The 70,034-nt window shown below is 42.9% G+C and overlaps 7 protein-coding genes across 8 annotated transcripts; 5 read left to right on the forward strand and 2 right to left on the reverse strand.

The window, feature by feature from the left end:
• Window positions 1-8,995: 8,995 nt before the first annotated feature.
• On the forward strand, window positions 8,996-16,464 carry LOC125516203 (putative NAD kinase 3). Its single transcript, XM_048681690.1, has 11 exons — window positions 8,996-9,179; window positions 10,389-10,554; window positions 10,662-10,784; window positions 11,186-11,364; window positions 11,834-11,947; window positions 12,090-12,184; window positions 12,358-12,464; window positions 13,175-13,248; window positions 14,256-14,334; window positions 14,728-15,035; window positions 15,767-16,464. Exons 1-11 carry the CDS (start codon window positions 9,153-9,155, stop codon window positions 16,067-16,069), a joined length of 1,575 nt encoding a protein of 524 aa, XP_048537647.1. The 5' UTR covers window positions 8,996-9,152; the 3' UTR covers window positions 16,070-16,464.
• A 1,068-nt stretch (window positions 16,465-17,532) lies between these two features.
• LOC125516212 (50S ribosomal protein L1, chloroplastic) lies at window positions 17,533-26,129 on the forward strand. The gene is made up of 7 exons (XM_048681701.1): window positions 17,533-17,890; window positions 17,989-18,168; window positions 18,253-18,307; window positions 18,983-19,110; window positions 19,365-19,448; window positions 25,469-25,594; window positions 25,678-26,129. Exons 1-7 carry the CDS (start codon window positions 17,558-17,560, stop codon window positions 25,813-25,815), a joined length of 1,044 nt encoding a protein of 347 aa, XP_048537658.1. The 5' UTR covers window positions 17,533-17,557; the 3' UTR covers window positions 25,816-26,129.
• A 4,598-nt stretch (window positions 26,130-30,727) lies between these two features.
• LOC125516219 (protein RETICULATA-RELATED 4, chloroplastic-like) lies at window positions 30,728-36,859 on the forward strand. Its single transcript, XM_048681704.1, has 8 exons — window positions 30,728-31,432; window positions 33,641-33,709; window positions 34,489-34,620; window positions 34,746-34,799; window positions 34,879-34,923; window positions 35,912-36,051; window positions 36,318-36,443; window positions 36,537-36,859. The coding sequence occupies exons 1-8, from the start codon at window positions 30,881-30,883 to the stop codon at window positions 36,571-36,573; spliced, it is 1,155 nt and encodes a 384-aa protein (XP_048537661.1). The 5' UTR covers window positions 30,728-30,880; the 3' UTR covers window positions 36,574-36,859.
• A 2,421-nt stretch (window positions 36,860-39,280) lies between these two features.
• On the forward strand, window positions 39,281-43,608 carry LOC125535043 (vicilin-like seed storage protein At2g18540). The gene is made up of 2 exons (XM_048698106.1): window positions 39,281-39,356; window positions 43,044-43,608. Exon 2 carries the CDS (start codon window positions 43,046-43,048, stop codon window positions 43,460-43,462), a length of 417 nt encoding a protein of 138 aa, XP_048554063.1. The 5' UTR covers window positions 39,281-39,356; window positions 43,044-43,045; the 3' UTR covers window positions 43,463-43,608.
• Window positions 43,609-44,522: 914 nt separating this feature from the next.
• On the reverse strand, window positions 44,523-45,429 carry LOC125535054. The gene is made up of 4 exons (XM_048698115.1): window positions 45,341-45,429; window positions 45,160-45,261; window positions 44,920-45,084; window positions 44,523-44,830 (listed from the first exon to the last, which is right to left on the reverse strand). The coding sequence occupies exons 1-4, from the start codon at window positions 45,353-45,355 to the stop codon at window positions 44,549-44,551; spliced, it is 564 nt and encodes a 187-aa protein (XP_048554072.1). The 5' UTR covers window positions 45,356-45,429; the 3' UTR covers window positions 44,523-44,548.
• Window positions 45,430-51,461: 6,032 nt separating this feature from the next.
• On the forward strand, window positions 51,462-57,732 carry LOC125516226 (AP2-like ethylene-responsive transcription factor SMOS1). 2 transcript variants are annotated; one of them, XM_048681712.1, is made up of 10 exons: window positions 51,462-51,864; window positions 52,695-52,777; window positions 53,298-53,306; window positions 53,397-53,485; window positions 54,456-54,529; window positions 54,605-54,655; window positions 55,828-55,901; window positions 56,005-56,576; window positions 56,651-56,733; window positions 57,478-57,732. In XM_048681712.1, the coding sequence occupies exons 1-9, from the start codon at window positions 51,614-51,616 to the stop codon at window positions 56,714-56,716; spliced, it is 1,269 nt and encodes a 422-aa protein (XP_048537669.1). In that variant the 5' UTR covers window positions 51,462-51,613; the 3' UTR covers window positions 56,717-56,733; window positions 57,478-57,732. The 2 variants fall into 2 exon arrangements, with proteins under 2 accessions (XP_048537669.1, XP_048537665.1); XM_048681708.1 differs by having other exon boundaries at window positions 57,481-57,732.
• A 1,000-nt stretch (window positions 57,733-58,732) lies between these two features.
• LOC125516242 (sm-like protein LSM5) lies at window positions 58,733-60,787 on the reverse strand. Its single transcript, XM_048681724.1, has 4 exons — window positions 60,570-60,787; window positions 60,273-60,396; window positions 59,060-59,132; window positions 58,733-58,973 (listed from the first exon to the last, which is right to left on the reverse strand). The coding sequence occupies exons 1-4, from the start codon at window positions 60,604-60,606 to the stop codon at window positions 58,938-58,940; spliced, it is 270 nt and encodes an 89-aa protein (XP_048537681.1). The 5' UTR covers window positions 60,607-60,787; the 3' UTR covers window positions 58,733-58,937.
• Window positions 60,788-70,034: the final 9,247 nt, after the last annotated feature.

Here is a 70,034-nt window from a genome sequence, read left to right on the forward strand (position 1 = left end):
ATGACAACACGGTTGATGTAGTCGTACATCTTCATGATCGACCAATCCTCAGTACCGAACGTACGGCACCTCCGCGTTCAGGACACGTTCAGCTCGGTGACGTCCCGCGAACTCATGATCCAGTAGAGCTCGGGAAGAGTTTCGTCAGCACGACGGCGTGGTGACAATGTTGATGAAACTACCGCAGCAGGGCTTCGCCTAAACACCGCTACAGTATGACCGAGGTGGATTATGGTGGAGGGGGGCACCGCACACGGCTGGGAGAGATCTTTGAGATCAACTTGTGTGTCTAGAGGTGCCCCTGCCCCTGTATATAAAGGAGCAAGGGGGAGGCCGGTCGGCCCTTGTTGGCACGCCTAGGAGGAGGAATCCTCCTCCTAGTAGGAGTAGGATTCCTCCCTTTCCTACTCCTACTAGGAGGGGAAAGGCAGGGAGAGAAAGAGAAGGAAAGGGGGGCACCGCCCCCCCTTCTCCTAGTCCAATTCGAACAGGGGGAAGGGGGCGTGCTGCCTGCCCTAGGCCGGCCCCTCTCTCTTTCCCTTATGGCCCAACAAGTCCCATTAGTCCCCGAGGGGTTCCCGTAACCCCTCCGGTACTCCGGTAAAATCCCGATTTCACCCGAAACTATTCTGATGTCCAAATGCAGGCTTCCAATATATCAATCTTTATGTCTCGACCATTTCGAGACTCCTCGTCATGTCCGTGATCACATCCGGGACTCCGAACTACCTTTGGTAAATCAAAACATATAAACTCATAAAACTGATCGTCACAGAACTTTAAGCGTGCGGACCCTACGGGTTCGAGAACTATGTAGACATGACCGAGACACGTCTCCGGTCAATAACCAATAGCGGAGCCTGGATGCTCATATTGGTTCCTACATATTCTACGAAGATCTTTATCGATCAAACCGCACAACGCTATACGTTGTTCTCTTTGTCATCGGTATGTTACTTGCCCGAGATTCGATCGTCGGTATCCAATACCTAGTTCAATCTCGTTACCGGCAAGTCTCTTTACTCGTTCCGTAATACATCATCCCGTAACTAACTCATTAGTTATTATGCTTGCAAGGCTTATAGTGATGTGTATTACCGAGAGGGCCCAGAGATACCTCTCCGACAATCGGAGTGACAAATCCTAATCTTGATCTATGCCAACTCAACAAGTACCATCGGAGACACCTGTAGAGCACCTTTATAATCACTCAGTTACGTTGTGACGTTTGGTAGCACACAAAGTGTTCCTCTGGTATTCGGGAGTTGCATAATCTCATAGTCATAAGAACATTATAAGTCATGAAGAAAGCAATAGCAATAAACAAACGATCAAGTGCGAAGCTAACGGAATGGGTCAAGTTAATCACATCATTCTCCTAATGATGTGATCCCATTGATCAAATAACAACTCATGTCTATGGTTAGTAAACTTAACCATCTTTGATCAATGAGCTAGCCAAGTAGAGGCATACTAGTGACACTATGTTTGTCTATGTATTCACACATGTATTATGTTTCCGGTTAATACAATTCTAGCATGAATAATAAACATTTATCATGAAATAAGGAAATAAATAATAACTTTATTATGGCCTCTAGGGCATATTTCCTTCAGGGTGACCATGCTCGCTGACCACATTACCCACCCTAACCAGACCGCCTTCATCCAAGGGCGGTATATTCTGGACGGGGTGCTGGTCCTCCATGAGGTCCGGTCTAAACACCTCAGGGCGGTCCTCCTTAAGATTGATTTCCATAAGGCGTATGATACTGCCAGTTGGCCCTTCCTTCGGGAAGTTTTTCTCCGGAAGGGCTTCAACGACCGCTGGATCACCCGAGTGATGTAGATGATGTCCTGTGGCCACACTGCCGTGAACATCAATGGGGAGATTGGCCCTTACTTCCCCACCCTATGTGGGGTTCAACAAGGCGATCCCTTCTCCCCATTCCTGTTTAACATGGTGGTTGATGCGCTTGTCGCCATCCTGGACAAGGCTAAGGCTGCGGGACATATTCGCGGGATCACTCCCCACCTAACCGGTGGCACCGGGATCTCCCTTCTCCAGTATGCCGACGACACCATCATCATGGTCGAAGGCTCGGAGACGGACATCTCTAATCTTAAGTTCCTCCTCCTCCGCTTCCAACAAATGTCAGGCCTCAAGATCAATTTCGACAAGAGTGATGTGATGGTGACGGGCTACTCTTCAGAGGAACGTCTGAGCATTGCCAACCATCTTAACTGCCGCCTGGGCTCCTTTCCCATGACTTACTTGGGAACGCCCATTAGTGACTCTAGGATCACCGTCGCTGACTTGCGTCTAACTGTGGCCAACCTGCAAACGCGCATAGAGCCCTGGCAGGGTAGGTGGCTTTCGAAGGCGGCCCGGACGATCCTCATCAACTCCTCCCTCTCCAGCCTCCTCTTGTTCTTCATGAGCTTCTACAGTCTTCACGAGACCCTGCACCATGAGATCGCCAAAGTCCAGTCTCGTTTCTACTGGGCATGCAACAATAATAAGCAGAAATACCATATGGTTAGCTGGCCTGACATATGCAAACCGCGGGATCAAGGCGAACTCGGTATCATGTGCTCTAAGCGCATGAATATTGCCCTCTTATCCCCCTGGCTCTGGCGCATTTCGCAAGGGCATGGCGGCCTCTGGTTAGACATCATCCGGAACAAGTACTTGCGTGGTCAACCCCTTGCTTTCTGTCAGCGCTCTGGCGGTTCCCAGTTCTGGCAGTCAATAATCCAACTTCTCCCAGTCCTCCGCATTGGGACCTCTATCTCGGTTGGATCGGGTGCTACGACCTTGTTCTGGTTCGACCGGTGGGACGGAGACTCCCCCTTCGTGGCGCGTTTCCCCGCCCTCTTCTCCATCGCCATTGACCCTTCCATTTCTGTAGAGAGGGCCCTTATTGACTTAGGGCGCCTCGCCTTTCGAAGGCCGTTCGGTCCTCCGGAGTCCGCCGCCTGGCGTGAGTTGCTAGATTGCGTCGCTCTCCACGAACTGGTAGTAGATGCGGGCCCGGACCAGGTTAGGTGGCGTCTTGAGCCGTCTGGCCAATTCTCCGCCAAGTCCCTCTACCAGGCCATTGCCCCTCCATCGCCCCCCTCCCGGCGGTGTGGTCCATCCGCTTGCCCCTGAAGATCCGGATCTTCATGTGGCAATGGATTCGTGGACGGATCCCGTCTGGGCTGGAGGTTCGCAAGCGAAATGGCCCTGGGACTGGCCTCTGCCCGCTCCGCGATGTTCCCGAAGACTCGAATCACATCTTCTTCTCTTGTGTGCCTGCTCAGTTTCTGTGGAGCTGCTTTAGAGAGGTGGTTGGTGGCAATTGGTGTCACACCAACTTCCCCGACCTATTCGCCGAACTCCAGAACTCCTCCTTGCCCTCTGGCCACATTAGGTGGCTTGAGATTGGGGCTCTAGCTCGGAACCTCTGCACGATCCGCAATAAACTTGTGATCCAGCGCATTCCTCTTCGATGGGCCACTGATGATCTCTTCAAGCTGTCTGGTTACTTGCAGCTCTGGCGACCGCTTAGCCGCCCTTCGGACCGGGACGCCATCTCCGCCTTCATCGCCGACCTCCGCTCGATGGCCGTTCGTTTGTCGCCGCCGCCCCCTCCGCCACCGCCGGAACCAGATTAGGCGCCGACCTTGGTCTCTGTCTCCGGCTTCCCTTGTTTTTCCTTTTTGTTTGGCCTTGTTGAGTTGTGCCCTTATCAGAACCTTTGTACTTCTTCCTGTGAGACGTGGCTGTGTGTGTTCTGGACTAGTGCTTGTATGTGTGCTCTTGGCGGTTTGCTTTATTGTAAAGCGGGGCGAAAGCCTTTTTCGATAATAGGACAATAGCTAAAGCCTAAACAGAACATCTAAAACTATATATAGGGATACTTGACCACTCAATAAATTGCATTTCAATTAGTGGAGGATTTTAACGGGCCAAACAATGTCGCATGAAAAATTGAATGTCATCCAGCACAAGCAAATAGAACAGTATATTGCACACAATTGAAATGCAAGAATGCTTCGTGTAATTTTTCTTCTACTTACTTTCTCCTCCACTTAGTTTCGACCTGCAATTATGAGCATCATCTGGTTGAAATTGCTGCGGTCAAAGCATACTGATTAATGATTATTATTGATTCATCCCACGCATGCTACATCTCCTGGATTCAGGAGCTGTGAGAGAAGCCATTGTGACGTTGATCTGATTTTAGTTCCTTAGTTGGAAGACGTTTGGACTACAGAATAAGGTAAACATAAATAATGCAGAGGTCATCTACCTGCCCACTGTCACTTGTATGTTACATCCCGATTGCTTGGTGCTCACCTGAACATCCTGAATTAGAAGAAGTGTTGTTAAGGACCGTGAATCTGATTCCAAAACGCACACAAAATAAGTCTGTAATCTGGGATAGAACCCAGAAGCAGACTGGATCAACCTTGTTGTTGGTCGAGGAGGTATCATGAAGGAGAACATTTTGATCAAGGGAAACAACAACAAAGACGCTGTCGGGGGCCATATTGCCATGTTTCTTTTCTTGAACCTTGTAAATAAATGGAAATTATAATGGATCCTGGGAGCTCCACCCTGTTTGTCCAAAAAAAGAAACGAAAAAGCTTCAGAACACGAATTTATTTAAGACTGAAAAAATGCTTGTTGTAAGTTTAAACACTTGTTGTTATTACATTTGGTAGAACTAAACATATTTATCAAACCAACCCGTTGGCTTCAACTTTACATATCAGGCTTTGTTTGGCCACAACATCGAGACTTTGTCCTTCAAACCTACATAAGAGATAAGACCATAGTAAACATTGAGCATATTCCCAATTGTCCGGATGCTTTTTAGATGAATAACGGCGTGCACGAAAACTATTTCCTTTCAAATATAACTTCGACCTAAGAGACATACTCGTACAGTGACCTAACCTGCGTGTCGCATGAATCAGCAATGAAGTGCGTCAGCAGAAGCGCCGGCTTTGTGACATCTCCTCCCGTCGGCCCCCCCCTGCTGCCAAACTCCACCAGGAGATCCTCCTCGTCATTGCACTCGCAGGCGGCAGTGGTGGCCTCGATGGCGGCGAGGTGCGTCTCCTCGAGCACTCATAGATGCAGGGGTGTGAATCTCGGCCCTTAGGGAGCTGTGCTATGATTCGATGGGGGAGGAGATGGTGCAGGAGATGGAGCGACCATGAGGAAACCCTGGCGAGCAGGAGAGGATTAGCCGGAGAATTGGGGAGCTCATCTTGCCCCGCCAGTGACCGCCAACACAGCGAAGTCAGGGATCTCTCCCCACGCGCCTCCTCCCCGTATTGCGTCGGCAAGGAGTCGGAAGAGCGATCGTGGCGCTACACCGGCGGCGAAGAGGCCGGGGCAGCACCTGATTTCCTTCGTCAAATGTGGACTCGCTGGATTTTTGGGAGCTCGCAGTTGTAGTTGCCTCGCTTTCCCAAACCGCATTTTCATTATCTTTCCACGCGTGCAGGGCAGCGAAATCGACACGAAGACACAAAGTCATACGTGAACGACACGAGGAGTCCAACCGTCTAGGCCTAGCCCAGAGACTTCGCTCCTCCCGTTTGACATATGGGGTCCAACATGCAAAAGAGCTCCCAAGGAGCCCTCTCACCTCGCGCGGAATCTTTGCCGCACTTTGGGCCTCGCTGGGCTAAAGGGTCCGAGGGGATGTATCGACCTAGCATCGAGCAAAACTGGACCGATCGGGCACGAAAGCCGGCAGACACGGGAGTAACGAAGCGATGGAAAGGCAATTCGAGTACGGAGTCGCTCACATCCCTCAATTTCTAGGGAGCTTAGAAACTTTACTGATGGTGTTTGTGCGATTTTGAAGTAGCCCACACAATCCTCGTGTCTTGATTTGAAGTAGAAGGCACATCATTTTTTCATGTACACATCATTCATCAAACATTCAGTGATCCAGTGACATGGTAACAACTACAAAAATTGTCATGGCAGTTTTTACTGTGGCATAAAAAATAAAACAATCCTATAACACTACAAAATACATCACTTTTCATGCTTCAAACTACATTTAAAGCATGGCAACTAGTACTAAAATGAGATGGCAATTTTTCATTATACATGCCCTCTCTTTTAGAATTGCACAATATTATACCATTTTTTATTCTTGTCAAGTGACCTAACTCTACATGTCCCATCCAGAACCATATTTTCAGGTTGGCTTACCGGCATATGATATGAGACGGTGTTGCACCCAATGTCCGCTGATTAACTAAGCCCGATCATGCAGTTGTCATAAGTTACAGTCACATTTTTCCACTACAAATTTGCAATATCATGGCAAAGTTTATTTTTAAATTAAAATCATGGTAACATCATGCATCACATCATGACAGTTGATGTGGAAAACAAGTGGCAACATTACATAAAACCTTTTGGAATTGTTTTCCTCCTATTTCCTTTTTCTGTTATGGCAATTTACATCAACCATACATGGCAAATACTAGACAAACCACATGGAAAATTCTGTTTTTTAACACCTTTCATTTACTAGACAAACCACATGGCAACATCAATGCAAATCCACCTAGGGGGGAGAGGTCCAGCAGCCATTCTTACTTATCTTTTAAAACAATTCATCACTACAAATTTGCAATATGGCAACGTTTATTTTTTAAATTAAAATCATGGTAACATCATGCATCACATCATGGCAATTACTTTGGAAAACAAGTGGCAACATTACATAGTACTTTGAAATTGTTTTCCTCCACTTTCCTTTTTTGTTATGGCATTTTACATCAACCACACATGGCAAATACTAGACAAACCACATAGCAAATTCTATTTTAACCTCTTTCATTTACTTCTCAAATCATTCGTTATCATTTGGCAACTTCAAACAATTAATCTTCTTTGATTTTCATTAATCACAACTTTTTGTACTTTCTTATGATATTTTTCAACAACAACATTTTCAACCAGCATGTCAAATGCAACATACAAAACATGTCCATATCTTATCCAAAATGCTCACCAGAGTAAGAGGTTGTAGGCCTTACTCCCATCACCGTCCTTTGCAAAGCACCAGCTCCTATCCTTGGATTTACCGTAAGTTTGTCAGTGCAAAACATTTTATACATAGCACGTGTATTTTTTTCTAAAATTTTCAAACTCGCCATAAAATGCCTTCGATAACTGATGTTGGTACCTTGGATGTGTAGGATTGCTAGGCTCACCTTGTTCTTTGGGCCAGTCACACCTGGTAGTTGTGGCATCGACCCCCCTGCATTCTTTAACCATTCAAACATTTTTACATTTGTGTGCAAGTTTTTTTGTTTTTTGATTCTGGTATGTAGCCTATACCTATGTCCAAGTACTAGTGCAGAAGTGGCAGCAAAGGTCCAGTTGAGTTTAGCTCCTCATAATCTTGTGCACTCCACGATGGTGCTTGTAGAGAGTCGTAGAACCAGGGATTCCCCCCATCGAGTTGTATTCATCCTTGCTCCTTTTTTTTAACTCTATGCCCAAATAAAACATCAAACCATTTTTAGGCCATTGCAACAGGGACATGTAGCATGGCAATTATGGTTCATGCGGCCTGAAATAGGTCCCTCGTACATAGAATGCAAAACAGACATGCACATGGCAATAATAGTATGATACAGATGGCAAGAATCATTTCAGTATACATGGCAATAACAGGGGACGACAACTTCTTTTCATTTTCACCTTTCATTTTCGAATTCATAGACACATGGCAATTCTTAGGTGACATTGTAGTTTTTCCTGGCATCTATGTAGATTTTTTAGCCATTCAAATTCACATATTCTTTTTTTCTATATAAATAATCTACTTTGTGTCAACACATGACAACATCATGTCAATTAGGTTGGCAATTTTCTTCAAACATACATGGCAATTACGTCCAGGCCCCGGCTAAACTAGCCCCCCCCCCCTATATCTTCAAATACAAAACAGAACTGCATACATCATTATTAGTAGGAATTACATGGCAAGAACCATATCATAGACATGGCAAAAATAGGGGATGTCAACCTTTTTTCCTTGCTCTATTTTTTATTTTCAAATTCACCTTCACAAACCCTCCCATCAAACAAACTCCCACACATATTATTCTTGCAAACTGATCTACACATGACAAGAACAACACCACACACGTGGCAAGAACCATAACACGTAATACATCATAATTTGTTCATGCCAAGATTTACATGAAATCCAGGCTTTAGGTTTTTCTTGTCACTTACAGTACCACCCACGTGGCAACATTTGCAAGGTCAGAGATGGGGACAAGATGGGTGCGCAAAAATAACCTGATTACACTTCAATTAGCTCCAATTTCGACTACTGTTCGGTAGATCTTGCCATGGCAACTTCCATAGAAAGCAATGGATGAAGGGGAAGGGGAACAATGGAGAGGATCGGGGGTGGAGAGGGTAGGCGAGGGAGAGTTGGATCTAGCGAGGGTTTGAAGGACGGCGTCAGGGAGTAGCCGCGTTGGATGTAGCGAATTTTTGAGGTTTTGCACGGGCGGCTTATGGCGTTCGGGGTATATGGAAGCTTGTCCGAATGTTTTCTTTCGTCTTGTAATGTCTCCTGCTCCGAATGACTCGTTCAAACTGGGCGCCAATAGATCTGAACCGCGCCCACGCGATATCGGGTTTTTCTTTTACAAAAAAATCTTGGACGGAAATAAACTACATACTATTTTGATGTAAAATAAATGACGAGTGAGCACGAATGAAGCAGGGGATGAAAGCAGGCGAGCCCCCGTCCTGGCCTGGGGTGCTCGTGTAACAGGAAGCGGAAGTAGGAGGCCCGTGCACGCTGTGTACCTACCTTTCTCGTTGTAGTAGGTAGTCACTGCCGTCGGTGCCGTGGGTCGAAGGGCCCACCAGAATCGTGCCTCGCACAGACTCCAGGATCCCACTGAAGCCCCGGCCCCACCCGTCAGCCCGTCGCCCTTTCCAGCCGTCACAGCTCACAGCGCCCGGGCCTCGCACAAGCCATTAATAACCGAACACGGAGGGCAGGCGGAAACTCCACAGCTCATCTCCCCACCTGAACGGCCCTATCGGCGAAGAGGGGAACGGCGCGGCGGGAAGCTGCCGGATCGCGCGCGCAGCCATGTCCGCCGACGAGGCCGCACTGAAGGTACACGCACGCCTCGTGAGGCTTCCTCTGAATTTATACTTCTCTTTTAGAGGGTAGGTTTCTGCCGTTGGATCACCCGGAATTTAGGGAAATTTCGAGGGGTGAACCTGGGCGGAGGGCTCAGTTGCTTTGGATCCTTATGGCTAATGTGGGCGATTCGTGCGGTCCTGACGCCAATGGTGCTCGGAATTTTGGTTTGCGCCGTTCGGGGCCACGGCGGAAGGCCGAAGGGGCCTGAGCGCGGCTGAATTTCGGTGTGTATTTCTGTTTGATTTGCGCATTGCAGAGTATTTAGTTCAGGAGTGCCCATGAAATGCCCCTATTATGTGATGCCGTGTTGCTGATCCTGTAGTCTTAGACTTCCCTGAAGAGGATGATTAAGCATCAACTGTGTGCGACTCAGTTCAGCTCATCCCCATTATTTTAGTATTATTAGGCTGCCCTGTTCTATGTGCATCATGTCCAAAAACATTGACTGATCACAGTAGGTATATAAATACTCCATTCTTGTAGAGTTGCAATACGGTTTCTAATATCAACTTCTAGTGGCCATCTCTTTGAGATCATATATCTTGCCTCAGTTGTTGTCGATCAACTTGCACTTGTTTTCCCAAGTGTTCCACCTTTGTGGTATTTGAACATATTATATCATTAACTTCTGTCTTATTTTTTCTATGGGTTGACAAAAGCACATAGAATACTCATCTTTGACACGTGGGAGAAGAATACGTGGTGCTGTCCTGTTGGGCATTGACTTGTTTGTCACATAGTGACTGATGCACATTTTGAGACCAAAATAGTACTGAAAACCTTGGATGATGTATGTTGTGTAGAGGCGATACAGTTTGGTGCCTTACCAGCTTCACAACTACTGCTAGATGCACCACTAAACATGTCCTCTCAGTTTGCTTAAAATCTTCTGAATTTTCTATAATATCTGACTATACTAGGATTTTCACGAACCATGCCTGACTATATGATGCAAACTAAGACTTTAAAGTCATTGAAACAACCCGTGATTTCGTTTTTTTAAGTCTATCGCTGCTGTTAATACATGGCATACTCTAGAGTTTATAAAATGTCTACCAGCAGTAGTTGGCCTGTACTATATCTGTTCCTTTGAGTGGTCTGTTTGATGCTGGAAAGCTTGTTAACCCTGTTATCCTTGTCAGATTTCATATTATCTTAATGAGGTTTATTCTATTACAGACCTGTCATGAGAGAATAAACCTTAGTGTAGCTGCCTCACATCAAGCTGAGAATGGGTCCGTCACCACAGTTAGTTCCAAGGAATCAGAGGAGGCGACCTATGCATTTCTTCCTCCTATCGAGTCAACTGACGCGCACCTTCATGAGTTTGCAGAGGCCATGAGAAGTAATAATACAAATACTTGACATCATCTGAAGTCTGTCACTCTGCTGTCTAAAACTTACGTGTGTCTGCACACATGTGTTTAATGTACATACACTTTGCAATTGAAGCTGTTGGAAAAGCACTGCGACAAGTTGCGGAAGGGAAAGCTGCTGCTCAAGCAGAGGCAGCCGAGTGGAAGCGCAAGTATGAAGCAGAGAAGGCAGCCAAGGCACACACGCATGTAATTAAAGGTACACAATTGGATTTTTGAGTTTTACTAGTTCATGGTAGCTATCACATAATACTGCAAAACATCTTTGTGTCGTATTTCGCTACATGATACATTATTATTTTTAATAATGATATATTATTAGATCAGCCTCCATTGTCTTAGCAGTTCAAATCAGTCAACGAAAGAAGGATCCATTGTACTGAAGTTGTACCTTCCGTGCGTGGAATATTAATGAACTTTCTAAAAAAAGAATGTAAACGTACTTTTAATTATCCATGCACATCAGTATCGAAACTACGCAAATAACATGATTCCAGATACATAAGGAATGTAGTCCAACAAGTTAACAAACTGACTACTTTATCTTATCATGCACCTGATTTTGTCAAGAAAATTCATACTAAACCGTAACATTTGCAGGCTGCAGCAACTGTGTCAAGGACAAGCTAGAGCATTTGGCTACTAAACTGACACTGGAGACTGCCTCGGCTGATGAAACAGGCTGTTGCGGAAACCATGGGATCTGCTCACGTCAAATTCTCCAGGACCAGTGTCCTGGACCTAACCGTAAATCAGATGACAGGATTGTTGGAAGAAAGGTATCCTTTGGGCTTTGGGCAAGGATATACCCTCACATACGTCTGTTTGCAGCTGTTGGTTTATATGACCATACTAATGTGTTTTCTTCGTAATGTGGTTTGATGCTAAAATCAACTCATATCCAGCTGTTCTTCATCTGATGCTGCTTGGCTGCCTCTAAATACTTGTTGTCACCCAGATTAACAAAAGGAAGCCAATAAAAACTTATATGTGAAAAGAACTTTTTGCACATTAAATATGCACCATTGAACTTGCACTATTTTTTTATTTATTTTTGATTTGCTATATCTATTAGTGAAGAATCTCCCTGAAAAGCACAAGCAGTTGTCTATGACATTTTGCTTGTGATACACAAATAACAGGAACGCTTTTCATGTTTTATCACAGTTGGAAGAAATAGTCTTTTTTCCAGTCAATTCGACTTGTCCTTTTTTTGTTTCTAAAAGCACCTTTTACTTATCTTTGCAGGTACCATTTAGACTTTCGTGGGGTAGCAATGGGGATAAGAACGGTCAGCACAAGCATGATTTTGTGTCCTTCGAAAAAGGGGATATTACAACAGCAGAACGCAGCAATAAACAGGTAGCTCTTTTATGCTCAGTTTGATCCATTTTGAACAGAATATCTTATTTGTTTCCACTCATCTGCAATGATTGTTTGAGAATTCGAAATAATCTCATAGCTGCTGCATCTTTTTTCATGTCAACAAATACTGTCCTTGCAGATTTTTCTGAAATGGGATTCCCCTCCACAAACAGTTCTTTTTGTGACTAAACCTAATTCCAACTCCGTGCATGCTCTCTGTTCCGAAATGGTTAGGTATGTTTCTTTGCTGCCTATCCTGAGAGAATTTTACTAATATCAATTATCTGGTACTCCACGCAACAGTATATTTTTGCTAGAACTTATTATCTCCTGCTTAATGTCTTGTCGAACTGTATCTCCAAACATATTTGCCCACATGTCCTAAGTGTTCTGTGTTTTTCTTGCAGATGGCTTAAAGAACATAATAATATAAACATCTTTGTAGAACCACGAGTTAGCAAGGAACTACTGATTGAAGATTCTTACTTTAACTTTATTCAGACATGGGATAATGGTAAGAGATTTTGATTGTATTGTATTTCATTTCTCCACATTGCTTCTGACTGTACTTTTGGAATATAGGGATATTTGCTGTAATTTTAATGTCTGGATGTATTTTATTTTTAAAATATCTATAACCTGATATGTGAATAATTGTTATGGCTGTTGATTAGAAGAATGAAAAATGCTATGTTGTTATTTAGCAATTACATGAAGGACTTATGCACCTCAGAGTTACAGAGCATGCAAGTGGATTTTCAAGTAATATTCTGAATTCCTGCTCCATCCATGGTTTCTTTTGGGAGTACTCCTGTACAATCTCATTGTCGAACACTCAAGCACCTAAATTCCTCTCGTGATTTTAACAAGTGACAGTGGTATGGGGGTCTATAGTTACCTCGAGCAGTTATTCTTTACCATCAGTACACAAATTTGCTGATGTTGTTTTTGTGTGAGATAACATGTTTCCTCTACCAAGACTACCAAGAACGAACTGCTCTCATGTCTCAATAGTTGTTATATTTGCTATAATTGTTACTAACTTCCTGTTAATGCTCGAGGGTCATCTTTTACTAAGCATTTCCTTCTCCATTGATGAATTATATCCAGTAACGTTCTTCTGTATTTTCTTATAGATGATTTTAAGCTATCACTGATTGTACTACTTTTAGTCACATATAACCTTTTCCATATAGTGCTCAACTAATCAGAAATATCTGATAGATCAGGAAATGAAGACATTACACACGAAGGTTGACCTCATTGTAACTCTCGGTGGTGATGGAACTGTTCTATGGGTATGCAGCACAATTATTGTGACAGTTTATTGAATATGGATGTTGTGTGGTTAGTTTGACAGAGCACAGACAACATTTTGTTTAGCTCAGCCTTCAATGAAATATACTAGCAGTCTTATAACACAACATTTTGTGTTATTAGTGTGCCTAGTTCCTTTGTGCATAGGAATTTACTATGCAAGGTCAGCTCGCAATAAGGACAACCAAATGATTAGAATAGGTCAAACAGTTTTTTTCCAGGTTCTGTTAATGTAAAATAAAAAAAACAATTACATATACCTTGGAAGGAAACTGAGTAACTATCAGATGTACATAAAAAATACAAGCTATTTGGATGGAAGAGACTTGTAGATAGATGACTGAATAAGTTCAGTAAGAGCAACTTAGAGGAAAGTATCAATGCTATTAAGCATGGCTAGACCGCTAGAGTGCAAGATGTTGAAGTGTGCTCACTTAGTTAACAGCACATTGGAGAGTGGTTCGTCCACTCTTCTATTGTCAATGCAAGATGCGGCGGCTGATTGATTTGTGGCTACAATAAACCCTCAGGGATTATCGATAGTGAGCCAGGTCTAGTTCTACGAGCAATAGCACTGAGTTCTTCAATACATTTCTAATCACATGGATACTTCTCTAACCTAGCTATTTTCTCGAACTCATATTGTATTAGAAAAAGAATGGCGAGCGCAAAGTACAAATTACCAACTGTGGGGATGACCAAACCAAAAACAGACAAAGCCAAAACCAAAACCAAGAGAAGACCTACTCTACACCACAGGAGTAAGAGATACCTACTCTAACCTACTCCAATCTAGCAGCTACTACGGTTGGTAGTATAAGCTGAGCAATGTCCTACTATTGAATTGCTCGATAACCTAAATGCTGGCTGTGTTATGTTGAAACAAATTCTGTCCTGGTTTGTTCTCCATAATTTTCAGTATTTATGGCTTGTTTTTATAATCAGTTTAAGCTAGGGAGCTCTTTAACATGACAACATCTGTAAACAGGCTGCATCATTGTTCAAAGGGCCAGTTCCCCCAGTTGTTGCATTCTCTCTTGGATCATTGGGCTTCATGACTCCCTTCCGTATCCTTAATCATCAGTGTTATTTTTGTTATGAGTGCTTGCTAACCATGTTGCTAAACTGCACTGCTGTTTATTTTTGTTATTACATCGTTAAAATTTGGATATTGCACTTCTGCCTTTTCAACTCTGCAGCAGATCCATGGCATGTTTGATTCCATCTGCAACTGGCCATAGCAGATTGCAATGTTTGGTCTCAGAGATTTAACATCCATACTTCATTATATGTGTCACAATCTCATACGATCTCTATACCAGAGGTGCTTACATATTTTGTACCAGACTAACAGTGATCTTATACTATATTAGTAATACAACTTTTTTTTTACCTCGGTGGAGCTTTATGCTCTGTGCTCAACCCACCATCTATATAGTTTGTCCTTGACTTAAGGTTAGCAAGCGAGCAGTATCGTGAATGCTTGGGGAATGTGCTGAAAAGACCATTTACCATCACACTGAGGAGCCGCCTGCAGTGCCATGTAATTCGTGATGCAGCTAAAGATGAAGTTGAGACCGGGGAACCGATTCTAGTGCTTAATGAAGTTACAATTGACCGAGGAATGTCATCTTACCTTACCTACTTAGAATGCTATTGTGATAGTTCTTTTGTTACATGCGTACAAGGAGATGGGCTAATAATATCAACAACATCTGGAAGCACAGCCTATTCACTGGCAGCTGGAGGATCAATGGTACATCCACAGGTATACCTTTAACTCTACATATACTCCCCAGATTTTATTTACCATTAGTATTTTGTTTTAAATCACTGGAAAGGTTATTATCTGCCTTGTTCTGTATTAAATAATATAATGCATATTACTCCTTCCGTCCCATAATATAAGAACGTTTTTGACACTACACTAGTGTAAAAAACGCTCTTATATTATGGGACGGAGGGAGTAGGTTTTATTAAGACAAGACTTTGACCAGGAATTACTTGTTATTTATATGACATGAAATTGGTATCACTAGATTCATTTCTAAAATACTCGCTGATGATTATGATTTTATATCATATAAACCATTTATTAGTGGAGTAATTCTTGGTCAAAGCCTACTAATAGGCCTTATATTATGATATGGGGAAAGTATATCTTTTAAAACTAGTTGAGGCGGATCTCAGTTTTTAAAAGGCCTAAAAACCTTGTCCTGTTTATTATAGTTCAGTTTTTAAGGGGTCACTATTTCTACTAGATGCATTTTATATATTCTGAAATGTTGCCTGAGCAGCTATTCAAATCGTCACAAAACCCATTGTACATGGTAACATTAATTAAGATGAATCAACAACCAACAATTTGATTAGAATCATGTATCAGCAATTAGACAATTTTGATGGTTCTTTTTTTGTCGCTCCCTGGTTTGTAATCGTTTCATATTCCCTTCAGTTACTACTTCTCATTTAAGTTGTACGATTTGCCTGTGCATGCAGGTCCCAGGGATCCTTTTCACACCAATCTGCCCACATTCATTGTCATTCCGGCCTCTGATACTGCCGGAATACGTCACTCTGCGCGTGCAAGTACCGTTCAACAGCAGAGGGCAAGCCTGGGCGTCCTTCGACGGCAAGGGCAGAATTCAGCTAGGGCCAGGCGACGCCCTCATCTGCAGCGTCTCTCCATGGCCCCTGCCCACGGCGTGCCTGGTGGACTCGACGACCGACTTCCTGCGGAGCATCCATGAGGGCCTCCACTGGAATCTCAGGAAGAGCCAGGCACTTGACGGCCCTGCCTGATTGATGAAGCCTGTGTCGTCGTAGCTCGAGATGGCTGATGAGTCGTTAGATGTGATATTTCAGAGCATCTCCTCACAGCCCAGCAAAAATGGAGTGGATATGTATCATCATATATATATATATATATATATATATATATATATATATATATATATATATATATATATATATATGCTCCTGTGTTGGTTCGGTTCGTTATGAATCTTTGAATGTTCTTATACTATATGCTGCGCATAAAAGGGTTTATCGATATGTTTAGGCTTAGGCTTGTGGAATTCGAACATGGTCGGTCTGTCGCCACGTGAATATCTATAGCTTTGTGGAGTACAGGCAATGTAATTATGTAAGAATTGCAGCTGAAACTCTGATCTGAATAATGGGCGGATTTCTTGCTTGCTGCTTGCCTTGAAAGTAAGAGAGGTGCACTAATATAAGCTTGAGTGGTGCCGATTCCTAATCATAACCAGTTGGCCCGGAACGGTATTTGTTGTGGGTGCCATACTTCCGTGGGACCTAATTAATTATCTTGGTGGTTTTCTTGTCCTGCGGTTCATTCTCCTTTTGTTCCCTCCTGTGTACTTATCCGATATAAAAACGATCTGGAATTTTAGGCCTTTTCTTTAACCAATGGAAAATTTTCAGGTGGGGAACCTCTCCCCCGATGACCATTCATTCTATTTTATTTTTGAAAAAGAAAACCACGTAACGGCATTGCAGATAGCATCCACCACCCGAAATAGTACAAGCCAGTCGGCGTTCCCCATGCACGCACGCCTGCAAAGCAAAGCTACGTCCCCGGCAGCTGACAAACGAGTTCGTAATAGTGCACCACGCGTCGTAACCGAACTGCATCATCCGTGGAGTCGCTCTCTTGAAAGCTCTCGGTAAGAAACGCTTCGCTACGAACCCCAACGAAAATCCGGGCACGGAAATGGCCCGAGCCTCTCAAATCTCTGGATGCAAACCGATGAACACGAAAAATCAGTCGACCCGTCAGTCGGACTCACGGTCTCGCTCTCGCCCGGCCGCTGAAAGACCCAAGTAAACCATTCATGCCACTGCCAGAAACCCACAACTCCAGTAGGAGCGAGAGCGTACGTACTCCGCCGACTGCAGGCCACGGCAACCCTCAAAGGAAAATTGGCATCACAGCACAGGAGGGAGCGCGGCCACACACGAACCCGCCCCCACACGACGAAGCCCCCGCCGCGTCCACCGCACACTTTTCGCGCCCCCCTCGGCCTCGGCACGGGTCTCGGCCCAGCCAAATCAGGCGCCGAGTTCGTCCCCTCCCTCCGCCGGGTCGGTCCGAGCGGAGGAAGAAGGCCTATCCGGTGCGCGTCCACCTCACCCGGCCCGAGATACCCATCGGTTCGCCTCCTTCGTTATAACACTCCACGCGCCCGCACTCGGGATATAATCATCCACCCGCTCTTATCTCCTCTTCCTCCTCCCTCCCTCCCTCCCCCCACCACCCCCCCCCCCCCCATGGCCACAGCCGCGGCCTGCGCGTCCTCGCTCCTCGCGCCGCCCTCCGCCCCGTGCGCGGGGCCGGCCGCGCCCGGCGCGCTCTTCCCCACCTCCGTGCCCTCGCTGCGCGCCTACCCGCGGCTGCTCCTCGCCTTCCGCCGCCCCGCCGCGGCCGCCGTCGCCGACCCGCAGGGCGCCGCCGTGCTCGAGGAGGAGGACGACGAGGCGCCCGTGCAGTTCGACGACGTCGACGAGGACTACGAGGACGGCTACGGCGGCCGCGGCCCCGCGTTCACGGCCCCCACCCGCCCGCGCACCGGCAAGGCCGCCCTCCCGCTCAAGCGCGACCGCGTACGCCACGGAACCCCGCGCGCATCATTTTTATCTTCTGTATATATACGCGTCTCGTTTTGGAACGGCTGGGTGACGTTGGTCTCCAATGCGTGCAGACGAGGTCCAAGAGATACCTGGAGATACAGAAGCTGAGGGAGAGCAAGAAGGAGTACGACGTGCCCATGGCCATCTCGCTCATGAAGCAGGTCGCCAACACCCGCTTCGTCGAGTCCGCCGAGGCGCATTTCCGCATGAACCTCGACCCCAAGTACAACGACCAGCAGCTCCGGGCCACGGTATCGTTTCGTTTCTTCTTTCTCTTGTTTCTTCTCTCGCTCTCTCTTCCGTTGTTTGATTCGTGTTTTTGCTTGTGGCCGCAGGTCAATTTGCCCAAGGGGACGGGACAGACCGTGAAAATTGCAGTTCTCACCCAAGGTGAGTGGCCACCGGTTGCGTGTTGTTTGGAGATGGTTATCGCCCAATCCGATGCAAATTGCACTCTGATGCATGTGTTCAACAGAGTTATATGATGCATGGAGTTGATCGAGTTCAGAGCATGCTGACTTCAATTTAATTGGTCAATATGTCACTATCTCTATGTAAAGCACCAATGGATGTTTTGTTGAACAATGTGGTCGATATAGTAAAAATGAGTGTGCCAAAGCAAACCCCGTTGCCTGTTAGTTTCAAGTAGTGACAACCCATGAACTTGCATTCCACCTAGGCTTGTTTATCTACAGTTGATGTCTCATTCAATTGATGAATATTATGCTTACAGTTATCTTGCTCTTCTTTTGGAGTTGAAAAGCCATAAATGTATCAGAATTGAATGTTCATATTGGGTTGATCAAAATTGTGTCTTGAGGGGTAACTCAGCAGAAGCTCTCGATCAGTACACATTATGTTCATGGTGTTCCTAGTTCTGTTCATACACGTAGGATGTCAGTTGGGCATACCACTTTGGTTTCATTTTCTTGATGGCTATGATGCATAGACTTGATGAATAATCTAAACTTCCATTTCACAATCTTTTGTTATACTATGTTATTCTTACCTTGTTATGCTCAGAAAATTGGTTGCCTTATATAGTGATTCTCTGATGTCTTGTAGGTGAGAAGATAGATGAGGCAAGGGCTGCAGGTGCTGATATTGTTGGCTCAGATGACTTGATTGAACAAATAAAAGGAGGATTCATGGAGTTTGACAAATTGATTGCGTCACCTGATATGATGCCTAAGGTATGGCAGTGGAACTAGCTTTGTGCGGATCATCTTTGAAGTCTTTCTTGTTTGATGAAGCTTCCCTATCCACATGCAAGGTTGTTGGGCATATTTAGCTAAGCAATCTGTCGGACACTTCACGGAAACGGATTTTACTAGGAAATAATACAGTGATGCTTTTTTATTTGCGATGATGGTCAAATATATTCCATTGGAATGTATTTTCCTTTTGTTGTATTGCATTCCCTTCACGCAAACATTCCCTTTCTCAGGTTGCCAGCTTGGGTAAGATTCTAGGACCAAGAGGATTGATGCCCAACCCCAAAGCTGGTACTGTTTCTCCAAACATTACGCAGGTACTGTGCAGACTTTATTTGCTTTCCCGTAAATATTGTTTGTGAATCATCAATCATGTCTATGTTGTTTGGACTGGGTATTGCGACAGTGACAGAGGGTGAAAAGTAGGGAGTTGCCCGTCCAACTTCAGTACCCAGATATTCATAGGTTGCTTCCTTGGCTAACTGCATATATGTCCATAGCTGAAGGCTTGTACTTAGAGATATGTATTGTGCAACTCGAATGTGTAGTTTGGTTGTGCTATGGAAAGTCAAGGCAGTGGGAGAGGAAAGTAGAAGATGTTGATGTGGCAGTTTTTGGCAGTGAACTGCTAATAATTTTTAATCCACAAGTTGCCTTGGTAAGGCTGAAAGTATAGTACCAATGATAATTAACTTAAGGCAGAGTGGGTTAGTTGACTGTAAGGTAGGATTACCAAGTCTACCATTGTTACTGACATTTGAGTTGATGGATTTTAGCACCTAGACTCAAAGCCTTGAGTACCTGAAACCACTTAGGATTGCATAAGTAGCACTAACACATCATTTTTATTTTTATAGTAAATAGGTAGCATTTCTTCTTGAATACCTGAATATTAATCTATATTCATCCTGGCAAGACTATCATGATACACTGCAGCTATACCGGACTGCAGAAACACATACAATACAACCTTGATATAAGAGGTGCGACTACATGGGGTATATATGAGGGGCAACACATAGGAGTCCTTGTAGGACAAGTAAACGAGTTGTACTCGTACGCGTCGGTACCAACGCAAAAGGCCCACACTGTATGTACTACGTCTAGTCCAATACGGTACTAGAATTTGGATCACAATTTAACAATCTCCACCTTGAGCCAAATTCCCTCCAGTAGTCGAAGAAAGTGAATAACTCCATCCAAATCAGCTTAAACACCTTGTGCATCAAAGTCCATAGGACTAGTGAGAAATACCAACTAAGCCTGAGCAAAGCTCAAACTTATTGGTCGGAACTAGCTTTGTCATCATATCAGCTGGATTATCATGAGTACTTATCTTGCATACCTTCAAATCGCCTTCAGCAACAACATCTCGAATATAATGAAATCTGACATCAATGTGCTTTGTTCTCTCATGATACATTGGATTCTTTGTAAGATATATAGCACTTTGACTGTCACTAAATACGGTAGGGCAAGATGAGTCTCCACAAAGCTCAGTGTACAAACCTCTCAACCAGATAGCTTCTTTGCATGCCTCAGAAATAGCCATATACTCGGCATCAGTAGTGGAACAAGCCACAATAGACTGCAAAGTTGCTCTCCAACTCACAGCACAACCACCAATGGTGAAAACATAACCTGTGAGTGATCTTCTCTTATCCAAATCACCAGCAAAATCAGAATCAACAAAACCAACAAGTCCATCTCTAGTTTTCCCAAACTGTAAATAAGCATTAGAAGTACCTCGCAGGTATCTGAAAATCCACTGAACTGCTTTCCAATGTTCCTTTCCAGGATTAGCCATGTATCTACTGACAACACTCAATGCATATGATAAATCCGGACGAGAACAAACCATGGCATACATAAGTGAACCAACTGCACTTGAATAGGGAACTCTAGACATGTACTCAATATCGGCATCTGACTTAGGACATAAAGCTGATGATAATTTGAAGTGTGCAGCTAACGGAGTACTTACTGGCTTGGCATTATGCATATTAAAACGACGAAGAACTTTATCAATATATCCCTTCTGACTTAGATATACTTTTCCAGACGGTCTATCTCTGGATATTTCCATGCCAAGTATTTTCTTTGCTGCACCCAAATCCTTCATCTCAAATTCATTACTCAATTGCTTCTTTAGTTCATTAATCTGTGACATACTCTTTGCAGCAATAAGCATATCATCAACATAAAGGAGCAAATAAATAATTGAACCTTTGACAGTTTTCAAATAAACACAACTATCATAATTAGACCTTTTAAAACCTTGAGAGAGCATAAAGGTGTCAAATCTCTTGTACCACTGTCTAGGGGATTGCTTCAATCCATAAAGAGATTTCTTTAACTTACAGACAAACTTTTCTTTTCCAGGAATAACAAAACCTTCAGGTTGTTCCATATAAATATCCTCTTCTAATTCTCCATGTAAGAATGCAGTTTTAACATCCAATTGTTCAAGCTCAAGATCATGCATGGCAACAATACTGAGTAAAGTGCGAATAGAGCTATGCTTCACAACAGGAGAAAAGACTTCGTTATAGTCAATACCTGGAATCTGACTGTTAACCTTTAGCAACTAACCTTGCTTTATATATTGTCTCATCATTAGGAGAAACACCTTCTTTCCTCTTGAAAACCCACTTGCAACGAATAGGTTTCTTCTCTCTAGGCAATTTTACTAAATCCCAAGTGCCATTCTTTTCAAGTGATTCCATCTCATCATGCATAGCGGTCATCCACTTATTACTATCACCAGAAATAATAGCCTCGGAGTATGAAGAAGGCTCAGAATTACCTTCAATTTCTTCTGCAACAGATAAAGCAAAAGAAACAATATTGCACTCTTCAATTAACCTGTCTGGTTTATTAATACCCCGCCTGACTCTGTCACGTGCGAGATTCCAACTGGGTGGAACAATAGGCTGATTTGGAGTGGGAGTGACATTATCATCATTAACGATGGGTTCATCATGTGCATCAACAATTTCATTACCAGATGTATCACCTGAATCAATAACATGCTCCACCTGAACAGTAGGCTCCTGAACAATAGGCTGTTGTTCACTCTCAACGGGAACATTAGTAGATGAAACATCATGTAACATAGCAGATTCATTAAAGATAACATTTCTGCTAATAACAACCTTCTGGGTTTCAGGATTCCATAATTTAAAACCTTTAACACCAGACTTATAACCAAGAAAGATGCACTTAACAGCCCTAGGCTCCAACTTTCCGTTATCAACATGAGCATAAGCAGTGCAACCAAAAACTCTCAACTGTGAATAATCAGCAGGTGAACCAGACCATACCTCATTTGGAGTTTTCTTATTAAGAGCAATAGATGGTGAACGATTAATGAGATAACAAGTAGTGGAAGCGGCCTCAGCCCAAAAACGCCTATGCAAACCTGCATTGGACAACATGCAACGGGCTCTGGAAATAATGGTCCTGTTCAAACGCTCAGCAACACCGTTTTGTTGAGGAGTATAAGGAACAGTGTAGTGTCTGACAATGCCTTCAGACTTGCAATAATTCTTAAATTGCTTAGAACAGAATTCCATACCATTATCAGTGCGAAGTATTTTTACCTTCTTTTCAGTTTGTCTCTCAATCATAATCTTCCACTCCTTAAAAGCTGAGAATGCTTCATATTTATGCTTCAAGAAATAAGGCCAAACTTTTCTTGAATAATCATCAATAATAGTCAGCATGTAACTTGCACCACCTAGTGACTTCTTGCGAGACGGTCCCCATAAATCAGAATGCACATAATCAAGAATACCTTCGGTTGTATGAGTCGAAGTGTTGAACTTCACCCTCTTGTGCTTGCCGAAGATACAATGCTCACAAAATTTCAATTTACCAGGTTCATATCCATCAAGAAGACCTCTTTTATTTAACTCTGCTAAACCAAGTTCACTCATATGTCCAAGGCGCATATGCCAAAGGTTAGCAGCATCACAATCAAAATTCTTTGAAATAACTGGAGTAGCGTTACCTGAAACGGTAGAACCTCGAAGGTAATAAAGACCATTGGTCGAACTTAAGTCACCTTTCATCACAACAAGGGAGCCTTTGGTGACCTTCAAAACACTATCTCCACCTGAATACTTGTATCCCTTTGCATCAAGGGCACTCATAGAAATAAGATTTCTCTTCATCTTCGGAATATACCGAACATCTGTCAAAGTTCTGATTATGCCATCAAACATCTTGATTCGAATAGAACCTATGCCTTCAATCTTGCATGGTGAATTATCAAAACCCAAAATGGAACCAGCAGAATTAGTGGAATCAAAAGTAATAAACCAATCTCTATGTGGGCACATATGAAAAGTGCATGCAGTGTCAAGTACCCACTCATCATTGGTCTCAGCACATCCAGCAATAACGACAAGAGCATCATCAGAACTATCATCACGAGCAACGTTAGCAGAACTTTCACCTTGTTTGTTACCCTTCCTCTTTTCTTTATTTTGCAACTTGAAACACTCTGAGATGTCATGCCCGTCTCTCTTGCAATACCTGCAATATTTCTTGTCTTTGGATTGCGACCGGCCCCTGTAGCCATTTTTACTTTTGCCTCTGTTTTCATTATTGGAGTTCTTCTCCTTTGTCCTGCCACGAACAGATAATCCCTCGGCTTGGGATGAACTCGAACCATCATGAGGCACCATTAATTTCATCTTCTCCTTAGAGTTCAAAGCTTCATAAACTTCATTAAGTGTGAGAGTATCACGACTGTATAATATGGTGTCTCTAAAATTGGTATAAGAACTTGGCAGTGAACAAAGTAACATTAGAGCAGTATCTTCCTCTTCATACTTAACCTCCATTGCAGCTAGATCAGATATAATCTCCTTAAATTCTGAAATATGATTCAAAACATTACCTCCCTTGGGTAACCTGTGCAGGAATAATTTTTGCTTCAGATGCATCTTGCTGGTGAGATCTTTAGTCATGCAAATCCCTTCCAGCTTTAACCATAGAGCGGCGGCAGTTTTCTTGCTCAAAACTTCCTGCAAAATATTATTATGCAAATGGAGTTGAATTTGTGACAAAGCCTTACAATCAATTCTTTTCTCCTCAGCAGTCCAGTCCTCAATTCGGTTCTTCCCAAAACTATCCAGTGCTACATCATAGTCGGCCTGTGCCAACAACGCCCGCATCTTGACTTGCCATAGGGTAAACCTTGTGTCACGATCCAGCAGCGGAAAATCGTACTTCATGGATGCCATGAGTAGATAAATCTGTGTGCACAAAGTAGTACAAGTCGATAGAAAAATTCTTGACAGAATTTAAATTACGCGGAGCAAAGAACTAGGAACAGTAGCACCTGGTAGCTCGGGTAATCGAAGACCAAAAGCTTGATCTGTAGCTTGACGTGACGAATAGTACTAGTAGTCAAATCACGTAGTGGATCAGACGTGAATTAAACTACTGCTTTGCTTCTGGCCGGCGAGCAGTAGTACTACTAGCTTTTGCTTCGGTTGATGACGTGTGAATCAATTACTAGTACTAGTTGAAGTAGTACGAGCCGATCAATGCTTGACGTGATGCGAAGCAACAGCAGCAGCCTCGGGACTTGAACGAAACAGCAGCAGCTACTACTCGGCGACGCTGTACATGGAGCAGCGGAACTCGATGGAACGGCCAGCTGATGTGGATGCTGCGTACTCGGGGCTTCAAGCGTATATACGCAGCAGCGGCAACTTGTGGAAATCCAGTCGAACTCGGCTTCCCTTATCGATCTGGATTCGGTTCGCCGGGTCGCGGCGGCGGCGGCGCACAGGACGCCGTAACCCTAATTCTCTCGTCTCAAATCTCGTATCTGAAACCTTAGCTCTGTATACCACTTGTTAGATAATAACGAGAAATAAAGGAGACAAAGAGACACAGATTTTTACGTGGAAACCCTTGCGGGAGAAAACTATTGTAAACTGGTCACAGGAATTTGGTATCACTAGATTCATCATTTTAATATATTTCCATACTGTATAGTTGTATGATTTGTGGCAGCAACATAGTATGAGATAAATTAGTTGTTGAAGTGGTATGGATTACCTTGAAGCTCGTGTTGCTATCGAGAACGACCTAATAGTTGAGAGTATTATTTGATCTGTTTATGATGTACCAACTTAAAATTGAGCCAATCAGCCCCAATCTTGTACTACCTATGTAACATTTTATAAGACGTTTTTAGAATCTATGACAGTGTCAAATAATGTCTTATATTAAGTTACGGAGGGAGTGGCAGTTAAAGTTTTATACTGTCAATGGAGAGTGGTGAGCTTGATTATGCTAATTGTGCAAATGGTTCCAGGCTATCGATGAGTTCAAGAAAGGTAAAGTTGAATTCAGAGTTGACAAGACAGGGATTGCGCACATTCCTTTCGGCAAGGTTAACTTCCCTGAAGAAGACCTTATTGCAAACTTCATGGCTGTTGTTGTAAGATATCCGCTCTTATAAACATCTATTTTGTTGTCACTCTCAGAGTTTATGTTTACTTACCTTTTGCCATATCTTCCCAGCGCTCTATTGAGAGGAACAAGCCATCTGGTGCAAAGGGGATATACTGGAAAACGGCATATGTATGCTCATCAATGGGACCTTCAATCAAGCTGAACATAAAAGAAATGCTCGACTATGGCGCAGATTCGTCTAACTAGATGTCACCACGACCAATCAAGTCATCAGGCATTTGCTACCAACTTCACAGGCTTGACCATCCATCCCTTGTGATAAATACACACTGAGAAACACGACTGTGGGGGAACACTGGGAGGTGCTTAGGTACAGTTTTTTTTAGTTTCACGGACATCCGACGTCGGCAGTTAAACAGTGCCCTGATCAACAAACAAGCGGTATTGTTGGTCGTTTGTATTTATGAGTGAATTATGCATGCACTTACAGGTGTATTTTTGTCTGATGTTTGTTGTAATGTTCATCATTTTGTCAATAGTCATCCTTGAGCTTCAGCCAATATCTTGTCCTCACCCGCCGCCATCGTTAAGTTGCTGCGGTTCTTGGACCATAATTTTTTCAAATGATTGGAGTAAAATTTGTGTAAAAGAAAAGTTCAAATGAGTAGCCTTTGCTATGTAAATTTCATTTTAACAGCAAACTTGGGATCAATCATTTGCCTAGTTGCACTATATTTTTCCTCCTGTGGATTGAGCGAGGTTGTATCGGGTCTGAAACCTAAAGTGAAAACTTTGGTAAGAATTTTCTCCTGCAAACTGAATGAGGTCGTATTGGGCCTGGAACCTACAGGGGATACTTTGGTAAAATGCTAGTGACGGTAATTTATCAGAAGGACGAGCGCAGGGCGGTGGCGCCGTTGGGCGCCGTGGACGCTTCGACGGATGTCTGGAATGATAATGATAATGAAGAGATAATGATAATGATAATGCAGATATCTCTTCTGAAGATGGATCAGTGGTCCGATGATGATGACGGCTTCTAAAATGTATGCATATGGTGTGTGTTCTAAGTAGGCTGCACCGGCTATGGGTCCCGATACGTTATGTGGGTGGATCGGCGACGACACCGGTTTTAGATATGGAGGGTGAGAGCACTCTATATTATCGAGTTTGTAGGTGTGAGTTGTGGCTTCGGGTGAATTGATGTATATCCTTGTCAGATCTTCGTGGAATAATTAATAAAGATGGATGTATGCATCGATTGATGCAGAGGCAGGGAGTTTAACCTCCTTTTCTAAAAAATCAGAAGGTCCAGCAGTGACAAAGTCGTAAGATGCTTATACATGTTTTTAGTGTGTAGTGAGTAGTCTAGGTAATCATACAATTATGTATAATGGCCTCTTTGAACCAAAAGATTTTCATAATAATTATGGAGGACTGGAATTTATATATTTTTTAGGGATTTAGAATTTATTTTCTATGAGGTTGTTTTGTTTTGTAGGACTATACCCATAGAAACTTTTTCTAACGATTGTACATTTGTACTACACTTTTCATAAGAATTCTTTAATTGACTCAAACTTCTTGGGATCATCCTTTGTTTCTCTAACGATGCAAATTCAATCATTGGGGCAATTTCAATCATGCAAAATATAAGTGGACATGTCGTTACAATCCTACATTCTCTATTTCAGCGTTTTCGGAATGATGTGAGTCAAATGAGGCCCTAGATTCAGTATATTTTTTGTGATTCCAAAGATTTTCTCAACTATAGTAATAAGTTATTTCTGAATGATTTGCAAAAGGAAACACATAAATTAGACAGATCAACGCGTAAGTTTCTACAAAGTCCCTCAGATTTGATTGAAGCAAAATTATGTCTTTGCCCCTTGATTGCTGACACGATTTGGTCGTGAGACTCAAAACAACAAAAGTTGAATAATATAGTACATTTTTCTCAATACAACCTATTGTTTGTATTACAGTCGAGCATATAGGTTGTATTTCTTAGTAGGCACTAGAGGAAACACATAAATTAGACAGATCAACGCATAAGTTTCTACAAAGTCCCTCAGATTTGATTAAGGCAAAATTATGTTTTTGTCCCTTGACTGCTGACACGATTTGGTCATGAGACTCAAACAACAAAAAATTGAATAATATAGTACATTTTCTCAATACAACATATTAGTTTGTATTACAGTATATTTACGAAATTGGATTTTGTTTTATTGCGGAAGCATGTTTCACATTTTCTCGTTGATTTTGAAATATTCAGTCCATCTTTTGTAAATATTAGTAGTCAAAATTAAAAAATGTGTCTTTTAGTCTCACCTAAAACCTCAACTTCAGATGATCAGAGGGGAGATTTATATGCATTTACTGAATTTTTGTTGCTTATCTGAATTTCCATACTGACTAAAATCTATAAGGCCGGGCTTTGTACACTTCGAGCAATGTCATATTGATGTCTATGCCTATTATGGTGCTCGTCGTGCTGCGACCATGAAGATACACATGCAAAAGAAGATCATGCCCATATGGCCACACCATATATAATTAGATAATACCCCGTGCGTTGTTGCGGAAATTTATAGCAATAAAATTATCAATAATAAAATTAAAATATATGAGTAATACTTCACCACATTCTTGCCATATGAACGGTAAAAAATGTATAGGTAATTGAAGGATGTATGCATGTTATATTGCCTTATGACATTCAAGTTCATTTTTTGTTGAAAATTAAAAAGGAAATCGATGATGTGGAGGACTTGCATGTGTTTGATAATGTGGAGACTTGCATGTGGTAGAAAGTGGACATCGAAGTTCAATTATTTGTTGCTGAAAACGAAATAAAAATTGATGATGTGGGAGGGATTGCATGTGCTTGATTATGCGGAGGGCTTGCATATGATGGAAAGTGAAAAGTGAAAGGGTTATATGCATTTGATGATGTACATTAAAATGGGATCACTTACATAAATATATAGGATAGGATGTGTATCCATATGTCGTGCTTCACTAAATGTACACATAATATCATAAAAAAGGAAAACTATGATAACTCTTTTGATACAACAACGCAACATATATAGGACCATACTTGTGCCTAACCCATGCGGGACGGATATCACGTGTAACTGTGATCTTCTTCGTGTAAAGGTTCTTATTAAGGGCAACTTATGAGAGATTACTTCAAAATCTACACTCAAGCACTAGTTTATGAGAGACAAAATATGGCATTTCCTACTATAAGAAAAAAAATTGGATTACTTCAAACACATGACCATTAGAACCGTGCCACTCAACCTCGCTTATGTCACCCTTGAGTACCCGAGCAGGAAATGAGCCACACATCACACATGCTTTCTGTGGCCTACCCACCCTCCTCCTCTATTCGTTTCAAAGGTTATACGTGCACCCGAGGACCCCATGCACCGTTCATCGAACGCGTGTCTAAGTACGGATTTGTTCCCGAAGAAGTATATATATACCCCTACATTCTATCGTGTTGGATTACATGACTGTTTGTTATTCAATTTATCACCGACGAAACTGTCTGGCCTATGCACAGATCCATCCACGCATTCATATATATCTTTCTTTTTCTGTGAAAAGCATTCGTGTATATCCGATAGTTAACATAACGTCTACTTAATCATACCACCTGTAAATGTGTGCTCTTTTTATTTCCTAAATGATTTGAAGATTGCAAAACTTCCAAATTCAAATGGGTGCTTTTGGAGTCATGAGAAATCGTAAATACCTAAGATCTCCTTGATATGTAATACCACAAAATTACATAAAACTATATATCTCTACTTGCTTAAAAAAATCATAAGGTTTCCATTTCATCTTTCTTCCCATCACCCTTTCGTCAAACCTTTCGTGTATATGATAATCAATCACTTTAATTTACTTACCTTCTGAACCAATTACACTTTAATTTACTTACCAAACTTCTAATTAAAATATAAGATAATTCACGGGCAGAAATTGATAAACATTTATTTACACAATTTTGCATTATTATTGACAGGTAAATCACAATATAACGTACTAGAATATTTATATCCCATTGCAACATATGGCCATTATTTTAGTACTACTTAAAAAAGAGTAGTGTTCCTTTGCCTGCCAGCAAAACACTTCGCTCGACCGGTTCTCCTCCTTCTCACCACGTCCCTTCACCGAACTTTTCCATCCAACCGTTTTTAGCCCCACCACACATATTTTCTGCACCTTCCATACCTAATCAATCACCTTGATTTACTTACCTTTTGCATTATTTTCACCTTAATTTACTTGCCTTTTGCATCATTTTCACCTTAATTTACTTACCAAACATTTATTTACACAATCGTTCTCATCGGTTGCAACATCCGCACAATATGAGTCATCGCCTAGCACTGCCCAAAGGAGCGTGCTGCGTGAGCGTTACAAGGCAACCGGTGCGTGACTCAGCCGGTTGGTCATCGTGAATCATTAGGCTTTCTGAATTCATTGGGATAAATCACTCCATAGCACAATCACAACTCATATGAATGATTCCAAATATATATATACTCATATGATTTTTTTCCAAGAGGTACAAGTAAAATGATTTTTTTAAATAGTGTAGATGTCTAGAGAGTAGAGAAGATCTGCTGACGTTCTATTAAGATCTTTTGTACGAAAGGATCTCAAAATATATGGTGGCACACAGAATGTATTTATAACACGAGCGCTATGTGGCCTTCCTACCCTCTCTATAGAATGGCACTACATTTATTTTCTCACTAGACAATTGTCGGTCCGTTGCAGCGGGAATACAAAAATTTAGCATGCAATCACAGTGATTTACTACATGTCATCTTATTGTTGGTGTAATTATGCACCAAAAATATATTTTAGCTGTCAATTAAATCAATGTAAATGGAACTTCACGTATCTTTTTTTTAGCATATGGAACTTTACGTATCTACTAGCATTAATTTGGGGAGATGCTTGCAAACTTGAAATTCTTATATGGGTAATATAAAAGCCCAAGGCAAGGATGTTTGGAAAATGTATCATATTTTCGTCAGCTTTGACTCTGGGCAATGGGCATGACCTCCGGCGGCTCCTCATAGACTCGTCGTAGGTGGCACAGTTGTATAAAGCGCCGTTGCCCACTCGCGTCGACACGACTGTCGCGGCTGCGGTCTCGCGGGCTTCCACTCCTTCACCAACCACACTCCTCTCCTCCTCTTCCCCGGGAGGTCCACGCCCGCCCGCTCACAATCCCCGCCCCCGGCCTCCCCTCCGACCACCTCCCGCATCCCCCGCCATGGCCTTCTCCACCCCCAACGCCCTCTCCGCTTCCGCTTCCGGCCCCGCCTCCCCGTTCCACCTCCGCCTCCAGCCGCAGCCCTTCCTCCGCCTCCCCGCCCTCCCCTTCCACCGCTCCCTCCCGCTCCACCTCCCCTCCCTCCGCCTCACCCGGCCCCTCCTCCCTCCCCTCCCGCTCGCCTCCTCGGGCGGCGGCAGCAACATCGGGTCCGGCTCCGGCTCCGGCGGCGGTGGCGATGACGACGACCTCCCCTCCGGCGGCGGAGGAGACGAGGACGAGGGCGGCGACGACGCGTCCGTCAACAGGAGGGAGGCGCTGTTCGTGCTGGCGCAGCTGGGCCGGAAGCTCGAGAGCCTTCCCGCGGACATGGCCGCGGCCGTGGAAGGCGGGCGCCTCCCCGGCGAGATCGTGCGCCGGTTCGCCGATCTCGAGAAGTCGCCCATGTTCCGCTGGCTGCTCCAGTTCGGCGGCTTCAGGGAGCGCCTCCTCGCCGACGACCTCTTCCTCGCCAAGGTCGCCATGGAGTGCGGCGTCGGCATCTTCACCAAGGTCCGTGTGAAAATGAAGTCCTCCACTCCGTGTATTTTCCACATAGCAGCATCTCGTTTCTGTGGTTTGCGCTTCAGATCGTCAGATGTGGTTTGGTTTGCTCTGCTTTGACTGGCTTCACTGTAGAAGTTTCTGTGGCCTAGAGTTCAAAGGCCCAGCTCTGATGTGTGTGGTAGATTGTCGTATGAGTCGGGCTTTGGCTCGATGGCGATGCGTGCCCGACTCTGGCTTGTTGTCGACGTCGCTTCAGGGTTGTCGGGAGCGTTGTTTGGACGAGCGCTTCGGTGAGAAATGGGGCGGGAATATTTCTCTGCTGTGACAAGATGCCGATTCTTCACTAAATCGGATGTATTCGGTATTCCATAATCTAATTGGACAGTCTACTAAGTGCAATTTCATTCCCTCTAATACAACAAAGGCACATGTCCTTCTAAAGAAAACAAAGGCAAATGTCGCTTTGCTAGATGAAGAAAGGAATACAGAATAAAAGAAGCCTTTCTACGGTCTGAAGTATACTCTTCTGCTGGCAAAGAACAAAGGCAAGTGTTGCTGTTCTTGCCTTTCTCTGAGTAGCATTATTCGGTCACATCAGCCACAAAGCTCCAGAGCTACCAAGCTTTGTGGTGCCGTGGCACCACCAAAATGTCATAATAGATCGTACAATCTAGCATACTACAAAAAATGATTCAGCACAACGTACGAATGATGGCTTCACCATTTCTCTCTTGCTGGCCTACGGTGCACAGTAAAAAAATTAATCTCAATGTGTATACTAAAATTATGACATGATGATAGACGCTCCCTCTGTAAACTAATATAAGATCGTTTAGATCACTTAGGGAGTACATCTTATGGCAATGCTAGTTTTCTTTTCATAACTCTTTAGTAGCGCTATCGTGTGTTGGTAGCTTAGCATAGGAACCACAAAACTTGTTTGGTAGCACTAGAACTTCTCTCGTTGTGTATACTTTGTTTGACTAGTGCTTACTTTGCTTTGCTGGAGGAAGGGCGTAGCAAGCGACGAAATGCTTCGGGGAGTTGAAAATAAGCATAGATCCGGAGATTCCCAAATAGGTCAACCTTTTGAACTGCCTGCTGAATCCATGAGCAGGCAAGAGACAACCTGGCGAACTGAAACATCTTAGTAGCCAGAGAAAAAGAAAGGATAATGTTGCTCTTCAGAAAACATGTATAGTGGCCTTCGTCGATGGGACAAACGCTCCAGTGTATGCGTTACAAGGCAACTAGCATTTTGTCATGGAAGTTCGTGAAAGAATGTTCTTGTTTTTCGTTGGAAAAACCAACACCGACGTCAAGGCCAGTATGTAGTAGTTTTTCAAGTAAAACAAAGTATGCACTAGTCACCTTCCGTTGACTCTTTGTGGACATATCCTTCAAATACAATCCCAGTGGCAGCCGAATGGGAACTCTGTACCCTAGGAATATGTACTCCCTCCGATCCACAGTAAGTCCTTTTAGAGCATGGTTAATAGTACAGCCAGCTGGTGGCTATATGATATTGCCATGTCATCTATAGCCAAGGTTATAGCCGGCACGTACAATAGTTAGATGTAAAGATGTGCTACTTTATTAATGCATGGCCCACGTCTCACTCACATAGTGCCTAGGAGCACGTGTTGCAGCTGGCTCTTATTCTGTAGTAGGCTCCTCTTCTCTCCCCTCCATGTCAGCAGAAATATAACATTTTAACTCTTATAGCCCGCTTACATAAGCTTATTTTACTTGCTCTTAGCATTTTCTAGTTGAATATATACTCCCACTGCACTTTTGCTCATGTTGTTCCTATTTAGTCCCTCATTAATTTCATTGAGAACTGAGCCTAGAACTCTACTGGGAGGGAAAACAGAAAGTTATACAAACAATTGAAGGGTAGCATTAACATTTTTCTACACCCTTAATTCTTGTGAGCCTATTTTGGATTGGAGAGAGTAGTTAATGCAGGGTCTGGAGAACATTTGCTCATCTCCAGAGTTGAGAATTGAGAAATACATGCAATGCAACACATATACTTGGGTGCATTGTTGTTAGAAACATCAAGATATTTTGTCTCAAGTTGTATGCCTGAAACCTATTCTATATCTGCATTGCTTTTATTTGAGGGCAATTGCATTATTTTGTGATTCAGTTTGCAACGCATATTTAAGTTCTGTACAGCTTATTTGACATATTTCTTTTTAATGTTGCTAGACTGCGGCAGAATATGAGCGAAGGAGGGAGAACTTTGTCAAGGAGCTTGACTTTGTGATTGCCGATGTGGTATGCTTCTATTATTTTTTGGGATATCCTTTACAAATTGGCGAGACTTTGCCTTCGATTCCGTACACTCAGAATTACTACCTATGTTTAAAAAACAGATGATGTTAATAAAAGCATGCAGTCAAACTTCTCTTGATAAAAGGCACAAGGTTTTCTCAGTATTTTGTGCAAACATTTGCGAACCCTGGTAAATTGTGCAAGCGGCTTCATATTAGGGGGTGAATAAAGCAATTTACTTTTGATTTGAGATTTCGGTCATCATTTTTTTTTCCTTTCAGAAATCAGAACAAAGAATCAATACGCACTTTTGATTGACCCTGCGAAGCTGTGCTAGAGGTTGTTAATGTGTTATGATTCCCAAATGAACCTTTTTTAGATTTGTTGCCAAAATAAATAAACAGATTGATCTTCAAAATATATAACCTGCATTTTAGACCCAGTCCTAACAGCACAGACCTGCCCCCTTTCCTTCTCCACCCGCCAAGCTTTACAAAGTTCTTTTGCATTTTTTTTCCTGAAAAGAGGAGAGGTGTTCCGCCTCTCTAATTTTTTTTACCGGAAATCGCGCTGCTCTAATTTATTAGGGTTAGTGTTTAAAATATAGGGGTGGGCGAGCTTGACAACTGAGTAACCACTTGCATGCTCACTTTCATGCAGGTGATCTTGTAGTCCAAAAGTTACATTTATCTAAAAATATACTACTTGATTTGAAGCGCACAAATGATTTTTTAGAACTCTTCTGATTACTAGTCTTAAAATCTTGTTGCAATACTTTCTAGGTCATGGCAATAGTTGCAGACTTCATGCTTGTTTGGCTTCCTGCTCCAACTGTGTCTCTGCAACCAGCACTATCAATGAATGCTGGGGCTATTGCTAAATTCTTCCACAACTGCCCGGATAATGCATTCCAGGTAACGTGATCTCAACTTATTTCTCCCTTTCCTAGTGGTACAGTGAAGAATCTACTTTTCTGAAAGGGAAAGTATTTATCTTTTCCTTGAAACTTGTAAGGGAACTTATGTGACTTCTTCTGCAGGTTGCTTTGGCTGGAAGATCATACACATTTTTGCAGAGATTTGGAGCTATTATGGTAAAGATTAACTATCTGTGCTATGTTGTGACTTGTTTAGAGCGTGTTTGTCACAAACTAATAATTCGCCTTCTTTCAGAGGAACGGCGCAAAACTTTTTGCAGTAGGAACGAGTGCATCTTTGGTAAGTTTGTTATGCTGTAATTTTGATGTTTCTGACAAACAGTACTAGCATTGTGTTTTTATTCAATTGTAATTGCATTGCCTTGATGCTATGCGAGGAATCGATAGAAGCTTCTATCATCTTTTTTTTGTTTAATCTTGAAATAGCATGAGGAGAAAAAATATTTTCTTTTTCTCAAGTACTCTGTTCTCATAGGAAGAAGTAACCGTTTAGTACTCACATGAAAACATGCAAAAGTAATATTTAGAAGAGGTTTGATGAGGTTGTTATTTTTCATGTAAGCACTCGTTATGTCATGCACTGCTCAGTTGTTTAATTGAAAATCTAGAGGCCTGGTAGTGTGCAACTTAATAAATTTGATGGTAATTGTTAAGTTGATATGTCAGCACTACAACTGTATATTACGACCTTGAAGCCTCAATCAGATATGCCGGTTAATTCTTAAATAAAGAACACCTTGCAGAGTGCCACTGATCTTGTATTAGGTGAAGGGAACATTTGAAAAGCTAAGGAACATGCTGAAGTAATGATACAATTTGTTTTTGGTTCCACATAGGAACAGTTTTTTTTTTAGATAATGACATAGTAACAACTAGTCAGTGCCATTTTTACTCTTCAAATACTCCCTCCGTTCCTAAATATACGACCTTTTAGAATTTCAATACGGACTACATACGGATGACACATTTTAGAGTGTTTAGTCCGTATTGAAATCTCTAAAAGGGCTTATATTTAGAAACGAAGGGAGTACTACTCAAGTCCTTATGAAAAGCTTAAAAAGATTTGGGACCAAAAGCGGTTAGCAGTGACCATTGAATAAGTTTCTTCAGCTTGAGTTGGGTTCCAAATTCTTATAAATATCAATTGACTTTTTGTACCCAAAACAAATGCGCTACCAAGCTGCACTACATCCCTTTTCCAAAGCACAGCTTGGGGAACTTCAATATCGACGGGCTTGCTAGCTAAATGGCGCAAAATCTTTTTTCAGATTGGCACGGGTGTGACCAACGCAATTATAAAGGCAAGAAAGACTGTTAACAAGGATGATGCTGGCGAAGTTGAGGATATCCCAATTGTTTCAACAAGTATTGCCTATGGTGTATACATGGCAGTTTCTAGTAACCTCAGGTACCATGCAATATTGCAATTATTACTCTATGTGATATGTTTGATTTGCATGAAGTGATTTAATATTTCCTAAGAGGTTAAGATGAACCTTTCTAATGATTATGTTATGTTTAATTCCGCCTCCGTTCCGATTGGGACATTATGAGGGCTCCAAAAACCGTCTAGTAAATAATTATACAAAAGTAGGACACTAGGATATGGAAACCTGAAAATTTGTGCGGACAAAAATAACGAAAACTAAAGCAACTGAACTTCTTCTATAACAGGTACCAGGTTCTGGCTGGAGTGATCGAACAGCGGATGCTCGAGCCGTTGCTACACCGCCACAAACTAGCATTGAGTGCACTGTGCTTTGCGGTTCGGACGGGGAACACATTCTTGGGTTCTCTACTGTAAGTAATCTATAGTCCGCAGGATGTTAACTCTGAATCTAAACATGAAATTCCGATGTGGTCACTTACTGGCTGAACATTTTGCCTTTGCAGGTGGGTTGACTATGCCAAGTTTATAGGCATACAATAAGTTGAAGACAGACCTAGAATTGCACAAATCATTTGCAACGTCGATTCGTCGCTACGCCATACCCTTACCGTGCTTCCTATCCTGACTCATCTGCCTTCATAGGAGACACTAATGACAGAGGTCGATTGCTTTTGTTGGAAACGAAAGATGTGTGCAGAGAAATGGTAATTTGTCGAATTCCCAAGAACAAGCGCTTGGATTCTATTTGGTGGCTTGTGAGTTTTGTCCTGTTAGAACTCGATTCGTTTCAGACGATGGTTTTGCAGTCGTTTCTGTTGCGCAAGTATGTTCCTGTGCTCTGGCTTGTTCTGTTTAAAAGTTGTGCAGATAACAGAGATCATCTGGGTTCTGCATGACACGCACGTCTTGACGTGTGGTTATGAGACTTCATTCTTCCCTTGAAGCTTAGCAATTGGGAGACCTATCGTCTTAGTCCCTGGAGCTGCCTATAAGGATAGGGTATGTGTTTGTGTGTGAGGATGTTTGTATGGGTGAGCGTGCGTACTGTTGTGAGCGTCTGCATCTCTGTCGCTCGTAAGCCACTGACTGATTGCACCGTTTCATCGGCTGCGTCATGCTCTCGCCACGTTTCCAGTGACACATGCCAGGGACGCGATCTTATCCTTTCACAACCGCTTAGGTCCGGTCCGGTAACGAACCTTTCCAGCGCGGTGCTGCCTCCCTCGACCCTCCCTCATGTGTGCAGTCGCAAGCTGCTATTGCTGTGAGCTGTGAAAGCAAGCCAACATTGGTGCAAAGGGGTGAGCCTCCTATGCTGCAAAGGCCAGTCATGGGTGGCGCCTTCATTGTTGTTGCCGCGAAGCATGCTAACGCGATGACGTGCTATGAAGGGGAGCCAGTCATGGGTGGCGCCTTCATTGTTGTTGCCGCGAAGCATGCTAACGCGATGACGTGCTATGAAGGGGAGCCAGTCATGGGTGGCGCCTTCATTGTTGTTGCCGCGAAGCATGCTAACGCGATGACGTGCTATGAAGGGGAGCCACTGGTGCTGCATTGGGTGACCGCTAGTAATGCATGCGCATGGGTGGTCAGTGCTTCAAAGGGGTCATCGGTGTTGAGAGACGAGTCAACGCGCAAAAAATACGCCGTGGGTGTCGTGGTCTAGGTCTCAAGAATGGCACACTGCTATAGGCCGGCACACTCGGCGTTGTCACTGCTCATCACCTCTGAGTTGAGCTTTTGCAACAACGGTGGTGTTGCAAACAACAGACAACGAGGCGGACCGGATTGCAATATTGCGGTAGTTGGATTGCAATATGATTGATGTTGCGGCCAAGACGCAATATCAACATGATGTTGCAACGACGGCGTTTTGCAACATGATCAATGTTGCGGCAGCTACACTGCAACATGATCAATGTTGCGCTCGAACTACCGCTCGATCATATTGAAGGATTTCGTGACTCTGACGATCTTTGCCAAAAATCAGTCGGCCGAGGCGTAGCGCTTGCAAAAAACAAAAACAAAAAACCTTGCTACGCACGTATGGAGGCTGGGCGCACCCGAAACAATCCTTCTTGGTTTGATGGTTTGTGTACTCCCTCCGTTTTTATTTACTCTGCATATTAGAGTTGACTGAAGTCAAATTTTGTAAAGTTTGACCAAGTTTATAGAAAACAATATAGACATTTATCATAATAAATCTATACGATGTGAAAGTACATTTAATAATAAATCTAATGTTGTTGATTTGTTATTATATATCTTAATATTTTGTATATAAACTTGGTCAAAGTTTTGTAAAGCTTGACTTTGACCAAGAGAACTAAATAAAAATGGAGGGAGTATTTCTTAAAAAAAAAAGGTTTGACCGTGTGTGTACGCGTACGTTACATCTTGGAACCCAAGCCGCGCATGCCTCATACGTGCGTGGGCCAGACAACTAACCCTAGCAAACATCTCGATATTCACACGCGCCCTATATATATCCAGAATATATCCCTCGTGTGTTTTCTCTTGCGAGGGCCCGTAGATCGGAGAGAGATTACTAGAGCTAGACCCACCGTCGCACATCCATCAAGATCGGTCTCGATGGCCATGATGAGGGCGAAGTGGTTCCTAACGGGCGTGCCGGTGGGGTTCTGGTGGGGGTGGAAGAAGAGCAGCGAGTGGGAGCTGGAGGCGATGGTGGAGTCGGTGCTGCCGCGCCCGGTGGCGAGGCACGTCGTCGACCTCCTGCCCAAGGCCACCGCCGACGCGCGCCACAAGGCGCGGCTGGAGGAGTCCATCCGGGAGAACGCTCGCAAGCAGGAGGAGACCATCCGGAGGCAGGACGAGGCCCTGAGGAGGATGGAGGCCACCGCGATGAGGCAGGAGCAGACCATCGGCCTGCTGCACGCCGTCATCGCGCGCCTGCAGGAGGCCGAAGACCAGCGTCTCCTGCTGAAGCAGGGCCCGCCGACGACCACCCCGCCGCCGGCAATTTTGACTTTTTGACCTGTGGACGAAATCAATTCACAAAATGAACTGCCCGTGAAACTATTTCACAGCATTGACCCTTTTGTGTGGCGCCCGCCACGCAGGCGCCACACCCTACGGTGCAGCGCCTACCTCGCGGGCGTTGCACGCCAGTCCACCGTGGCGGTCCTTGGGCCCGCACCCAGAAGTGCAGCGCCTCCTAGCTAGGCGCCACACATGTAATGTGCAGCGCCTAGCGTTCGGGCGGCCGGCGGCTTCCTCCTCTCCCCCTCTCAAATCCTCTCCCAAAACTTGCAAATTTGAAGAATTTGTCCGTGGATTTCGAAGTCATACCCTCCCTCAAGGTAATCTTCTCCGATCCCTTGTTTTGATCCAAGTAATGCTAGTTTAGGAAACCCTAGTTTTGTTTGGATCTAGATATTTGCATGGAGATGTGAGATCTTTGTTTGCCAATTTCCTATGATTAGGCTTTGTTAGTATGTTAGGGTTATTCTTATGGGTGTTCTTATGTTGGTGCTAGGGTTATGGTTAGGGTTATTGTTAGGGTTATGGTTAGGGTTAGGGTTATGGTTAGGGTTATGGTTAGGGTTAGGGTTGTTGTTTGATATATATGTATTAGGGTTTGTATTCCGTGTTAATCCTTAAATTAGTACTCGTGGAAGCAATGTTACGATGTGTTGTTTGAATGCTTATAGGGATGGGAAGAACATGTGTGTTTGTTCATCATGGGGACAAAGACGCCTTCTTGAAAGGCAATATTGAACCGGATCCGGATGAGGTAGATATGTTGTTTGATAGTAGTCCTAGCTATGCGGAGCTCTTGCAACAAGTGAGGAAAGATTTGAATTGGATGGACCCTAGTGATATCGTTGAGTTGGAGGGAAGGCATAATGTAGGTTTTGGAATGCACATCCGTTGGAAGACAATGAGTATCAACTCGGAGCAACGTTGGGTTGCATACAAGGAAACGGTGGCCGATTCACTTGACAAGGCTCTTGAGTTATTTGCAACGAAGAAGGTTGATTCAAATTTGCATCTGGACTTAAACCGGAAACCCTCCCCTTTGGTTGCTAGTAGCCCCCCACCCTTGAAGCGAGATGAAATTGTTGAACCTCTTTTGACCCAAGAAGTGAGGCCAACATTGAGCCCGTTTACAAACAACCAAGATGAAGCTTTGCAAGAGGACAATGATGAGTATGCAGACGATGACAATGAAGTTGATATACATGACAACAATGTGGGTGATCTTGACAAATATCATTTGCAAGAGACAATGGACCATTCCATCCCTTTTTCCTGTGCATATGCATCGGATTCGGATGACGAAGGTCCCGATGAACAAGTTGATGAGGATGGGTTCACGGTGAAGGAGGCCGAAGATTTCGAGAAGGTATTCGGTCGGGATCACAAGACACCATTGTTCAAGGATGTTAGTCTCGCGGATGAAGCCGTTGTGGATGGTGGCAAATCTATATCTCTTGGGGTTAGGCCAAGCTCTCACCGTGATTTGGGAGACGACAAGAACCGGATTGGTAAAGGGAGTAAGTTCGAAACCTTCTTGGAATTGAAGATGTGGCTCGACAACTACTCGGTTACGCATTATCGTCCACACAAGGTGGTGCATTCGGACGTCAATGTGCGCTACACGGTTGCATGTGCATGTGAAGATGAAATATGTCCGTGGATTATGCGTGCAAGACCATGGAAAGGAGGTCCCGCTTGGCACGTAGTGAGTTGTGTGCCAACTCACATGTGCCGAGGCAAAAGGGTGGATGGCAAGATTGTGTCCAAAGACGACAGACAACTCACGTCTGAGTTCATCACTTACAGGCTCTCCAACTCAATATCCACACTTCCAACAATGAGCGTCCAACATGTCATTGACCTTGTGAAAGCCATATTTCATTACAAGGTGAAGTACGGCAAGGCATGGAAGGCGAAGCAAGCCGCATTTAAGATGTTGTATGGTACTTGGGAGGAAGCATACAACCGAATCCCTAGGTTGTTGTTAGCCATGGCCGCCACAAACCCGGGCATGGTTCATGTTGTCGAGCCTCATGGGCACCAAACAACGGTTTATGAAGGAAAGAAAGTCCGAGTATTTGGCCGTGCATTTTGGGCGTTCGAGCAATGCGTGAGGGCTTTCGAACACTGTAGGCCGGTCATCTCCATTGATGGCACGTTCTTGACCGGACAATACAAGGGCACCTTGTTGGTTGCGATAGCAAGTGATGCCAATAACCGGGTGTTGCCATTGGCATTTGCTTTGGTTGAGGCAGAGAACAATGACAACTGGGAGTGGTTTATGTGTCTTTTGAGGACGAAGGTGTTACCCGCTCAAAGGAAAATTTGTGTCATATCGGATCGGCATGCAGGAATTCTTAACGCAGTGGAGATTGACATTCCCGGGCATGCTCCATTGCACCATCGATGGTGCATGAGACACTTTTGTTCGAACTTCTATAGGGCATGTGGCCTTAAGGAGTTGGCCGATGATCTTCAAGATTGTTGTCTTGCTTTCTCCGAGAAGCGGTTCGCCACTTTGTTGAACAAATTGCTCGCACACAAAAAACTTGATCACGGGGGTCAAGACTTTATGAATAGGCACATTCCCCACCGGAACAAGTGGGCACGTGCTTTTGATGAAGATGGCCGAAGATACGGTCAAATGACAAGCAATATGGCCGAATGCTTCAATAGGGTGCTCAAAGGTGCACGTGGATTACCTGTGACGGCAATAGTTCAATACACATTTGACAAGATGAATGCGTACTTTCTAAAGTACTCAATGGAAACTGATGCACGGATAGCGGGTGAGAACCCGCGCAAGTACAAGTACAAGTTCCCACCCAAGGTTGATGAATGGTTAGAATTTCAATCACGAAAGGCGGACTCAGAAGAAGCTATATTATATGACAACGAAGAGTGGAAGTATGAAGTGAAAGAGCCAGGAGGAACCACAAACGATGGCCGGCAACATGGAGGTCAGCCTTTCAAGGTGTCGTTAACACAATGTGATTGCTCTTGCGGGAGGCCATTGTTGCTTCATCTCCCATGCTCACATTTGTATACCGCCGGTCGCGTTAGAAATGTGGACATCAATCACCCACGCACCGTGAGGGAGTTGGAGTTCTCAATCATGACGGTCAAGAAAACATGGGCTCCCCGCTTTCACCCATACTTTGACCAATCACAATGGCCGGAGTACCATGGAGTTCAACTATGGCCGGATCCGGAGTTGAAGGTTGTTAAACGTGGTAGACGTAAAACAAAGCGTTTTAGAGGCGACATGGACGGATGGGGCCATGGTGGCCGCCGCGAAGCGGGAAACGATCAATTCCAAGAGCCTCGTGAGAGCTCCTGTTGTGGGGAATGCAAAGGTCATGGCCACAACAAAAGAAAATGTACGAAACCAAGGAAAAGGTCCAAGAAAAATGATGCAAGCACTAGCCAACAAGGAGCTACACAAGGGAGCCAACCAAGTGGTAGCCAACAAGTGCCAAGCCAACCAAGAGGTAGCCAACAAGTGCGAAGGCAACAACGTGGTAGCCAACAAGTGCCAAGGCAACCAAGTGGGAGCCAACCTAGTGGTAGCCACCAAGTGCCAAGGCAACCAAGTGGGAGCCAACCTAGTGGTAGCCACCAAGTGCCAAGGCAACCAAGTGGGAGCCAACCAAGTGCCGCCAACCAAGTGGTAGCCAAGTGCCAAGCCAACCAAGTGTTAGTCAAGAGGATCTAGGCAACAAAGAGGTCGGCAACTAGGATTACAAGAGGCCGTGGTGGTGGTAGTCTAGGCCGTGGTGGTGGTTTGGCCGTGGTGATGGTCTTGGCCTTGGTGATGGACTTGGCCGTGGTGATGGACAAGGGCAAGGTCGTTATAGAGGAATGTTTGGATACCTCGATGGACCATTTCCGTATGTTGCTCACTAACTATAATGTTTCAAATGTTCTTGTTTTCCATATGTTATTTTTTTCATATGTTCCATTTGTTTGTATTGTCTTTACTAACCATTATGTTTCACTCATTGTAGGTATGGCGGCTTCCCAACCCAACAAACCAACAATGAAGGAGGATGGCGAAGATGAGATGGCGGGATGGTGGGAGAAGGCTGCGAAGAAGCTTAGAGAGGAGGATGCAGCCAAGCTAAAGAAGAAAAAGGAAGAGGAGCTTGAGGAGAAGAGGAAGGAAGAAGAGAGAGCGTCAAATGCGATGCGCGCTAGGGAGCAAGCATTGGTGAGGAAATGTGAGGAGGCACAGAAGAAGCGTCAAAAGGATTTTGAAGAAGGAACCATGAAGCTTTGGGCAATTGCAGCTGAAAAAAAAGAGAGGGAGGAAAAGATATTCATGGAGAGGGTGGTTAAGGAGGCCCACCTCATAAGGAAAAGGGAGGAGGAAGAGGAAGAAGAGAAGAAGAAGAAGAAGGGAAAGGGGCCTTGCTCTACGCAATAGAGCTATGTCATGAACTACTATCTCTCCTCTTCGATTTGGTTGTGAACTACTATGTGTCATGAACTACTATCTCTCCTCTTCGATTTGGTTGTGATCTACTATGTGTCATGAAGTACTATGTATTATGAATTAGTATGTGTCGTGAAGTACTATGTTGTCACAGTTCTTTGCTTGCTATGTGGTCCATGAGCTACTATCTCTCCTCATCGGAATATGTGTGCGTGTACCAAAAATTTGCTAAGTACTAGGTGCAGCGCCTAGCTGCTGGGCGTTGCACTGCACAGTGTGGCACCTAAGCGCTAGGCGTCACACTGTATAGTGCAGCGCCTAGATCTGAGGCATTGCACACATGGACTGAGCTAAACAGAGAGCAAACTTTCTGTTTGCAAGCTAACAGCAGTACAGCGCCTAGCACGGAGGCGCCACACTATACAGTGCAACGCCTAGCTGCTGGGCGTTGCACTGTAACAGTGTGGCGCCTCGGTGCTAGGCGCTGCACTGGGCTGTAGCTTGCAACCAGAGTGTTTGCTCTCTGGTTAGCTCAGTCCATGTGTGCAACGCCTCAGCTCTAGGCGTCACACTGTATAGTGCAGCGCCTAGAGCTGAGGCGTTGCACACATGGACTGAGCTAACCAGAGAGCAAACTCTGTTGCAAGCTACAGCCAGTGCAGCGCCTAGCAACGAGGCGCCACACTGTACAGTGCAACGCCAACGAGGCGCCACACTGTACAGTGCAACGCCCAGGGATGAGGAAGGGAGAGGGGACTTGGTGCACCCAGAGGGTGATTGTCATGGTTCAGAGTTCAATGTGGTTGAGCAGGGAGTTGAGGTCACCCTCGAGGATCCAGACCAGTTCAAACATGTCGAGACTGCCAATGTGAATGATCAAGATGAGGGCTTTAATGGTGAAGCTAATGAAGATCAAGTTCAACATTATTAAGACAACAAGTGCAACATAGAGGACAAGTTCAACATTGCTAAGACGTCAACAAGTTCAACATAACTAAGACATACAACTCCAAGTTCAACATAGAGCTAGTTCCTAAGACATACAAATAAAGGACTATGGCTGGTTCCTAAGAAGAGCTAGTTCCTTGAGCGCTTTTTGGCTGCTCCCCCCCTCTTGCTGGCTAACTTCTTGACCTTCCTAGGAAGAGGAACACGCTCCCGCTCCGGCTCCGGTTCCTCCACGTCATCGACATCGTCATCCAAATAGTCATCCAAAGCCGCCATCCGCGAGGTGCCGACCGTCCTTTTGCCTCTTTCGGTGAAGTCTTCAGGTGTGTACTTGTTGATTCCCTTTCTAGGCTTTAGCATGTATGCAGACCTAACCTGGTACGTCCCCAAGGTCATATCATCATCAGCAACCTATGCATCAACAAAAGATATGGAAAGACCGTGTGTGAGGATATAGTTAGCAATGCATCAACAATTGGATATATATGCTCATGCCATACCTCTTGGGTGACCACACCCACATCCTCATCCTCCAAATGATCACCATGGCTCTGGCCCGAAGCGGGATCTGATGGTGTCGCCGACCTAGACCGTTCTGGTGATACATACTCGGGGTCACGACAACCAAAAAGGTTTGATAGCCGCCTTAACTTTTGGCCCTGGCGCTGCAACATGTACAAGTGAATGAGACATCGAACGTAGCAACACATGTTAAGTGCTAGTTTGAAGGAGATGTGAACCTTGATGAATGCTCGAAGTGCACCTTCTCCATCGCTTTTGCCAGCCGGGGTTGTTTCAAGAATAGTCTCGGTCTCATCAGCTGCTTTCTTGATCTGGGCACGCTATGAACAGAAATGGTATTAACGTGTTAGGCAAGCGAAGATGTGAATAGTGTGAATGAAAAGCAAAGAGGGCAAATACCACAAAGTTCATCATTGGAGCTGAAGGGATCACTGAGTTGCCTTTCCTGACTAATGCGTTGTACTGGTGTTGGGCTACCTCATCAAAAACAGTGGTTCTTCCAAAATCTCCTCAGCATACGCCGGCTTGCATACCTCCACACGGGTACTTGCAAGAAACCATGTGAGATAGTTGTTGAACGCTACAGGGCAGTGCTCACGAAGCTGGACTCCTTTTCCAGCCCTAGCTTGCTCCACACTAAGCGCAAACTGTACGACATACTTTCTGTGATGCTTGGCCCAATCCTTAATCTTCCGCTGCCTTTTCCTATCCAACCTGCAAGTTAGAAACATAATATTAGTAGCATCGAAACCGCCGAGAAGCTGCTAAGTACTCAAGGTTAATTATATCTTACGCGTGTAGCAACTTGTCCGTGTCCTCCCACTCCGGCGGATGTGCCTGGAACAAACCAAACTGACGGCGCACTCGATGTGGGAGGTGAAGCTCAACCGCCCAGTTGCATATGAGTGGGCACCGCATACGCCAGAGATCCCTATCCCTAGTGCACATCGGATTCAGCCTGAACTCTAAAGGGTCACCAAAACTATCTCCTGTTCCATACAGCTCCCATATCACCTGCAAAATGGGATAGAATGCAAAATTGATATCGAGTTGCAATAGAAGCATCATAATCACTTATGCCATGTCAATTCACCTGCTCAGGCGTGATTGCGTCAAGCTCACTCTGGTACAACTTGTACATGACCGAGGGATCATCTGTCGTCTCATTTATCACATCCCACTTGTAAGCCCAAGTGGGTAGCCGTAGTAGGTCGCCTTTGTCGTCCCAATCATCGTACTTCACCTTCTTCGGACGTCCAACCGGCAAACGCTCCCAGCTCCATATGGAAAGTGCGAGCAAACAACCACCAATACCTCCAGATGACCTACAACAGGCTTCGTCCAACTGCACATAAAAGAGAACATGGTTCAATTAAGAGCAAGATCGCATTCATAATGTAGCAATGAAGTGAAAAAGAAACAACTTCATACCTGTCTATACAAGTAAGCCAGTGTCGCCGAACCCCAACTCCATTTGCTATCGAAGACGGTCAACGCCTTTAGCCACATCCATGGAGCATTCTTGCCTGTGCCATCAGCAAACATAGTCCTGGATATCACATACCACATGTAGACACGAGCATATATCTTGACCGTGTCCTCATCAGCTTCCGGTGGGCAAGTACCAAAGTGCTCAGTAATCCACGTGAAAGTAGCACCGGCTGCGACTCTTTCCTTCTTCTTGTTTTCTGCTGCTGGTTCCGGAGGCTCCGGAGGAACCATACCGATAAGGGCATGCATCTGCGCGCGCCACCCATCGGAGTCGGTGCTCATACATAGAGGATTCCCATCGATAGGAAGACCGGTGATCATAGCAATATCCTGAAGCGTCACTGTCATCTCCCCGGTCCGTAGATGGAAACTATGTGTCTCCGGCCGCCAATGATCAATAAGCGCGGTGAGTGCTGGAGCATTGTTGGGTGGCGTCGACCGTCTGACCATATGAATGAAAGGGAGAAGTCCTGTCTCCCTTACATACGATGTGTATCGCTCATCATAGCGCATCCACCCAAGGGTGACCCCGTGAGAACGAAGCTTCAAAGGTGCAAGCGCCTACAAACAAACAATTCATAACATTACATATGGGGCATTTGTGTTTGAAATAAATACAAAATTCATAAAACAGGCCACTTTCATTATTACCCGCTGCTCCACCGCCATAGCGTACGACCGGTGTTGTTTGTCCCAGTGATCATCGAGAAGCCAAACCATCCTAACAATTTTGAAAGAAAGCTTTCTTGTCAACACGATTATCTTTTCAATACAAATAAACTAAAGTACGCCTACTAGATGCAAAATACAAAGCATATGTATCCAAACCATTCTTGCCAATACAAATGTAATTTCAATAAACTAAACTAAGCCTACCTCATGCAAGATTCAATACAAATATCTTTTCCATATAAATAAAATGTCAACCTATGTATCCAAACTATATAAATAACATGTCAACCTATGTATCCAAACCACATTCTAGTCTAACAAGGGTTCCCCAAATCGAATACATGCAAGATTCAAACAAAAATTCCCTAAATCTAATACACACAAGATTCAAACAAGGGTTCCTCAAATCTCCGAAATAGCATACATTCTATGGATAGAAAGAAGGGGATCGGAGAAAAGTACCTTCTAGGATGGATTGGTGAAGGAATCCACGGGCCAAATCGTTAGATTTGATGATTTTTTAAGAGGGGATTGAGAGGGGGAGAGGAGGAAGCCGCCGGCCGCCCGAACGCTAGGCGCTGCATATTACATGTGTGGCGCCTAGCTAGGAGGCGCTGCACTTCTGGGTGCGGGCCCAAGGACCGCCACGGTGGACTGGCGTGCAACGCCCGCGAGCTAGGCGCTGCACCGTAGGGTGTGGCGCCTGCGTGGCGGGCGCCACACAAAAGGGTCAGTGCTGTGAAATAGTTTTACGGGCAGTTCATTTTGTGAATTGATTTCGTTCACAGGTCAAAATAGTCAAAACTGCCCCCGCCGCCGCCGCCGACGACGAAGCAGCAGTAGTGCGTGCGTCGTCATGAAGTCCTAAGCGTGCGTTCGTGAGTTGCTTCTGCTTGCGTGGTACGTCTACGTGTTGACGGTTCGATCTAGTAGTAGTTGATGATCTCAGAGAAAACCTTTTGTTTGCTCTTTAATTTTGACAGTATACTGCATGTGCCATGCTCGATTGACCGTGTGACCGTGTGATAACCGTTGGAATATGCATGATGTAGCGAGGACGCACATACACGTGCATCCACCTACGTCGGCTGGAGCGTGACTCTGTGCTTCGACTTTCGTGATGCACATGAGCACACATCTCCATGTGTGCGCTCTGTTTATATATACTACTCCCTTCGTCTCATAATGTAAAACGTTTTTTTAACATTAGTATGATAATGAACCAAAATTATAAATAAAGCTTAACTAAGATGGTCCACCCAAAAAAGATTATTTTTCAGGTTCATGTTTGCCGATAGCATCTAAACCAACTCTGCTAGAGTCATCATATTAGAAAAATCGATATAATAACCATCAATATAAGGATTCTAGCAAAAAGAAAGTTATATCAAGTTCAATCTTTTATTTTGTGGGGAAAGGAGTTCAGACTTGATTTCGAGCTCAACAATTTTGAAGTTTGTTTCAACTATAAAAAGATGGTTAAAAAATGTGAGTGTTCTTGTAATGAATTCCAAAGAAAAGGTTTCTTGAGGTTGTACAAAGATTCATTTTCTTAATAATAGTAAAAAAAAAATCTTGTATGTTCCCCTCCTTCGAGATTATGAGATTTGTGTTGAGTTGAGTGTTGAATATGAATTTGATCCAAAACTGTCCATTTTTTTTAGGTTTCCGGCGGTGTGTGTTTGTCACATTATAACAGGTCTAGTCCAAGACATACACCTAACTCTCGTAAAACTGCTTTTTTTACGATCCCCGCAATGGCTTTAACTTTGAAAAGTTTTTTGGGTTGGCCCCCCAAAACAACCATCCCTACTAATATTTCGGTTGTGAGTGATTTCCTCTAGTGGCGGAGCCACCTCCCGGCGACCCCTGCCAGCCGGTCCAGAATATTACTCCTAAACACTAGTCCTAATCCGCGGTTAGAAGGATTATTTCTTTTGGCAGGTGGCAGCTCACACTGTCTGTTGGTTAGGTCCTGCCCTTGTTGTATTTATGGGTTGGCTGTGCCACTGCTTTCCTCCTAGTCACATGTGCAACAACTATCCTTCCTCCCAACCGCCGCCGCCATCACTCGCGAGTTCACGCCCCAACTGATCTTGCTGGCAATGCAACCCCTCATTCGTCTCGAGCCCTCTCCCCTGACCCATTCCCGACCTACCAACGCCTCGTAGTCGGCACCCCATGCATCCTTCCCACCACTAGCCATTTGTCGTCACCGCCGCCATTGTCCTCAGTTGCCCCGCCGCATGTCGCTTCCAATTGAGTTGCGTGCTCCTGCTCCCTCCTTCAATCGACTCCTTCGCCATTCCCCGCCGTCCACCGCCTCGAGTCAACCTCTTCGCTATCCCTCACCTCAAACCGACCCCTTTGCTATCCCCCGCCTCAAATCGACATTGGCCGCAATAATAATGTCAGTGAAGGAAGCCTGTTGGTGCCGCCTGCGAGTCATGGACCAAGTTAAGGTTCGTGAATATGTCTTCAATAGAGGCAAAGGAGTTGTCAGACTTTGGGTTCAAGCTTACATTTTGGCTACAGTGCCGACTTCAGTGACGGTGACAAGAAGCACGAGCGATGCTGGCATCTCCTCAGCCATGCTCGGCGTGTTTGCAATGACTGAGCCAACACTGGGAGGAGGTTTCTCGGTTTCCCATTGAAGGGTTACAGACATTTGTGAATATTTGAAGTGGGTAGGCAGAGAAAGGAAATGCAAGACAAAAGATGTCACCCCGGGATCTTGCGATGAAGAAATAAGCTTGGGCGAAGAATCAACAAAATTAAGGTTATAGATCAATGACAACAACAAGATAGAAGGATGGGGGGCAAAGATGTACAAAAAGCAGTTGAGTAAGAGGGATATAATGCTTAGATCTAGTGTTATATTATATTTAGGATTGTTGTATTTGTGTAGTTGTTAGGAAATGATACATGTTTGTAGTGATGGTGACTAAATTTGTGTTTTTCAGCTTTAATTTTACCGCAAAGAAACTTTATTGGCAGCTAATTGTAGGGATTGATTAGAATGCGGCCTCCAAAATCCTGGCTTTTGAAAGCGAGCTTTTTTGGAGTTAACTGGAGTATTATAGTTGGATTAGAGACGCCTTTAGACCCCTCAAAAAATGGATGCCTTTAGACAACCACTACACATGGTCGTTTATTTTGTAATCACTGGCATGCAACATTTGTTTACATTTGTCATTCATTTTCCGCTAAACCTCTCTTGCATTTAGCGCTATTCTCTTAGCATGTTGGTACCGTGTTTTATTTAGGGGTTGTTTGGATAGCTTGTTTTTAGAGAACTGGTTCTTTTTAAACACAAAATCTGTTATAACAAACTAAAACCTTGTTTGGGTTATCCAACTAAATCACGGATAAGTTAAACTCAGTTCTCTAAAAACCCAAAAACCGAGTTTTTAGAGAAAAAAAACACTAATCATCGTTTTTCTATATACCCATTTTGTATGCACGAGTAGATGGCAAGATTCTACTTGTGTTGTTGCCGGAATTTTTTACAACATATTTCAACAAGATTTAATTATGCGATTCATAAATATTTGGAGTTTCTTATATAATTGTTATCCCCTTCGTTTCTAAATACTTGTCTTTCTAAAGATTTCAACAAGTGACTACATATGAAATAAAATGATTGAATCTACACTCTAAAATATGTGTATATGCATCTATATATGGTAGTTTATTTTAAACCTCTAAAAGGACAAATATTTACGAATGGAGGGTTTCTATCGAGTATGGGTGCTGCACTGATCTGCCCGTGGCGATGTGACTGAGGATGTCGCCACAACGGCCTATACCCTACGTGACGTGAAGCTAGTGCAACATTAACACAGATGTAGCCAGTAGAGCGTGAACGTGCAGCGCGGTACACCTGCCTTCAATGCCGCACAGCAGTACCGTGGTTCACTCATCCCTGCCACATCTGACACGGGGATACACACACACATACATGGTGGCCAACGGTCCTGAAGCATTGAACCCCACTCCAGTCAGTTCATTTCCAGTGTATTTTTATGCATCATCGCGAAGTTTTCATCTGAACATCTCGCGTGTCTTTCATCACGGGGTTTGCCCCTGTCGGCATCGATGGGGAGTAAACTCGGCCACGGGGCCGTACCGATGCCGTTCGCGCAAACGACGACGGGCCGGACAAACCCGCATCCGCCGTGGCGCTGCCGCTGTCCCTTTCCGGCCGGCCCGCTATCCTCGCTCGCCGTCATCATCAATCGCGCATCCTCGGATTCCCCTGCGGCTCGCTGCTCCCCATGTGCCGGCCCACTGGGCTCCACGCGTCCCCATCCGCCTCTGCCTCTCTGCCTCTGCCCCTCCTCCCCCCCCCCCACCCCACGCCACCCCCTCCATTTGAAACCACCACCACGGCCGCCCCCAAACGGTCACCACCACCGCGACGGCTCCGAAGACCGAAGGCCAAAGCGCTCGCCCCCATCCTCCTAGCCAGCCCGACCGATCCGGCGGAGGCCGCTCTACGGCGGCGCCATGGCCTCCCCCAACCCCGCCGCGGCCGACGCGGCGGGGCTGCAGAAGAAGATGGAGGCCGCGGCGGGGGGAAGCGAGGGGCCGCCGCCCGCATACGGCGCGGCGGTGGGGGTGGCGGTCGCGGAGCAGGCCCCGCCCAGGAGGCTCGCGCCGGCGCGGAAGGAGCGCGTCTGCACCGCCAAGGACCGCATCAGCCGCATGACGCCCTGCGCCGCCGGGAAGCGCAGCTCCATCTACCGCGGGGTCACCCGGTACGTACCGCCCCTGCCTGGCCCGCTCACGGGTCACTAGCTCATCTCCGATGCCACCTGCTTCCGGTTTCGGGGCGAGCGCGGCTGGAAGAAGTTCAGAACCACAGATCGCCACTGAGCTTTCGTGTGCGTCTCTGTCTCGAGTGCATGTTCATTGGGGAGCGTATCGGAAAATGATGCAGAGCGCGACTAACCTGGGAGATCTGATGAGAACTAGCACACGATGAGAATGAATGTTAGAGTCGACTATCGCTGTTACCTGTTACAGTAGATGTCTGCACACTCTCACAGCCAATGTTTGTCACACGACGAGAATAAGTGAATGTTAGAGAGGACTATTGCTGTTAGGTATCTGCACATTGCAGCCAGTGTTTGTCTCTGGTTATTACGAAGCAGCTAAAAATTAATGTATCGACATCACAGTTAGTGCCCTGTTCAAACCATGATCTGCACATCAGCACATGCTAATGGTTAATGTGCATGCCCAACCAGAAATCTCCGCGAGAAAATACAAGTATTACCTCCGATATCAAACACTTGTTGCTTTTGACCACCTTAATTGTTTACAAATACTTCTAAGTTTCACCAGTTTACTGTACTTGGCACTTCATGATTCCCGGTGCACATTTCGTATTTGTCCCTTATTGATTCGGTCCTTCCTCCACAATTTTATGAGTACTTTTTATGTACTATATTACTTCTTTTCTTTTTTGCTGCCTCTGACAGGCATACTTTCTTAAACTTGCTGTGAGCAAAACATTGTCTCCTTTTGATGTTCCTTATACATGTATTCATTTAATTTATTACTTAGCCCGATGTTGCATCAATAGGCATAGATGGACAGGGCGATATGAGGCTCACCTTTGGGACAAAAGCACATGGAATCAGAATCAGAACAAAAAAGGGAAACAAGGTATGCGACTATTGTGTGCTCAGTGCAGAATTACAGCTGTTGTAAATTTATCATGTTTCTTTAGCAATCTTACATTGGTGTATAGGAAAACTTGTCCATCGTAGCTTCCTTTTATTGCAGAGTTCATTTGGCTTCAGATCTCTAATCCTCAATCATTCATCATCCGATATGGAATGTATGTAGTAATTAAGTAGTTCTTCCGTCTACAAGTTTACACTCGAACAGACCTTTTTTTACTGTTGCTTGAGTCAGGTGCACTTTGACTAGATAATTATCTGTTGTGCCATAACCACCGCATGCATTTACTGGGTGTAAAGAGTCTGCACTCTGCATATCTCAGTTTTTATATTATGTGCATGATTTCTTTCATATCTCCATAAGATGACTTGTGTTAAAGACTTAAAGTTAACTATATCAGTATGATTTACCATTTAATTTTTTCATCTGTAGTTGTCCTTTATGTAATTTAATGTCATTGTTTCTTTTACATGGGAAACTACACGGCGCACCAATCCTGCAGTATATTTGGGTAAGGAGCACCGCCGACGCTGACATTAAAATGCACATAGTGTTAACTTGATAAGATGTTTCTAATGCCCACCATTGATGTGCAACATAGGCGCATATGATGATGAAGAGGCTGCGGCAAGAGCCTATGATCTTGCTGCATTGAAATACTGGGGAGCTGGAACACAGATAAATTTTCCTGTGAGTCGTCTATAAGATTTGCTTATGCCATCCAGCTCTTGTTTTCTAGTCTCTGTTAAATTCTTCCACCTGAAATTATTAAGTACTCCCTCTGTTCCATAATATAGTGCGTGTAGATTTTTGAAAAGTCAAACTTTGACCAAGTTTATAGGGGAAACTATTTATATCTACAATATCAAATATATAAAATACGAAACTATTTCTTATAATGAACCTAGTGATATACGCTTGACATTCTAGATGTTAATGTTTCTCTTCAAAAACTTGGTCAAAGTTTGCGAGGTTTGACTTTTCAAAAAATCTACATGCACTACATTATGTAATGGAGGGAGTATATTTTTCCCTTTTTAATAAGATCATGGTTTAGTTGAATGCGTTAATCATTTATTTAAGGAAGTGTACCATGTTGAAACTGATACTTTGTGTGCTAATCAGTCTGTTTGTTACTAATATTCAGCAATGAGAACCTGAGATGTAACAAAATTCTTGCACAGAAACTGGAAGCTTCCAAATTTAATATCTAGATTTCAGAAATATCTAATCTCTTTTGTCTACTTTACATTATGTATATCGAAATTTGAGATACATGTTACCTCAGTTCAGTTTAAGCCGATGATTCTCTTATCTGGTTTGGCTTGGTTACATATTTACAGATATAAGTGTTGGGACGAAACTCAAAACTGTTTACTATGTAGTGCCTACTTTTCATAAAGCACAATTAAAATTAGGATATATGAGGCCTCAGCTCATCTTTATTATAAGTCTATGATTCTCTTATCTGGTTTGGTTTTTTATTTTTTATTTTGCAACTGTAACCTAAAACAAATAACACCGATGTCTTCTGAGGAGTATTGACAAAACAAACATTATATTTGCTTCATTATTTTCAATTCCATGTCAACTGTCACAATACCTAATGAAAATTTTGACAATTGGCAAACTTATGTTCATTATGTATTTGCGTATTTAGGTCTCCGATTATACAAGAGATGTTGAAGAGATGCAGATGATCTCCAAGGAGGACTATCTTGTATCTCTTCGAAGGTATATTCGTGCATTTATAATGCATGGACATTATTTATTTTATTAAGCAATGACTGGAAGATGCATGCCTTGCAGAAAGAGCAGTGCCTTCTCTAGGGGATTACCAAAATATCGTGGGCTTCCCAGGTATGTTTTAATGATTGAGAAATATATCCTCTACTATGCAAATTTATTTTATGTTTGTTGTTTTACGAGAGTTTACTCTGTAATGCATCCCTGTAAAAGTTTTTCCACATGCAAATCATTTATTCCAAATTGTTTAAACTGTCGATACTTTGCTTAATATGATTGTATTGTGCTTTATTGCTACAAATATTTCTGCCACGCAATTTAATGGGTTGGAAATTTGGCTACAATCTGATATACTTTATAACCTTCTCTGTTGCTTTGTGTTTTTCTGCCAGAAATCTTCACGACAGGGCAACACTGCAAAACTAAAATGAGCAAATAAAGTATTCAATAGCTAATGTATCAAATTGTGGTTTTGCACCATGACAGCTTGGCAGTTTCCTTGAAAATTGGATTGAAAAAAGAGTATAGTTCTATACTGGTAGCCCTTAGTTAGACTTTGGTAACTCCTTGAAGCAAAATTGCGCTTAGCTTGGAAAATGAACATATCTGCAGCTTGTACTAAACATAAATTGCTTCCAAACCCAATCCCTCAATCATACCATCCTTTTGGGCTTCATAGTAATACAACGAGTACCTAGTTTCCAAACCCAATCCCTCAATCATACAATCCTTTTGGGCTTCATAGTAATACAACAAGTACCTAGTTTTTCACTCTGTACCACGAGTCGGATCTGATCATTGGCAGTGTGGGGCCTATCCATATACAGGTAGATATTCGTATTTGGGAAAGTGGTAGTACAATATCAATTGGTGACAAGTAATGTAATACTAGCTTTATTTAGTTCCATTAGTCTGAAATATTGACCAGACATCAGCATTGAAGACTATACCTTTTCAACTTAAACTGTGCCAGGCATGTAGAGTAAAAGTTTTGTGAGATGTGTGCCATATCAATTGGTGACAAGTAATGTAATACTAGCTTTATTTAGTTCCATTAGTCTGAAATATTGACCAGACATCAGCATTGAAGACTATACCTTTTCAACTTAAACTGTGCCAGGCATGTAGAGTAAAAGTTTTGTGAGATGTGTGCCATGTCAATATACAGATTGTAATCATAAATGTTGCAACAAGAAATGTTCAAATTTTCAATTAAGTGTCACGACATAAACCGTCACTAAAAAGCTGCAAGTGCATTACTTAAGCTTCATACTTATGTTATGCAGGCAGCTCCATAATTCCAGATGGGATGCTTCTTTGGGACAACTACTTGGCAATGACTACATGAACCTCAGTTGTGGTGCGTCTATGCATACTACTACACTGCTCTTTCAAGTTAACAAACTAAAGAAGTGATAAATAGGCAGTGATACCTTGTAAGTTGCAACTTATTCATATTACAGGAAAGGGCATTGCACTGGATGGAAAATTTGCAGGAAGCTTTGGGTTAGAGAGGAAAATTGATCTAACAAATTACATTAGGTGGTGGGTACCCAAAAAGACACGGCAATCAGATACATCAAAAGCAGAAGAGGTTGCTGATGAAATCCGTGCTATAGAAGGTTCAGTGCAACTGACTGAGGCCTATAAGCTGCCTACTCTTGGCCTCGGTTCCCATTCAAACCCCTCTTCAGCGGGGCTATCTGCATGCAGTATCTTATCTCAGTCTGGTGCCTTCAAAAGCTTCTTGGAGAAGTCTACAAAATTATCTGAAGAATGTACATTTAGCAAAGAAATAGATCAAGGAAAGGTTGTTGTGTCAGTACCTACTACTGGACATCATACATCTCCAGTTGACATTAACATGAATGGGTTGCTAGTACAAAGAGCTCCGTACACATTGGCCCCTGTTATGCCTACACCAATGAAAAGTACCTGGAGCCCTGCCGATCCTTCCGCGGACCATCTATTTTGGAGCAACTTCATCTTGCCATCGAGTCAACCTGTCACAATGGCGACAATAACGACAACAACGGTTTGTTTCTCTGCCTGACATATTTTCTGCTTCTTGTTTCTGAAATGCTGAATCTGACCATTGATTTGTGACAGTTTGCAAAGAATGAGGTGAGTTCAAGTGATCCATTCAAGAGCCAGGAGTATGAACATACCAAATAGCGAGGATATTTTAGCTGGTAATTAATGAGTTCAGATCCTGCATCCTATTCCTGTCACTAAACTTCGTATTTCAGTTTTCTAATTTCTGTGTGTCACCTAAAATGGCTATAAAATTTTCCGTGTGGGAAGCTTAAGGAATCCTGGTAGTAATCACACAAGTGTAAGAATTAGTTGCCCAAGAATAAATATACAGGCACTAGTTTTTTCCTTAAAAAAATGGTGCAAGCTTTTTAAAAACAAGAGAAGATACTTGACAACAAGACACTCCATAGATAGATGGACATATGGAAATGAGATTCAACTAATTATTTCTCTAATAGGTATTTATATATGCTTGTGTTGCATTCAGTAAGGATCAACACATGGAATGATTGGTACCTGCATAACCTGTGTATGGAGTGTGGGCGTGATGAATTAAAACAACTTTGATTGTGCATAAAGTTTCCATTATTAAAAACGTGTGTGTGCGTGTTACTCGTGGAAACTGGTAGGATGTTTGATTGTCAATATTAACGGATTCACCAGGGGAGTATCCATTTTGGGATGCCCTTACCGGTAGAAGTTTGATGCCAGTTAGGTATATGCTCAAGATTGTCTAAAATTTCTATTTGCATGACACACTTGCTAAAATAGTCGTAAAAAGTGAACAGTTGGAGTAGCTTATCTTCAAAAGCAAAAGGGGAGTAAGATTAGTGTATCCTAGTTTCTTCTAAGTTATGTTTCATTGATTGCTGAAAGCTTAGCACATTCCAACTATTCAGCAGGTTGATGACAATGTCGTTCACCTCCGGTGTGTTTCGTGCCGCCAATCTTTTGATGTGGCGGCTTGTGAGCAATACTCTTTGTATCCATACTTCACAGAACATGCATAGAAGGTAAGAAAATCATAGTTATGTAATATACAGTGGCTAATGCCCAGGAAACAATGTGTAGCTGTAAAGCCGTCTGTATATATTGCTGTTGTCTACAGATTTGAGGAAGAGAACAGAAATAGGAATGTGCTTTTTGTATGCTTAGTTGCTTATCTTGTGCAAATATTTCGACTTTTGAGTTAAAGAACCATTGTTTTGCCTCTCGGCTCCGCTCTGCGCTTCGACGAATATCGTTTGGCCCACGTTGCGGCTGCTTCATCCCTGCAGTTGGTGTGCCTGTAGCCGTGAGAGCATAGTCTCTCAAACCAACGTTTTTTTTTTGACATTCAAACCAACGTCTTCTTGATGCTACATGGGCTGGTGCACACGAGGTTCTAAGTATCTGGCATCATCTACTCGGAGCTACTCAACCGCGACTTCTGGTTCAGGACAATTCATCTTTGGATTAGGCATGCAATGGAGTACAGAACTACTTGGTCACTCAAGTGTATAATTTCCCAACTTCATTAGGTTACAGCACCAAAGTTGAACAATCATTTTTGTAGCTTTAAACTGCAGGCTCATTAGAAAAATAAGGAAAGCATGTCTCAGTCGACTGTGAATTATAGTAGTCAGTTGATTTACAAAATTACTCTTATAAATATAAAACACCGTTTGTAAATGCATTATTAAATGAAATATTGTTTCAAAGGTAGAGAATTAACTGATTATCAACTGATTTTACAAATACTCCCTCAGTTCACAAAATATAAGATGTTCCAACTTTATTGTGAATCAGATGTACATAAACACGTTTTAGTGTGTTTGTTCACCCATTTCAGACTGTATGTAGTCCATATTGAAATATCCAAAACATCTTGTATTTGTGAGCAGAGGAAGTATGTCCATACAAATGTAAAAGAAAAAAGAAAAATAATGTGTTTGTTCACTGTTTTGTATTGATGTGTTCGTTTAGTGGGAAAAAAAATTAGTGTTTGTTCTTGAGTTTAGAAAAAAAATATGAACCAAAAGGCTTCCTCCCCAGCTTATTTTAGAAGCCAGCCCCCATGCTCACTACGACAAAATCACCTACCTATAATTTCAGTAACCCCACAATTGCAATCGTCTGGAGGAACATTGCAGAATGATAAACATAAACAGCAACTAGAGACATGTCACAATTAGCATTGCCGAATGCTAAGTCATACAAGTGCAGCAATCGCAGGTGCATCTTTCAGCCCAGTAGGTTCCATCATACAGAGGAAAGCACATTTGACCAAGAAACATCTAGCGCTTTCGCAATACAAGGTCCAGACTTCACCGCGTCTAGTTTCACCTCAAACAGATATCCTCCAGAAGTGCTTGCTAGCTCATGCAGCATCTGGCGGTGAACCACCAGGAACTAACTGTCAGGGAAAAAACAAAAATGTTATCAGCCTGATCGTTTAGCACAGTCAGATACTGCTGTTGGTGTTCGAATGTAAATTCTTACGATGGCTATGTTGTTGCCATTGAGGAGGATCTGATCAAGTTTCGTAATGCGCCGGCCCTCGGCAGTATACTCACTGCAAAACATGCAAAGGAAAATTGAACCAAGGATATTAGACTAGAATTTCAGAAGCAAGTCCTCAAAAAAAGATCAGACAAAAAGTATGTATGAAGCCAACAAAGGACTACTCGTAAACATCATTTTGAAGTAATGAGCTTCCAGATTGACTACCTAGAATTTTTTTGCAACTACTCGGCGTCGCCTAAGCAAAGGGAAGATCCATCAATATCCAGCATTTCGCTAAACATACTCAATTATGCGTCAAGCATTCAATGTTTGCCTGGCCATCAGGTGCACACGAAACTGGGTCTATATACGATTTCCTTCTGAGCTTCATAAAATACTAACAGTCATGCTATTTTATTTACTTCTGCAGCTGCAACACGAATTTGCAATACATGACATTATGCACCACCATCTCAGCATCTTTGATGAACTAATGTGAAATCAATGGAAGTTAAAAATTCACTGCATTATCCGTGGACTAGTATGACATGAACGGTAGAATTAGCACAACACCCGTGGAAAAGTACTTCCAGCATCTCTGAAAAGGAATATCAGTTTCCATTCTAAGTAGACAACTCCCTCCCAGCCTTCTAGTACACTTGTCTATATCCATTTTCATTCTATCAGCAATCATGATACACAATGTTAAATCAGAAAACAGATAGCTGTGTTGTGATCTTTGGAAGTCAAGCAAGTGTCAATGTGAGATACATATGCACCAGCTGCACGAATGCTCGTTTTATATCTACTACAGCAACCTTGTGTTGTACGCATCAAGTATCACTGATAGTGAGAGTTTCTAATCTACTCCGTATAAGACAAGACGAAACACACAAAGTCCAACGAGCCCAGGACCCATCAGATAGACTGATAGAAGATGCTCAGTTCGTTAATTGGCGTGAACTCCTGCGGTCATGCTAATCTGGTGCGAATTGTTAACATATTTTCGCTACGGTCAGATATGTGACGCTGTTACAACATATGTGTAAGTACAAAATTCAAGTCATAACTAGGTGAGCTCATCAGCATAATTAACATATGCTGATAACTCACTCAAAATAAGACAGACTTCACCCAAGATTCCAGGTAAAACCTGATGCGCATCGATCTAAAGAAACTAGGGTTTAGGGTTTGGGTGGGCTGCACTTACTATTCAGTGACGTCCTCGAGGACCATGTTGACGTAGACGTCGAACCCGCAGAGGGTGCCGACGAGCTCCTTGTCTCCCTTCATGATCACCCAAATCTTAGATCCGATGCACCGGTCGATCAGCTCTGCCCGTCGCACCAGTTCGCACAAGCACGCGCGCGCGCGTGGAGACACGCGCACAGAAAAGAGGCAAAAGCCGTGAGTCAGGAGCTCGAACCCAGCAGATTAGGCGACGGAGCTAGCCAGCTAGGGGAATCGAAAGAAGCTTTGCGAGAAAAAGCGATGTTGTCCTGCGCACCTGAGGGGAGGAGCTGGGAGGGGTTGTTCTGAGACATGGCGCCGCCTCCGGTTGCCGGTGGCTGGGGAGCTCGAGGCCGGTGGGTGGCGACGAGAAGGGCACGGCTGGAGCGCAGGCGGACGGAGAAGAACGGCGGCGGAGGCGGAGGGGATTGGGGCTTTTGCTTCTGCGCTGCGGTCGATAGTTCCGTGCTAACGGGCGAACTGCTCTCGAGTCTCGACGCCGGTTTCGGCCCATATCTAGGCCCAATAGAGAGTTTTCGGGTCAGCGTTCACCATTCTAAGGTAGGCTTCCCTTAAAAAAAAAACATATTCTAAGGTAGGCCAGGCGGCAGGGCCGTTCCTATTTGGCCTGTAGGCCGCTGTCTAGGACCTTCACTGAACCGGATTTTTTTCTTTTTTTTTCTTTGGCCACGCTACGCGTTGGCCGGCGGATTTTTCTGCCTCGGCAACTGTTATTTGGACAGGTATCCAGCATCTAACACTGTTCTCATTATTGCAACAAGGGCATTGTTGCAGAAATACTTTGCAACAAAGGTTATGTTGCAGAATTTTTTTCCGACATAGTTGATGTTGCAGATTTTTTTTCATCACTGTTTTTGCAACATGGGTATTGTTGCGGCGAAAACCAAATCGCAACATAGACAATGTTGCAGAAATATTTGTTATTTTTTCGTCTTCATTTTTTCGCTTTTTTGTCTTCATTTTTTCGCAACATAGGTGTTGTCGCGGAAGACAGTTTTGCAACACACATGATGTTGCGGAAAGACAGGTGCGAAGGATACATGTACACGTGTCACATAGAGGAGGCAGCGGATGGCTTGCGTGCGATCCGTCGGGTGAAGGAAAGAGTTTCCCTTTTTTCTTTGTCTTTTCTTCTGATTCTTGTTTCTTTTATATTTCTGGATTTTCGCTTTTTCTTTTTATGTTTTAATTTTTTTCATTTTTGTTTCTCCTTTTCTTTTTTCTAAGTTTGTCTTTTATTTATTTTCATTTTCCATTTTCCATTTTTGCAAACATCTTTTCCAAATTTATAAACTTTTTTTAGGTCGTGATCATTTTTATAATTGTGAACACATTTTATGAAACCATGAACATATTTCAAATTTGCAAACATTTTTTGAAATCACTAACATTTTTTTTGAACACTGCTTTTTGGAAATTGTGAACTTTTTTTGAAACATGTGATTTTTTTTGAATCAGCGAGTATTTTTTGAATTGGCGAGCAGTTTTTCAATCAGCAAACAATTTTTGAATATATGAACATTTTTTGAATCGCCGAACATTTTGGAAATGATGAACAGTTTTTGAATTAGTGAACATTTTGCATTGATGAACAGTTTTTAAAACTCATGAACATTTTTTTGAAATGATTAAACGTGAATCATTTAACATTTTTTGAATCGATCAAGTTTTATTGAAATTCATAACCATCTTCTATTTTTGTGAACATTTTTCAATACGTGATTTTTCTTCAAAAAATGAAAAAAAAATCCACGATTTTTTTATAATTTTTTAAATTTGGATATTGGTCGAAATCCCGAATTATTTTAAAGAACAAAAACTGAAATGGGAATAAAAAAAGAAGAGAAAACGACCTAAAAATACAAGGGCCCTCTCATGGGCCAGCCCAATAAGGAGCACCCGGCCGGCAGGTCCTTCCCCCCGGGTGAGTTGGCAGATAGCGAGCAATCGCATGCCCTCTTTGGGCGGGCCCACTGCTTGGTGGGGCTCCCTGTTTTCTTTTTTGTTTATCATTTTAGTTTTTTCTTTTTTTACTCTTTAAAAATGTTTGGGATAAAAAACTGAATTTCAAAAAAGATTCATGAGTTTTAAAAATGTTCACTGATTTAAAAAATGTTCACTAGTTTGCAAAATGTTCCCCAGCGTACCGAGAAGAGTGTTATATTCTTTCATGAGGTTCGAAGAACTTTAACGAGAAACATCTGCGTTGCAGAGAAGAGAGAGATATGCTTCAAGAAGAAAACATACGGAGAAGATTATGTGTGGAAGTTGACCCCTTTAAAATATTGCTGGCGCAAAGTAATTTTCGTTCGATGTGTCCGAAGAAGAATGATTGTAGTTGAGTAGATTGAAGACGAAGCAAAGACGTAATATTTTTTTCATAGTTCTTCTTTCTTTTATTTGAGTCATAGGACCACCACACTATTAAGAGGGGTATAGATATTGAAGACTTTTTATGTGTTGTGATGCTTAGCCGAATCCTTTGAAAGACTGAGAGAGAGAGAGAGAGAGATCTTTTGGATCGACGAGTGGGCTTTACTTGTTCCATCTAGAAAGGTAGTGGCTATAAATAGCCACCCCGCTCCAATGTTTTTCGTTGGTTGTAGTGTTTGGTTTATAGCCGGAGGCATGGTCCACGATCACACATTTGCTAAAATCTTCATCAGGATCACCCCTCACTTTTAGACTGAACTCAAAATATATATGATCAAATACTATTAATTCTCTACGTCGACCTATCAATGTTAACATATTATCCTGCACAGTAATTTAGTAGAAAATCACAATATGTCTATGTATTTAACAAACTATGAACTTGGACATAAAGCAAAACAAGCTTGACTACTCAAATAAATTCAAACAGTTTGACGGTTATGTTGTTTAACTAGCTTGGGGAGAATTGATTGCTTCTGTAGTTTTGTTGTCGCACCGCTATAGGCCCTATAAATTGTTGCCAATTGTATAGATGTATGTTCAGATGGACAAGGTGCCACTATACTTTCTTTTATTTCCGGTACACAAAAAAGCATATTTTACACTAGCCAGACCACATTGTACAAAATAAGCAACCAAGTTCGCAGAAGGTTGCTGGAAACAAAATTTAAACAAGTATGTGGCACTAAAATAAGTTGATGAAATTGTATTTTTTGACACTAATAATACCAGGGCGGCGCCACCATAGGGGCAGGTATGGGTGGCCGCCCCGGGTAGCCGTAATGTGGGCTCTAAATACCTGCCAATTCATTCGTCCCACAATAGTCGGCTGATTTGTTTTGGACGAGGAGACAAACAGCGTGAGAGAAGGAACAGAAAAAATGACTCATTTCAAATTGTGGGCTAGCACTTCGGTGGAAATCGTCCAAGATGCAGCCCCGTTGAAGCCTAACTAGTTCTTAAAAAAGTTGAAGCCTAACTAAATAGATAGCTAACCCCTAAAAAAACTAAATAGATAGCTTATCAGTTAAAAAAAATACATAGCTTATCAGCAGATCTTCTCCATCATTGCAACATGGCCACTTGCGGCAACTGCTGCGGTGCGGAGGATTGAGAGGCACTCACTCATGGATTGCACAATCTCTCGCCGTGTTTGGGCTTTGGCTGATGCAGAACTAGTGCACGTCGTGCATCAAACGAGAGAACCTAACACTAAACAATGGATCTTGTCATCGATGGAGTCACTATGACACTCTCAGTTCACCCGGATGTTGGTTACCCTTTGGGCTATATGGTATGCTCGACGTCAGGCTATACATGAACAACTTTTTCGGAGCCAAGCGACACTCACAAATTTGTGTAGAGATTTCACTATATGGAGTCACTATCACACCCTCAGTTCACCCCAATTCACTCTATATATATATAGAGAGAGATGCAACCTACTCTCTCCGTTCCTAAATATAAGTCTTTTTAGAAATTCCAATAGAAGACTACATACAGAGCAAAATGAGTGAATCTACACCTAAATTACGTCTATATACATTTGTATATAGTCCATAGTGAAATCTCTAAAAAAGACTTATATTTAGAAACGGAGGAGGTACCTTATAAGCTTATACACACCATGTTACCAAACCACCATTAAATATCACAGCATTGCCGCCAGCACTCACCGCGTTATCAGCGCGTACCGTCATTGTTGTTGTCCCCACCGCCAGCGCGTGCCTCCGTACCGTTGTCGTTGCCCCCACGGGAAGTTACAATATGCAAGGACAGCAAGTGCAACCACCAGATATATACCCTGCCCAATCCATTCTTTTCTCATATCAACCATAAATTTATGGGCCAATGATTATTGAACCCGATGATATTGTAATGTGGAGAATCTGTAAGAAAATGAAACCAATTGCCGAAAATTCACTTTGACACATGGGAGCATATGCTCCTGCCATGGGTAAAAAACATTTGAAAATGTCAAAAAATTCTGGATAAAAATTGCCACGTACATCCTGAAAGATCGTGGATGTTGTCTAGAGGAGGGTGAATAGGCACTTTAAAATAATTACAGTTTAGACTTGAACAAATATGTTACAAAATTAACGTTTAATTTGTCAAGCACAAAACCTAAAACGATTAGGCTCACCTATGTGCAGCAACAACTTATGCTTAGTAAGATAGATAACTAAGTAATAACAAGATATATACCATGAAACACTATGACTATCACAAAGTAAAGTGCATAAGTAAAGAGTTCGGGTAAGTGATAACGGAGGCATGCAGAGACGATGAGGTATCCCGAAGTTCACACTCTTGCGGATGCTAATCTCCTTTTGGAGCAGTGTGGAGGCACAATGCTCTCCAAGAAGCCACTAGGGCCATCGTAATCTCCTCACGCCCTCGCACAATGCAAGATGTCGTGATTCCACTGAGGGACCCTTGAGGGCGGTCACCGAACCCGTACACTTTGGCAACCCTTGGGGCGGTCACCAAAATCCGTACAAATTGCTTCGGGCAATCTCCACAACTTAATTGGAGACCCCACCGCTTGTCCGAGATCTTTCCACCACAATGATTGAGCTTCGCAACACCAACCGTCTAGGGAACCAAAGCACCCAAGAGGAACAAGCTCAAGGGTGCTCAAACACCCAAGAGTAATAAGCTTCTCACCTTCACTTCCACGTATTATCGTGAAGAACTCAAACCGATGCACCAAATGCAATGGCAAGGGCACACTGAGTGCCCAAGTCCTTCTCTCCCAAATCCTGTCATAATAACTAATACTATGGAGGAAAATGAGAGAAAGAACGAAGAAGAGAACACAAAGAACTCCAAGATCTAGATCCAAGGGGTTCCCCTCACATAGAGGAGAAAGTGGTTGGTGGAAACGTAGATCTAGATCTCCTCTCTCTTTTCCCTCAAGAACTAGCAAGAATCATTGGAGGGATTGAGAGATAGCAAGCTCAAAGAAGGTCAACAATGGGGGAAGAACACAACCTAAAGTGATTAAGTTCAATGGGGAAGAAGACCCCCTTTTATAGGCACCCACAAATCCAACCGTTAGGCCCTCAGCCCGCACACAACCGCCCACTACTGCCGCTCTACTTCCGCCAGAGGCTAAAATACAAGCGGAAGAGTGACGAGAGTCGAACAAGGAAGTACCGTGACAAGCCGTACTACCGCAGGGCAGGTGCGGTACTACCGTCCGAAACGGTACTACCGTGCCCAACTGCCGCCCTACTGCTGTCGAAGCGAAAGCGAGTCCAGAGGCCAAAAAACAAGTGGTCATGCCCACGGCACTTGAACCGCGAAAGTACCGCGCAAGCAGTACTACTGCTACCAGGGTGGCACTACCTCTAGTGAGCCTCAAAATAGCCCAAGCAAAGAGATGGAAGCAGGAAAAACAGAACTGCCATAACTTCTGCAAATGAGCTCCGAATTGAGCAAACTCAAGCTTGTTGGATTGATGACGATGAGTAATGCCAATGATATAGAGATGTGAAACCTCTATGAATGAAGAACCGACAAAAACTCCAACATCGATAACATCATAGAAGATGCATATGAACTCCATTTTTGATGAACTCGAGCTTGTCATGAAGATGACCATGCATAAGCTCAAAAAACTCACACAGAGAAAACCAAACAAGAACCAAGAAAGATGATGCAAGAATGCAATGGTTTAAGCTCTCTACGAACAATACGATCAAGCTACTAACTTGAGATCAGCACTACTAGTCATTAAATATCTAGGGACTCCATACCTTGGGAAAATAACTTCCTTAAGCATTTTAATATAGGTGTTGTGATCAGCACTACTAGTTGGAATAGCTTCTACCCACTTAGTAACATAATCAATAGCAACCAAAATATGTGTGTACCCATTAGAGGAAGGAAAAGGTCCAATATAATCAAAACCCCAAACATCAAATGGTTCAATGGCAAGAGAATAATTCATAGGCATTTCCCGACGCTTACCAATATTACCAATTCTTTGACATTCATCACAAGATAAAACAAACTTACGGGCATCCTTAAAGAGAGTAGGCCAATAAAAACTAGATTGCAATACCTTGTGAGCAGTTCTGTCTCCCACATGATGCCCTTCATAAGCTTCGGAGTGACATTTCCATAGGATTTGTCCCTGTTCATGCTCAGGTACACAACTTCTAATAATACCATCTACTCCTTTATAAAGATGTGGGTCATCCCAAAAGTAATGTCTTAAATAATAAAAGATTTTTTTCTTTTGTTGGTAAGTGAAGCTACGTGGTATATATTTAGCAACAATATAATTAGCATAGTCATCATATCAAGGAGTGTTATGAGAAACATTTATTGCAGCTAATTTCTCATCAGGAAAACTATCATTAATAGGTTGTGGGTCATCAAGAATATTTTCTAACCTAGACAAGTTATTATCCACAGGGTTCTCAACTCCTTTTCTATCAGTGATATGTAAATCAAATTCTTGTAACAGGAGAACCCACCTAATGAGTCTAGGTTTAGCATCTTTCTTTTCCATAAGATATTTAATAGCAGCATAATCAGTGTGAACAATAACTTTAGAATCAACAATGTAAGATTTGAATTTATCACAAGCAAACACAATTGCTAAAAACTCGTTTTCAGTAGTAGCATAATTTCTTTGGGCACTGTCTAGAGTCTTACTAGCATAATGAATAACATTTAATTTCTTACCAACTATTTGTCCTAAAACAACACCAACAACATAATCACTAACATCACACATAATTTCAAAAGGCAAGTTCCAATCAGGTGGTTGAACAATAGGTGCAGAAATTAAGATTTTCTTAAGTGTTTCAGAGGCTTCTACACAATCATCATCAAAAACAAATGGAACATCCTTTTGTAAAAGATTTGTAAGAGGCCTAGAAATTATAGAGAAGTCTTTAATAAATCTCCTATAGAAACTAGCATGACCGAGAAAACTATGAATACATTTAATATCCCTGGGACATGGCATTTTCGCAATTGCATCAACTTTAGCTTTGTCCACTTCAATACCTCGTTCAGAAATTTTATGCCCCAAGACAATACCTTCATTAACCATAAAGTGGCACTTCTCCCAATTCAAGACAAGATTGGTCTCCTCACATCTCTGCAAAACTCAATCAAGGTTGCTTAAGCAATCATCAAAAGAAGTTCCGTAAATGGAAAGATCATCCATGAAAACCTCAACAATCTTTTCACAAAAAATAGAGAATATAGCAGTCATACATCTTTGAAAGGTAGCAGGTGCATTGCATAAACCAAAAGGCATACATCTATATGCATAAGTTCCTAAAGGACAAGTAAAGGTGGTTTTCTCTTGATCAAGTTGTGAAACGGGTATTTGATAAAAACCAGAGTATCCATCGAGAAAATAGAAGTGTGTGCTTAGATAATCTTTCTAGCATTTGATCAATAAAAGACAAAGGGTAATGATCTTTTCTAGTTGCTTTATTTAATTTTCTAAAATCAATTGCCATTCTATAGCCAGTAACAATTCTTTGTGGAATGAGTTCCTTTTTATCATTAGGAACAACAATAATACCTCCCTTCTTAGGGACACAATGAACATGGCTTATCCATCTACTAAAAAAGTTATAGGATAGATTATACCTGCTTCCAGAAGCTTTAGTATTTTAGTCCTTACCACTTCTTTCATCTTAGGATTTAAACTCGTTGATGATCAACGACGGGTTTAGCATCAGGTTGCATATTAATCTTGTGCTGATAGAGAGTGGGACTAATGCCCTTAAGATCATCAAGAGTATATCCAATAGCAGCTCGGTGCTTCATCAGAATTTTCAATAATATTTCTTCTTCGTGTTCTGAAAGGTTAGCACTAATAATATGATATATCTTTTTCTCATCAAGATAAGCATATTTCAAAGTGTCTGGCAATTGTTTTAATTCAAACACGGGATCATCTTTAGGTGGAGGTGGACCTCCTAGAGTTTCAATAGGCAAATTGTGTTTAAGTAGAGGTCATTGTTCAAAGAAAATTCTATCTATCTCATTTATTTCATGCATATGCACATCATTTTCATGGTCTAGCAAATAATGTTCTAGTGGATCAGTAGGGGCACGATAATAGAAGTAAGACCAATTATTTCATCCTTACTAGGTAATTCTTTCTTATGATGTTTTCTACTAAACTTAGAAAAATTAAACTCATGAGACTCTAACACCGACGATTTGTTTCTCACAACCTATTTTAGCATTAACGGTGTTCAAGAAAGGTCGACCAAATATAATGGGACAAAATTCATCTTGTGGGGAACCAAGAACTAGAAATTCAGTAGGGTATTTTATTTTCCAACACAAGACTTCAACATCTCTAAAAATCCCAAGTGGTGTGATGGTGTCTCTGTTAACAAGTTTAATAGTAACATTTATGTCTTCTATTTCAACAGGTGCTATATCATTCATAATTTCTTGATATAAGGTAAAAGGAATAACACTCACGCTAGCACCTAAGTCACATAAACCATGATAACAGTGATCTCCTATTTTGACTGAGACAACACGCATGCCAACAACAGGTCTATGTTTCTCTTTTTCATCTAGTTTAGCAATTCTAGCAGCTTCGTCACAGAAGTATGCCCATCAATATTTTCTACCAAGAGATCTTTAACCATAGCAACACTAGGTTCCACTTTGATTTGTTCAGCAGGTTTAGGTGCTCTAATATTACTTTTATTGACCATGGTTGAAACCTTAGCATGTTCCTTTATCCTAACAGGGAAAGGTGGGTTTTCAATGTAAGCAGTAGGTACTGGATCAACATTATAAATAATATTATCATCATTTGCTATGACCAGTTCTTTAATTTCTTCTTTGATAGGTGGGTGATATTTAAACCCCTTTTCCTTAGGGAGATCAACATGAGTAGCAAATGATTCACAAAAAGAAGCTACTATCTCAGAGTCAAGTCCATATTTAGTGCTAAACTTTTGAAAAGCATCGGTATTCATAAAATATTTAACACAATCAAACTCAAGCTTAATACCTGACTCTTTATCTTCGTCGAGTTCCCAATCTTCAGAGTTGTGTTTAATTATCTCTAAAACATCCCACCTGAATTCAATAGTTTTCTTCATAAAAGAACCAGTACAAGAAGTATCAAGCATGGATTGATCATCACGAGAAAGCCAAGCATAAAAATCTGAATGATAATTTCTCTTGACATCTCATGATTGGGGCATGAATATAACGTTGACTTAAGCCTCCCCCAAGCTAGAGCGATACTTTCTCCTTCACGAGGACAAAAATTATATAT

The sequence above is a fragment of the Triticum urartu genome, chromosome 1 (assembly GCF_003073215.2).
Source record: "Triticum urartu cultivar G1812 chromosome 1, Tu2.1, whole genome shotgun sequence".
Classification (NCBI taxonomy): Eukaryota; Viridiplantae; Streptophyta; class Magnoliopsida; order Poales; family Poaceae; genus Triticum; species Triticum urartu.

Coding starts and splice junctions, on each gene's coding strand:
- LOC125516219 (XM_048681704.1), top strand. CDS start 30,881: ATGGCCTTCTCCACCCCCAACGCCCTCTCCGCTTCCGCTTCCGGCCCC. Junction 31,433..33,640: donor GCGTCGGCATCTTCACCAAG/GTCCGTGTGAAA, acceptor TAATGTTGCTAG/ACTGCGGCAGAATATGAGCG. Junction 34,800..34,878: donor AGAGATTTGGAGCTATTATG/GTAAAGATTAAC, acceptor GCCTTCTTTCAG/AGGAACGGCGCAAAACTTTT.
- LOC125535043 (XM_048698106.1), top strand. CDS start 43,046: ATGGCGGCTTCCCAACCCAACAAACCAACAATGAAGGAGGATGGCGAA.
- LOC125516226 (XM_048681712.1), top strand. CDS start 51,614: ATGGCCTCCCCCAACCCCGCCGCGGCCGACGCGGCGGGGCTGCAGAAG. Junction 54,656..55,827: donor AAATATCGTGGGCTTCCCAG/GTATGTTTTAAT, acceptor TATGTTATGCAG/GCAGCTCCATAATTCCAGAT. Junction 56,577..56,650: donor CGACAATAACGACAACAACG/GTTTGTTTCTCT, acceptor GATTTGTGACAG/TTTGCAAAGAATGAGGTGAG.
- LOC125516242 (XM_048681724.1), bottom strand. CDS start 60,606: ATGTCTCAGAACAACCCCTCCCAGCTCCTCCCCTCAG. Junction 59,133..60,272: donor CTCGAGGACGTCACTGAATA/GTAAGTGCAGCC, acceptor CATGTTTTGCAG/TGAGTATACTGCCGAGGGCC. Junction 58,974..59,059: donor ATGGCAACAACATAGCCATC/GTAAGAATTTAC, acceptor TTTCCCTGACAG/TTAGTTCCTGGTGGTTCACC.
- LOC125535054 (XM_048698115.1), bottom strand. Junction 45,085..45,159: donor CACTTCGAGCATTCATCAAG/GTTCACATCTCC, acceptor TACATGTTGCAG/CGCCAGGGCCAAAAGTTAAG. Junction 44,831..44,919: donor TGGGTGTGGTCACCCAAGAG/GTATGGCATGAG, acceptor GTTGATGCATAG/GTTGCTGATGATGATATGAC.
- LOC125516212 (XM_048681701.1), top strand. CDS start 17,558: ATGGCCACAGCCGCGGCCTGCGCGTCCTCGCTCCTCGCGCCGCCCTCC. Junction 19,111..19,364: donor CACCTGATATGATGCCTAAG/GTATGGCAGTGG, acceptor TCCCTTTCTCAG/GTTGCCAGCTTGGGTAAGAT. Junction 25,595..25,677: donor CAAACTTCATGGCTGTTGTT/GTAAGATATCCG, acceptor ATATCTTCCCAG/CGCTCTATTGAGAGGAACAA.
- LOC125516203 (XM_048681690.1), top strand. CDS start 9,153: ATGTCCGCCGACGAGGCCGCACTGAAG. Junction 9,180..10,388: donor CCGACGAGGCCGCACTGAAG/GTACACGCACGC, acceptor ATTCTATTACAG/ACCTGTCATGAGAGAATAAA. Junction 12,185..12,357: donor CTCTGTTCCGAAATGGTTAG/GTATGTTTCTTT, acceptor TTTTTCTTGCAG/ATGGCTTAAAGAACATAATA.